This window comes from Polypterus senegalus, chromosome 3, assembly GCF_016835505.1.
Source record: "Polypterus senegalus isolate Bchr_013 chromosome 3, ASM1683550v1, whole genome shotgun sequence".
Lineage (NCBI taxonomy): Eukaryota > Metazoa > Chordata > Cladistia > Polypteriformes > Polypteridae > Polypterus > Polypterus senegalus.
In genome coordinates, this window is record NC_053156.1 from 99336124 (window position 1) to 99408212 (window position 72089).

The window sequence follows — 72089 nt, forward strand, 5'->3', positions numbered from 1 at the left end:
TAATGAAAGTACTAAAAGTCTCAAAAAAATGATAGTAAAGATCGCATTAGTGCAAACAAATGGAAATTATTACTCGGTGAAATAACGGAACAGTGAAAAGAAATCAAATATATTGTTTGGATTTAAACTTTAAGTTGGAGACTTGTAGATCGTCTAATTCGTGTTGCCATCGGGGAAAAGTAGTGTTTTTTCCCAATGTTAAATTAAAAGGTTTGTTGTTTGGTGAAAGTGAAATCCACATATGCAGCGGCAGAGACGCAAAGTAGCTGGTGCATAGCGCAGGCAGGGGATATTGGCAAGCAAAGCGAGATGGGGGTGAATCCCCCTAGTATTCTCTTAAGAACCACACAATTTCTAGTTAGCTGCTTTATGCATCATATCAGTTTCTTTTGATAACTCCAGGTTACATAGGATAAGACTGGTGGTATTTGTCCAAGCTGCATAGCTTTGTGTTTTTGTAACAGGCATAGTAATATGCTTATTTTAACTGAAATCATAAACTGTGGAGTTCTGTGTTATTATATTTTGCATAACCTATGGAGTGAGATTTAAATCACCTGAGTGTGGCAGTGTTATACATGCTGGTCAAGCATGCAAAAGAGTTTCATTGTACTTTGTACATGCAACAGCAAATCAGAACTAAACTGATTACATTATACTACATTTTTTAAAGCCTTTTTTTAATAGATTCTTGAAGGAGTCATTGCCTTTGTTAACCTACATGTCATTATTAAGTTCACAATCCCAAAGGACACTCACACTTTCTGTGGTTTGTTATGTGCATGCATGATAAATGCAAATACTGAGGAAAAGAAAAGAAAATGTGATAAAACTATGCCACGATGAAACAGAATTAAGCAGCTCAAAGCAATTATCATTTTTTATAGCTGCAGGGTCGACTGAATCACACTTCCTAAGAATATATTTTAAAGAAAAAGTCTCCAAATGGCATTTTGGAGTGAGTAAAAGTAATTAGTAACTTTTATGTTTTCTTTTTATTAGATATTTAGTCAAGGTTATGATGATATATTTTAGAATTGTGATTTATAGGAATTGAATAACAGGCTTCATAGCATTGAAAAGCACAGCTGTTAGTGCAGTCTCCAGTAATATGGAATACTCTAGCAATCTCTCTATATCCATATCCATAATCACCCCTGCTGCAGATGCTTTTTGCGGCCCACATCCAAAATAATTGTATCATCAACAGTTTTTCAGATTTGTCTATGATCTTCATTACTTATAGTGAAACACTGAAGTTTTAAATGTCACTTTTCTTTGGTGATATAGGTATTTAGAAAATTGAAAATTTTAGACCTATTTCTATCGTGCCTTTTTAAGTAAAATTCTAGAGAAGGCTGTCATTGTACACTTAATGACCACCTCAATAAACATGCTATTCTTGATTAGTTTCAGTCGGGTTTCAGAAAAAATCACAGTACAGAAACTGCACTTGTTAAAGTATTAAATGACTTGCGGGTAAATGCAGACAGAGGTCATTTATCTGTTCTCATCCTCTTAAATCTGAGTGCTGCATTTGAAACCATTGATCACAATATTTTTAGAAAGTGCCTTAGTCAATGGGTGGGCCTTTCTGGCAGTGTCTTAAATTGTTTTGTAATCCTACCTGGCAGGTAGAAAATTCTTTGTAAGTTGTGGTAATTATACTTCAAAGACCCATGATATTCTATATGGTATTCCACAAGGCTCTATCCTGGGTCCGCTTCTCTTTTCAATTTACATGCTTCCGTTAGGTCAGATTATCTCGGGGCATAACGTGACCTACCATAACTATGCTGATGACACACAACTTTACTTATCAATAGCGCCTGACGACCTCGACTCTCTTGACTCACTGACACAATGTCTTACTTGTGTTTCTGAATGGATGAGTAGTCATTTTCTCAAACTAAATAAAGATGAAACAGACATTTTAGTGATTGGCAGTAACGGATATAATGAGGTTATTAGAAATGAACTTGATGCATTAGAATTAAAAGTGAAGATGGAGGTAAAGAATTTAGGGCTAAATATTGACTCTGACTTGAATTTTAAATCACATATTAATCGGATGATTAGGACAGCATTTTTCCACTTAAGAAATATCGCAAAAGTTAGACCTCTTATAACGTTGCTAGATGCTGAGAAATTAATTCATGCTTTTGTTTTCAGTCGACTAGATTACTGTAACACACTCCTCTCAGGACTACCCAAAAAAGACATCAATCGATTGCAACTAGTGTAGAATGCAGCTGCTAGAATCTTAACTAGGAAAAGAAAATCCGAGCACATCTCTCCATTTTTGATGTCATTACATTGGTTACCTGTGTCATTTAAAATTGACTTTAAAATCCTGCTTATAGTTTACAAAGCCTTAAATAATCTCGCTTCATCTTATATTTTGGAATGTCTTACACCTTACACTACAAATCGTAACCTTAGATCTTCAAATGAGTGTCTGCTTGGAATTCCAAGAGCTAAACTTAAAAGAAGTGGTAAGGCGGCCTTCTGCTGTCTAGCACCTAAAATCTGGAATAGCTTGCCAATAGGAATTCTTAATCCTGATGCTCTTTATATTCAATTAATTATCATCATTATTCATGGTATTCATATTCAAAATCTGTACTAACCCCTACTTTCTCTTCTGTTCTTTTTCTGGTTTTCTGTGGTGACGATCTGCACCACCGCCATCTGAACATAGCACCGTGATGTCCCTACATTGAAGGATTAAAGGCCAGAAGTCCATATGACTGTCATCATCAAGAATCTTCCATGAGAACCCTGAATTCCATGAGGACTGATTGTGAGGTCATTTATGTTAGGTAGAATGCCTAGGGGGGCTCGACGGTCTCATGGCCTGGAACCCCTGCAGATTTTATTTTTTTCTACAGCTATCTGGAGTTTTTTTTTTTTGTTTGTTTTTTCTGTCCTCCCTGGCCATCGGACCTTACTTTTATTGTTAAATAGTGTTCCCTTATTTTAATTCTTATTTATTTTGTCTTGTTTCTCTTTCTTCATCATGTAAAGCACTTTGAGCTGCATTATTTGTATGAAAATGTGCTATATAAATAAATGTTGTTGTTGTTGTTTAAAACAGAGACGACAACTCACATCTGGACAACAACATTCAGGGTCAATAAGAGTGGCAGGCTTGTTTAATGTAAAAAGAATATGCAAATGCAATCACATACCAAATGAAGGAGAGAACTAGTAATTTGCACCTGGTACCTAAGTTCTATAGTGTTGTTTGCTGTGTTTATGGTGGGGTCTTTTGTGTTATAAAAAGCTAAAGAAAATTTTATTAATCACATTCTTAAATAGAATTTTAGAGGTAAAATGATATTGTGCAGCTATATAGGAAAAGTCAAAGAAGGACAGGAGTGTAACTCTGATGAAATTATTTCACACTGATGAAATAATTGAAATTGGTATTTCTAGTGTTAAGTTAGGCAGCTTAGCTTACTTTAGCCTACATTCCCTGATTTTAATATATACATAAATACATTTTGTCTACTTTTAACCACAGTGAATTACATTTCATATTTAAAACCTTCTGTAAAAATGTTGGTAATGCTGACCTGAAATAACAAGGTAGAAATAGGTTTGGTTAGTTTAGATTTATAACTAAAGTAGCTTTTAAAACCATTTATTTTTCTCACAAAACTTAAAGAGCTCTTATAAAATAACCACATACTTCACACAATAGTGTGAAGTCATAATTATGTGTTCTACCATTAAATGGTAATTATGACACCCTGGATTTGAACCCCATGGTCGCTAGGTGCCTTTGTGGAGTCTTCATATTTTCTTTGTGTGTCTGCAGGAGGTTTATTCCTAATGCCCCAGAATTCCACTCATCTTCATCCATGCATCACATACAGTAGTATGTTACTGTATACAGCCACATTTATTAGGCCAACTTAGAGATGTGTGTCCCCTTTTACAAAGGCCTTTAGGAAATAAGATGACAACTGCAGTGGGAGAGTGTTAATGTTAAAATGGTAAAATGCCCCTGACCAAGGAGTTTTGCATGTCCTTCCTTATTTTTCTGTTGAATATCTTTTAATAATTTAGTGGCTATTTTAGGCTGTTTTTTTTCTAAACACTCCACTGTTTATCTTGTATCCATTCAGTTTTCTTCTCTTGCACATTTCATCATTTCTTACTAAAATGTGTCGCTACCTTCTTGAAAACATTTCAGATGTCTGTATGCTTCTGTTTTCCTGATACCTATGTCACCTAGAGCCTCTATAATTATAATTCCTGCTCATACCATTGACAGGCTGAAACTTGTTCAGAAAGGCCGGAGTGCAGAATTCACATGTGATCTGAGATATTCGCTTGCATTTCTTATCATCTGAATAGGTCTTCCGCTTTAATTACAAATATTGAAATCAGCTTTTCTCTTTTACATTCTATGCTTATGAGTGTTTATAAATTTTAAACTGTCCATATTATCCATGTGTCAGTAAGACTTTGTTTATGCATTGTGCCTCATTGTACTGGGATATGCTCCGACTGCCAAAAATGAAAAATGGATTAAGTGTGTTGACTATGAGGCAATTTTTTTAACCCCTGTTAGTGATCACTTCCAGCAGATCACCACAATATCCTCTGGGACCAATGGAGTTTATAATTCTGCTACAAGGAAATCAGGCTATGACTCCCTTTAGTGACTTCAGTTATTTCTCTACCCCTAAGCCTTCTATAGCCCAGGCTTCAGGGTGCAAAAACAATACATCTGGACTGCCTATATTGAATATGTAACATATTTCCGATTCTTAAAGTTTTGGAGAGCATGCTGCCACAACAGGCTGAAGCCTACCCCGGCAGCAACAATCACGTCTCTGGGGATGTGGGAATCAAAAATCACACATTCATAGAAAGAACAAGCAAGCTATAGAAAAAAAATGACCAGGTATAGAATTTGAATCCAGAATGCTAATTCACTGAGGGGTAAGTGCTAACTACTGTGTCACATTGTCACCTCGGAATGGGGGCTGTTTTGTTACATATTCTAAACACTGTGTTTATGCCACTGTTTTTACAGTAGAAAGGGAATAGAAATGAATAATACAGAACAAACCTACTCCTAACCTGACTTTATGAAAAATAGGATTTACAATTTAAAGTGTATCATCCATAATCCATGCAGCAACTCCCTTCTCTCCCATCTGCTCTCTTGAACTTGTGTTTATAGCACCCTCACTTGATTAATACGACTCATGCTTTGACCCAATTAAACTCCAGACTGTAAACCCACTCATCTGTATGGAACTCCTTAAATACTCACTAATATGTTGCATGATTAAAGTTTTGACTCCGATCAATGCTGCCATCAGCAGAAGTTATGCTATTATATGGTTCTACCTCTATTGCTGCTTCATCTCATTATCCTGTTTGAAATATCAGTGACTGCTGAATTGTTAATATAACCTGTCTCCTTTCTCTCAAAATCCTTTAACCTTTGGCTCACTTCAGGGAATTCCCTGTTATGTACATAAGACATATATGCGAGAATAGTACATATTTACCTTGAGTTCACAAACTTATATGTGACTTTTTTTACTGAAAAGGAGCTTTGAGAAAAGGCAGGGATTTAGGTACACTTTTCTTTCCCTAACACAATTATATACAAATATTTTGCTGTGTAGAATTTGTATTTTATTAGGTACATATTGTGTAATATTTCATATTATAGACAGTAAATATTATTATATAAAAGTGTGTCTCAGAAATTAAGCTGTAAACAGCTTGTTCAGCTTCTTAGGCAAACATAGCATTAGTCTCCTTTGGTAATTAATATGTGCTCAACAGAGATTTCCTTGTTTCTGTTTAAGTGAGTATTTTCCAATCGCATTCATGCATAGAGATTGTTTTGAAGATTAAGGGTAAGGGCAAAGCCCAGTAGATATGCGTCTGCCACAATGTTTGTTCATGTGACACCTTATGTTTCTGTTTGTCATCAGCTGTTTTGACTTGAAGCAGACACATTTATAAGCCACAATGTCAGCTCTTTAAATCGACTTTAGCATTAACAATGGAATTAAAAAGACATTCATACAAGGCAGACGTGAAGGAGCATGCAAACTCTATACTGAAAGTTGGTACTCAATTCATCACACTACAAAAACAATTTAGATATACCTCATTTATTTAAATTTAATATCTGTATTCCTGGGTGGCATTGAGGTCCAGTGGTTAGCGTAGTCAAATCACATTTGTAGTGTCTAGGTTTCAATGCCCACACTTGGTTTGTATTTTCTCCTTGTTTGTTTGTGGCTTTATACAATACCTTACACCAAAATTCAAAAAGCTTCGAAAACCAAACATTTTTCAGGTTATTATTATTATTGTCATTTTTTTGTTTGTTTCATATTAGACATGAAACATCATCAGCAATGTCAGATAAGAACTTTGGAGCAACTGGGATGAGAAGAAGGTCAACCTAACAAGCTTGTCCTCCTCATTCACCTAGAAGAAATTAAAATTGAATTGAGAATTGAAGATCCCTAAAATCCTATTCTGCCCCATACTGCTTGCTAGTTTATTCCATGTGCCTTCATTGCGTGAAGAATATGTGTCTCCATGTTTTTTCTGAAGAATTTATTTTAAAGTTACAGTTGTATCAATTCCCTTCATAATTTTCAAAAATGGTCAATCTCCCAAAAAGCCTCAAGAAATTTCCAGCACAGTTACTAAATGGCCAGGAGCAGCTACATTAAAGCAGTTGGTTCTCTACAAGGGACACAGAGTTACATTTGCAGAAAAGAAGTATATTCTAAAACACCAAGAGGTGTAATTTCAACACTGAGTTTGCCTACTTACACTTAATCAAAGTTTAACATACTAATTTTTTGAAAAACCTCATTATATGAAATTGAATTGCATTAATTCATACACGATGGGTATGGAAATAATAAATACATAACTAACTCAACCATGAAGAAATAAAGTTGGGCACATGCCAGTATCTAGAAGTGGATCACCCAGAATTGAAATAATGTTCAAAACAATAGGAATATAATAATGCTGTGAGTATAACTTTTTTTTTTATTTTATTATTATTTTGTTTTACTAATGAAAAGGTATTCGATTAGCTTTGAGCTTTGGAAACAAATTATGGTATGATTTTATGGTTATTAAATGTGAGGCAAACAGTTGATCAACTTCAGCATGCATTAATTCTGTTATTTAAAATAGATACTCCCTCTCTCTCTCTCTCTGTCTCTATCTATGTAACTATAGGATGTGGTTACTTGATAGTTGCTAGTTAACTTGGTGTGCACTTCATTTACAATTGTAGGAGGAGAACTGGAGTACCTGCAGAAGAAAAAATGAAAATATAGGAAAAATGTGTTATTTCCACATATACAGTACCCAGATTTCAGGTTGAGACATAGAAGGTATAAAAACATTGTAGCAGTAACTCCTGCGTCCCTCTGCTGAATTCTGTGCACAGTTATCTAGATTTACTGAACAACAAATCCTACACTGACATTTTGTTCTCTGTGATATTTTAATATTAAAGCATTGTAACTCGTGTTGCACATGTGTGCATAGGGGGAAGCTGAATTGACCAAATGAAGGTAATTCCACACCACGCCAGGGGGTTGTGGGGTGCACTAAATCTTCCTCTGTTGTTTCTGCAGACCAAATATGGGAAACTGTGCTTGAGGCAACCCTGACAGCACCACTTCCGGTCCCGGCCCCGGCCCCAAGAATGATGCCACTTCTGGTTCCAGGTCCAAAGATGATGTCACTTCCAGTTCTGGCCCCAAGAGTAGCCTCTCTTCTGGCTCCAGTCCCAAGAGTAACCTCACTTCCGGTTCTGGACCTCAATGACATCACTTCCCATTGCCTGCTTTAAAAGACTGGACAACATAAGTATACCTCAGTTCAATCTTGGACTCCAAACTACAGTATACATTTCAGTGTGACTTTTCATACCCTTTTGCAGCCAAGGGTAATATGCGGGTGGCTGCCCCAAACCTTTTTGTGTTTGTCGAGGCTGATTATTTCACACTCACAATTAATTTTAATGGCAAATTATGTTATGTTAGAAAATATATGCTTTATAATGGCTTATGTTGTGCATATCTGTGATCAGAAGACCATCTGTGACCAATGTTACAATATAATGGCTTATAGATAAAGAGATAGATGTTCACACTTCTATCTAGTGTAGTTTGTAATGGTTCTGCAGATATAATTATTCATTTAAAATGCACAATGACTTAATGTAAGGAACTGCAAGTGAAATCTGAGTGTCAAATTCTACTTATGAAAATAAGCATTAAAATCTGTGCCTGACGAAGAGTTTGATATTGCATGAGAAAATATGTCTGTGGAATGGCTGACAGTCTTCTTCAGCAATGCCAGCTTTGTAGCTCAACACTGACTTAGTGCTCACATGGTCTTGAGTGCCTAGGATTGTTTAATGTTTTCAGAACAAAGTTGCCTTAGGAAAGGTCAAATATTGTATTCTGTAAATTGTCATGCTGCCTTGGAATAAATCATTCACTGTTGGGGCTACTGTAACAGAGGGAAAGTTCTGTATCATGTTTAAGAGCTCCTCATATGATTTGTATACAAACAGTTTTATTTAGTGACCACACTAGCCCTTGTTACTAAGCCATAAATGTCATCAGCGGCATTCAGTACAACAAACGATTCAATTCTGGGTACATACGGAATGGAACCTTTTTCACTTAACAGTACTAGTGATTACATTAAAATATGGAAGGGTAAAATAAAAAAACAATGTCGTTAAGATGATGGTGCTTTCTCATAAATACATATTCAGTCATCCATAAATATATACATAAAAGGCAAGGAAATATAAATATTTTAAATGCTGAGATATTAAATAAAATATTTACTTAATCCTGGCATAGTCTCTTTGGCATCAATAATTCTCTGGCTGCCTTTTGAAAATATAAGAGATCTTGTGCTGAAGTGAAAGCTAATATGTGAAATTCATAAGCAATTGGCTTTACTATTAGATGCTTGTCAATATCAATTTATTTCTTATCAAAAACAAAATTAACATTCATATTTTGCCACCTGTAGTGTTATTAACCATTCGGATTGAAAAATAGGTTTTCAATATACAGTAATAACGCCAAAGCAAGCTGTTTTCTGGCAAAGAATGACATTTGAGGATACAAAAAAATCAATCTTAACTAAATTTGTAATAATCAGAACTTCTTTACAGTTTCAAAATGCATTTAACTCACATGACATGCAAAATTTCTTATGATACTTTTTATTGGCTATTTTTACAAATATCTTTTTAGTGGCTTTCATGCATGTAGTATTATCACATTACAGCAACTCCAGAATGCTAGACTAAAACTAAACCCTATCATCACATTTAGGTTGTCTAAACTCGCTCCCCCTCACATATAGAATCATCTTAAGAATTCTGCTACTATCTTAAAAATATTTACACCAAAATTCCTGATAATTTTTTTATGGTTCTAACACCAGCATTACTTAGACAATTGAGATATTTTGATGCTAGTCTCCTTATTTTTTTTAAGTCCGATTATGTAATATTCAGTAATTTCTCAGCTTTGCATCTTTTCCTACTTCTTAGGAGGGTCTGCCCATCCATATATTCAAGTTAAAAGTATAAGACCCATGTTTTCTCTGTTTTGCTTTTTAATGTTCACTTCCTTCAAGTAAAGTTTCCAAAACAGTCATTTGTATTTTTTGATTTGACAGAATAAACTATACGCAAGTGACTACAAAGTCAGACTTCTATTTTCCAGCACTTTTGTCTCCTAATTTTGATGTTAATATGTTACACTTATTTTTTGCTATACAAACTAATGGCTGAACTGTTAGCCTTGTGTTTTTGAAACCAGTGCTTAAGCCGTTTTACCGCACTGTTTACTCTATTACTGCATTAAGAGACATTTCTTTCTAATATGCATTTGATTTTGAAAACTAAACTAAATTATTTGTTGAACTTGACTTGCAGTAGAGAAAAAGACATAGAAAACTGAAAAGGGTGTTGGGAGCCCCCAAATATGTAATGCCCTATTTAATGCCCAAATGCTGCAGTAGATTATAAGTGTGGTGCACAAGGGTATATATATATATATATATATATATATATATTGTCGCAGTAGGGGGCAGTAGTGCTCCCTTGAACCCTCAGGTACCACGCCAAACACCTGGTAAAAGTGCTACAATTATTCTTTTTATTATAACAATGTGCACTAAGCACCCTCCACTCCACACTATTCATAAACCACAATAACAATAATAAATCAATAATAATCACAATCCTCCACTCCCAGACGCGTTGCCCTCCTACCACCCAGCTCAGCTCGCCATCTGGGAGTTCCCTCAGTCCTTTTATATTCCCTGTCCCGGAAGTGTTCCCAGTCCCCAGTCCATGTGATCTTGTATCACTTCTGGGTCAGGTAAAAAGTACTTTTCTTTATCCTGGAAGTCCGTCGCTCTTCCTATGACGAACTTCCGGGTCATAGTGTACAAATAAGTCTTTGGTCCTCCCTGCAGCTCCCTCTTGCGGCCCCTGTGGTATCCAGCAGGGCTGAGGATAAAAACTACATAGTCCATGACTCCCTGCTGGTCTTAGGGGCACCTCCATACTGCAGGGAGGGCTCCATCTGGCGGCTTGGGGGACTTGGCCGGGATAAACTGCCCGGCACAGTCCACAATAAATATATATATATATATATATATATATATATATATATATATATATATCTTAACAAAGTAAATATTCTGCAATTCTTTTTGTCTTTCAATCATTTTTAAATTAAGTCCAGCCTGCAGGTTTAGGGCATACATTGCCTCCTTGGCTCTCAATTTAATTTTTCAGAACCTCTTTCCAGTTTCAAAATGCATTTAACTTACGTGACATGCAAATTTTCTTATGATACTTGGGGTTATATCAGAATTAGGAGGTTGTCACCCCAGCAATGAGACCCAGGACCATGACTTGATCCTCTTTACATGTTCTCACACAACCAAAGTCATTTACCATCTGGTGACTAGTCAAGAGAAAAAACTAAACGACCTACGTGAATGGAAGAAATTCAAAAATGTTCCTTTTCTGTAGCATATTATTGCTAACCAGAATCAAATAATAGGTGAAAACAAGTTTTGATGAAAATTTTGTACAGAATATCTTGCGCAAAATCTCACCAGGGACCAGCCAAGCCACTGTTTGTAAATTTTGCAAGATGTAAAGGTGAGGTTGACTGGCTGCTCTGTTTTCTTTGTTGAGTTGTGGGTGTGATTGCTTTTGTGCCTTTTAATCGTTTGGCTCCTGCCCAGCACTGCCCTGATAGTCTTTGTCTCCCTGGGACCCTACAATAAAATAAGCAGGTTTGGGAAATCGATGAATAGATATTTTACAAAGAAATAAACATTATATTATATTTTAATGAATATACTGTCTTTTCCATGGTGAACCCCAAGAAAGTTGCATAACTGTTAAGAGTAAAATTGTTACTTTAGTATAGTGCTGTCGCTAGAATGTTAAGTCACTTTGTCATACTCACAAAAGCTACTAGTGGTGGTCTTTTTCTTCCCTGGCCTCATGTAGAGTGTTTCTTTGAATGTGAATCTAGGTCCATACAGCTTTTCTCTTGTAGTGTCCTTCAGGGTTCTGTAATTGGTCTACTTTTTCTTTTTTTGTTAGGATACTACCAAGAAATTTGTTTTAATAACATGACCTCACATTCTCTTGAAATACAGATGACATGCTTTTCACGTGAAAATCACACCTAGGTTTGTTACTGAATCACTGACTACCCTCCATACTGTCCCCAGTGCCTTAATGTCTACAAATCTTCTCAGACTCAACAATAATAAAAGTAAAGTACCTTGTGAGTAGTGTGACATGGTCAATGAAGAAATTAACTTTAAACTACAAGCTCCCTGTTTGAATTCCCACCTCTGACCCAGTGTGTGGCCCTCAGCAGGTCACTTAACCTGCCTGTGTTCTAACTATAAAACTACACATATCAATGGTTGAACTGTCTTTGCTTGAAATGTACATTGGGATGTTTTTTTTCAATAGAAAAGTACTATATTAAACCTTTTTTTTGTGGAATCACCCACACATGACAAGACTCCCCCTATTAAACTTTGGATATTGCTGTGTTACTCTGTATTATAGTATTGTGAAGTCTTAATTAACCTTTGCATGAACTGTCATAAACTCACCAGTGTCCAGTGTGCCTCTCTATCAGTTGTTGTACTGTTCCATATTTTTATTGACTGTTGTTACAAATATCTTTTTAGTGGCTTTCATGCATGTAATATTATCACATTACAGCAGCTTCAGAATGCTAGACTAAAACAAAACCCTGCCATCACATTTAGGTTGTTTAAACTGCCCCATATATACACATATAGAATCATCTTCAGAATTCTGTTCTATCTTAAAAATATTTACACCAAAACTCCTGATAACTTTTTTATGGTTCTATCACAAACATTACTAAGACAATTGAGATCTTCTGATGTTAGTCTCCTTATTTTTCCTAAGCCCTATAATGCAATTTTCAATAATTTCTCAACTTTGTGTCTTTTCCTACTTCTTAGGAGGGTCTGCCCATCCATATATTCAAGTTAAAAGTATAAGACCCATCTTGCTTTTTAATGTTCACTTCCTTCAAGTACAGTTTCCAAAACAGTCATTAGAATTTTTTTGATTTGACTGAATAAACTATACGCAAGTGACTACAATAATTTTTTCCAGCACTATTGTCTCCTAATTTTGATGTTAATGTGTTACATTTATTTTTTTGCTATACAAAATAATGGCTGAACTGTTAGCCTTGTGTTTTTTAAACCAGTGCCTAAGCCATTTTACCCCACTGTTTACTCTATTACTGTATTAAGTGACATTTCTTTCTAATAAGCATTTGATTTTGTAAGCTAAACTAAATTACTTGTTGAACTTGACTTGTGGTAGAGAAAAAGACAGAGAAAACTGAAAAGGGTGTTGGGAGCCCCCATATAAGTAATACCCTATTTAACTCGTTCAGGGCTGATGTTGACTTTTGTCAAAATTCAGGAGTAGAGGACGATAATTAGCTATAAATTGCAACAAAACTCACCCTTATGTTTTAGTTTGATTCTCTTTGCTAGAAGGAAAGTTACATAGCCTTGTTGATTGAATCTCGATTCCCTACGCGTGCATGAGTAGTGAAGAGTATTCAACCTCAAAAATGGCATCAACATCTGGCGAGAGACCAAAGCGAATGTGCAAAGCAAAATACTCCATGGACGTTTTACGTAATTTTGTTGAATAGGACTCTGGATTTGATGCAAGTGATCTGGAGATGGATATCAAAAACGAAAGTGAGGTACCAGCATCATCTCGATCTGTCCCCAGCTGATTGTGGTGATGAACATTTTTTTTGTAGCTGATGCACCTACAGCAGTGTTTGGCTGGGAGGACCACCACTTATGATGACAAGAGGTACAAACCATATTGCGTCACACTGCGAATGCCACCACCACCCACCTGCTGTGCGAAGGCAGCCAGGCAGCTGGCCCACCGTGCATTCCTGTTGACCAAAGAGGTGCCCCCAAGCAGCCAGCAAGCAGTGTCACCAGAGATGCTGAACATACGCCAACAGCAGCCACAGTACATAGCAAGTGACATTTTATGTTGACTTGTGTGTGAGACCATTGCTTTGTGTGCTTTCCAGAAAACTGAGTTTTTTTGGAAAAAATATTCAGCCCTCAAAAAGTTAATGCCTAAATGCTGCAGTAGATTATAAGTGTGGTGCACAAGGGTTGTCTTTTCGACAGTACTACTGTGTATAGACTAAAGGACCTCCTTTCATGGGTCATCACAAAAAAAATTACAATTTGACAAAAATTATATATATATATATATATATATATATATATATATATATATATATATATATATATATATATATATATATATATATCGTAACAAAGTAAATATTCTGCAATTCCTTTTCTCTTTCAATGATTTTTAAAGTAAGTCCAGCCTGCAGGTTTAGGGCATACATTGTCACTTTGGCTCTCAATTTAACTTTTCAGAACCTCTTTCCAGTTTCAAAATGCATGGTCATCAGGTCATCACAAACAAAATTACAATTTGACAAAAATTAAATATATATATATATATATATATATATATATATATATATATATATATATATATATATCTTAACAAAGGATATATTCTGCAATTCTTTTTCTCTTTCAATGATTTTTAAAGTAAGCCCAGCCTGCAGGTTTAGGGCATACATTGTCACCTTGGCTTATGATCTTTAACTGAATGAGTTAGCAGATCGGTTTAGTGGCACTAGTTATGAATTTTCAGTAAATTCAAAAGTTTTCCTGTTTCCTTTAGTTACAAGAAGGATGTTTATTTGTTGCCATAATTAGACACTTACACACATTTTCACATTTTTATATGATATATTACTTTTTTAGTTTATTTATGCTTTTCAATTTCAAAATCTCTCCTTGACCCTTACACTATTCTCCTTGATCGTCTCCCACTTTTATTCATAAATCAGCGTGTTCCCTCTGCTTGTGACACATATCTTATCTTGTCCTTGATTGCCTTGCCCTTGATTGTTCAATCTGTTGGCTTTTCTCTAATGCCTGGAAGTTATTGCTTTTTAACTATTTTTTTCTTGCATTGCTTGATTACTATTGTTTTAGACTTAATATTTTAAATATTTTGAAATAAAAACAATAAAAATTATTTTAAAAGTAAAGCACTAGTAACTGCTTCTGATGATAGAACAGTGGTTAGTGGTCCAAGGTTAAATTGCTCAGCCATAAAGGGTTGTCTCAAGGCTTGCCTCTGCATAGATTCTAGCTCCCTTTGACCTTGTGATATAAAAGGTAGAATTACAAAATGAATAGATAATTGCATGTGACTGGTTATTGATTATATGCAGGCTTTGAATTTTAAATGTCCCATATAAGTCTAATGAATATAAGTATTGTTTTTGTGTCAGTTGGGTAAGAAGAGTCACTCGACAAAGAAAAAAAAAGCTTTACAAGCAGAACCAGGACCTGTGCCAAGCTATTCTGTGGTGTGCTTCACAAATTGCTAAGCAGCTCACAGCATTTCCAAGCACAAGTATAAATCATTTCAGGGAAGAGCATAGGGGAACATCCTTTCAGAGACTCTTTACTCAAATTTGATATTATTTGTTATACATTCAGTGCCTTTAATGTCTATTTTATGAGTACATTAAATCTTTGGCATGCAAACAAGCAGCTAAGCGCAAATATGAATTAGAAATGGCAAATAAACAAGAAAAATTAAAAGAAAGAAAAGTATTATAAGAACACAAGAAATATTTCATTTGTGAATACTGTAGATGTAAAAGAATCTTTGGGTGTCATAATGTAACGTAACTTCTTGGATTGTGATAGCTCCATATTTATTTATGTGATTACATTTGTCCCAATGCAGCTCTTATACTATTGTTGGCAACTTCAAGCTACAACCACTAATGACATGACCATTTCTTAAAGAAAATTCATCAGTTAGAGGAGATGGTTAGGCATCATTCAACTCTGAGAAGTGACTATATGAGCAAGGCCCTTAACCTGCAGTTGCTCTGTCCTTGGAATGAAGTTAATCTGCATCCAGCCCTGCAAGCAGGTCCTCCACCCTACAGGGAAAACTTGGGGGTTGGTGCCAGGATTTGCACTCCATACACTGTCAAAAACCTCACATTGTTCCACTTCATTCAAACTAGTGGTGCTGATGTGTAACCCGCTGCACTTGGGTCTCAGTCTAGGTGGTTCATCGTGTAGTGGGTGCGGTCACATGCTATCAGCTCATGCTCCCAACCTTTCTTGTGATGAAAAGTATGAGTATTTGTTCTTCTGGAATTCATTTTTGCTCTTCTTTCTGAATAATGTTATTTTATTGTTGTTTGCTTTTGGAGTTGGTGACAATTTTTGTCCAGCTATCCTTCCAAGAGGCAATCTTCCATCTCATCTCCTGAAAAAGTGAAGATTGCTCATCCAGGCCCATATAGGTAGATTTTGGGGATAGGTTAATGTGGAGTAGGGGTCTCCAACACGTCGCTTGCGAGCTACGGGTAGCTTGCAACCCCAGTTCTGGCAGGAGCAGATGTAAATCAAAAGCAAAAACTAAAAACAAACAGCCAAAGGAATTTACACCAATGGCTTAAAACACTGAAATGACATTGTATGCACATCAGCCGAAAGAAGTAGTGCCAGATAACTATAAGAATCTTCACCAAGCAGCTCTGAAAATCTCTGCTTTGTTTGGCTCTACATATCTCTGTGAGTCTGCCTGTTCTGACATGAATGTCATGAAATCAAAGTTCAGAACAAGACTGACAGATGAACATTTAAGTGACTCCATAAGAGTGAACCTAAGTGGCTACACTCCACCATACACCTACACCTAGGGTGTAGTGGGCAATTTAACAAGGACTTTGGAATACATTTTTCTTTTGTAAAGATATCTAGGGATCTTTTAATACCACGTCGGAATGTCTTATCAGTCTTATACAAAGGATTGCACAAGTTTCTACAAGGCAATGTCTGCATCGCTGCACTGGTGCATTGTGATCCACACACAGACCACAGGGTAAGTGCCACTGATGGCTTTACCAACACCTCTTCCTGCAGGAAACCAAGTTTTCCTAGATGGTTTCTCATCCAAGTACTTCAAGCCAAACCCAAATATAATTTCAAATTGACTGTATCACATAGGAATTTGGAGAAACATGAAATAAACTTTAACTGAAATTTGTGTGTTTAGTCACAAAATAATGCTGACACATTGTTTAGTTCAATTGAGCTAAAATTGTTTTGTTGTTCATTTTCATTTGTACTTTGCATCTTGATTCAGTGTAGAACAATATGACAGATTCCACTTGCCCAGATACTGCTTTTCCATCATTGCAATGTCCTGATGAAACCGTTCACCATATATTAATCATAGACTGCACCAAGATTGGTAGGGAGGAAGTCCAAGTATGAACACAGAAAATGAATCTTTAGTGACATGTTTCATTTAATTTCCATTTCCAAGTCATTTTCCAAACCGCTTAGTCATGAAAACAGGGTTGCGTGGTGTGCTGGAGCCTAACCCAGCTAACATAGGGCACAAGGCAGGAGCAAATGCTGGACAGAGTGTCAGACCATCACATGGCAAACACACACACACACCCCAACCACACACTAATGCCAATTCAGTATGACCAGTCCTTCTAACTTGCATGTCTTTGGACTTTGGGAGGAAACTGGAGCAACTGAAGAAATCCCACACAGACAAAGGGAGAACCTGGGACGCAAACCCTGGTCTCCTTATTGCAAGGCAGCAGTGGAACAACAAACATCCTGTTTACTTAGGCATCACTCTGGACTGGACTGTCTTTTAAAAGAACAAATTTTTAAACTCAAAAAGAAGATATCCAGCAGGAATAATCTCCTTAGCAAACTAGCACACACATCCTGGGGAGCAGACCCTAAGACCTGCAATCAACATCCATAGCACTCTATTATTCAACTACAGAGTATTGCACACAAGTGTGGGCTAGGTCAACCCATGACCCTGAGCTAAATAGTGCATGCCGAATCATTACTAGCACATTGCGAACAACGTGCCTTCCTACTTTATACAGGCTGGCCGGGATCGGACCTCCCCATATACGAAAAGAAACTAGTTCAAGAGTAGAACGGTTCAAGCAACTTATGGACTCTAGACACCAGCTTCACCATCACCAGGAAGTAAATCGCCGACTACCTTCTCATCAGTGCTTCGCCACAGTGGAACCCCTTAATCCAAAGCAGTCCACAACACATAGGTTCAAGAGGTGGCAAGAGACTGACCGTAGCCCTCCCAATGAAGCTCTTCCTACACCACAAGAGCATCTACCCAATGGAACATCCCTCTCTAGGAAAGACTGGATCGCGTTTAACCGAGCAAGGTCAAAGGTGGGCAAAACAAGTGACAACCTATTTAGATGGGGCCTCACAACAAGCGCTGAATATCCCTGTGGTGAACATTCTCCATGAATGTTCCCGAGGCCCTACAGGTACTGATGAAGATCTTAAGGATGCTAATGACGCCACTCTTACCTGAATACCGCAGTGGTGTGATAAGATATGATGAACCTACTGGATGTAGTTTGCAGCTTTGTAGATGCCAAGAAGATTCTCAACAGCATCCTTGAATGTCTACCATGCAATTTCCTCCAGCCCCACTAGCAGATATTCAAACCGCTTGTCATTGATCATGTGTCCGATCTGTGGACCAACAAATATGCCTTCCTTAATCGAATCATCAGTTATTTGTGAAAACATTAATTCACTCATTCATTGATTTTATGAAGTTTTATATAAAGAGGAGGCAAAAATATCTTTGTTGGGTTGGTGAGTGATTTTTATGCCACACATTTCTGCCCATTGCGCATTGCACATTGAGGAATGATTGAGGTCATTTATGTTAGGTAGAATGCCTAGAGGAGGCTGGGCGGTCTCATGGCCTCGGAACTGGAGATTTTTTTGTTTTTTCTGTCCTCCCTGGCCATTGGACCTTACATTTATTCTATGTTAATTTTAATTCTTATTTATTTTGTCTTTTTTCTCTTTCTTAATCATGTAAAACACTTTGAGCTACATTATTTGTATGAAAATCTGCTATATAAATAAAAGTTGTTGTTGTTACAAATTCTTATAAAGCGGCCAGTTCCTTTTAAAATAATAAGACTCTTTAGCACAGCTGTTCTGTTTGCAAATGAAACAACAATACTTGATATATTGGAGCTGCATTCCTAGTACCATTGCCACTACCTTTAGATCACCACAAATATTCCAGTTGCAGTTGTGCTGTATTTGTATACTTAAATATGAGAGGAAATCACATAAAGAGGAAATTTCAATAAAACAGTACATGATGGGAAATTGTAAAGGTGAATTTTTGTGATCAGTAAGCCAAAATCCAGAAGATACACCCAAAAGTGTTCAGGAATCAAAATCTTCATTGTCCAGCGTAGAAATACATATTGCAAAGCCGATAATATAAGTGACTGAAGGACTTACAATTGATATATAAAAAAAAAACAAAGGAGAACAAAACTGCTCCTGCAGTGACCATTTCCATCCCACACAACTCACAGCATCCCAGAATTGATAAAGACATTGAAGACGGGAGTATAAGTTGCCTGTGTGATAAAATGGCGGTTCCCCCAAGACGTTTTCCATTGAGCTCAGAGATTCGAGGTCAAGGAAGTGTCATCAGCCAACAACCATCCAAACATACCAACTCTTGCCATTTAGCGATATTGGATCCAGATGACTAATTAATCCAGTCCACATATCAAGAAGCATCAGGTTAAAAAGGGGTGACTTCCAAAGATCAAAAGATAGTGTGACAGAAGTTTTCCTTCGAGAGATTAGAGATAACTTTGTAGCAATTGTGCCTAATGAAAACAGTCTTCTTTAAGATAGAATAAGAGGTATAGAAGAAAGGTCCAAAAGTAGAAATTCACAAGGTAAAAGAATAATATGAATGGATACAGTTTGAAATCACAGACCAGAATATAATAGCTGGGGGAACAATGCCAAAACATATGGAGAAAGGAGCATTAAACTTATTTCTATTACATAAAAAAACTGCCAAAAACAAGAATTAATTTACATCAATAAACTGAAAACATTGATCTTTACAGAGATGGCAGAATCACAGTTTTGTGCAGATGTTTTGATTTAATTTTATGTGTTTATCATAGTTAGTAAGATTCTTGAAATGTAGACACATTTGTGTCCTCTTCCAATTATAAAATCACCCAGTACACAATATGTATTACTCAGTATTTCTCATAGGAGATATTTGGCAATTTAAACTGGCAAATTTGCCTTCAAATGAAAGGTGACTGCGGTGGGCTGGTGCCGTGCCTGAGGTTTGTTTCCTATCTTTTGCCCTGTGTTTGCTGGGATTGGCTCCAGCAGACCCCCCCGTGTCCCTGTAGTTAGGATATAGCGGGTCAGATAATGGATGGATGTATGGATGGATGAAAGGTGAGCACTATCAAAATCAACAGGCTGTCCAAACCCACTGTTAAACAAGTCACATCTGTTGATGTCTGCCTACAGTTATCAGTTTGTACTCTTTTTTAAGGGTTCAAGGACTCCTGTCAAATGTAAACAGGAGAAACCATCCTCTCAGGTAAGCAATATTTGCACCCACTCTCTTCTACCCCTCTTTTAATTCTTTTCCTGTCATTATTATCTCCCATTTTTCCACCTATCATCATTTCCTAATCTTCCCTTCGATCTTCACTGTAGCATTAATAAGGTGGCTCAAAAAATGATTGCACACTTTAATAATGAACATCCACCTCTTATTATGAAACTTAGAGGTTACTCTTTCACATTCTTGGACGGAAACCCACTGGTAAGTTTTTAATTAATGTGACATTAGAGAATCCGATGTCGTGAGAGCATAAACCAGACTGTCACTGACTGAATTTTATTCTACGCCATAATAAGTATCTTTTATAACCATGTTCATTTTATGAGACATGCATTATTAAATTTAAATATATGTTATACTCATGAAACAAAATAAATTTCTGATTTTAATAATACTCAAAGCATCCAAGATCTTCTATCAGCATTCACAATTACCCAAACCAAATGGGTATTCCCAAGAACTTTGTTATCATCAATCATAAGTGATAGCCAGTAACAGCTGTTTCTATTTTTTTAATTTGAAACCTTTAATATTATTTTGGATCTGATACCCTACACAGCATGCAAGGAAGATATTTGAGGCTTGAGATAACAGAATGAATGTGCAACTTACAGACTCTCATCTGACCACAAGTTAAATGTCAAAAAATAAAAAAATGTAATTACAACTTCTGCTCAGTTCAATAAAAATAAATAATAGTAGTAGTTCAGAGAAATTATTAATTTCTTGTTTTAAAATATTGCACATAATCTTAGTCTTTCTCTGTAATTCTTAAGAGGAAACAGTGTTTTGCAGTATTACACTTCTCTTTATTTCGTATTTTCATGAAAAAGGCAATACATGGACAATGACTGTTTCACATACACTACAAGCAGAATAAAAATAAATATTCACTGCATTATCTGCATCAGGCACATAAATTATCTATATTTTCATTGTGTGATTTGAGATCAGAGACCTTTACTTTTGGTGTGGTACATTTGATAAACATAGTTAAAACATGTTAAGGTTATAGATGAAAATGCAACAGCAGCTCCCATTATACCCCTATCACATTTTCACACAATATGCCAGTGTGTCCAACATAAATACTGATCTCACATCTGTCTGTAATGTTTGATTGAAAAATATTTACTATCAGGTCATTTTCCTAATTTAATACTTTAATCTACTGTATAAGAGAAAGTTATATTTTCTACACACATTTATGAGAAACATACATATCTGAACAACTTTGTTTCTTCATGTACTGTACATTTAGTTTATGTACTGTTTTTTATTCTACATGTCAAAGGCATACAGGCCTTAGGAAACTATTGCATAAATTGGTCCAAATAGTCTCAAGAACATACTTTCAGAACCTATCTGTCTTGTTCCATTGTTCTTTGACAAACATCAGACAGGAACCGTTGTGCTCTTTTGATAGAAGAGGCTTCTTCCTTTTAGACTCTCTCAAAGATGGCATTTCTGTTCATTGCTCTACTTACTGTTGATTATTGCACCACTACTTTGAAGGTAACAAGGGAGTCTTCTGGATCTGTGGATCTAATTTCAAGATTAACCTTTGCCTTTTAAAATTGGGCAAGGTGGTTTGCCATTATCTTAAATGCCTCCTACTTGTGTACTGTTTGCCTAACAGTGGACATATGGTATCCAGATTTTTGATATGTCTTTATAACCTATTCTAATGTTCTCCTCAGTTCTCCTGATGTTTTCTTAATTCAGGACATGATGCTAGGCTCATAGAAAGAACGAATGACTCGCTCTCTTGCAATATTTATGTTTGATTTAAACACATCATTTTAAAATGTCACTTTGGTTGGGTACCTCAATTAATTGGTTAACACTCTTGTCATTGACCCACCTGTTCCTGTCTCACCTTAATGTAAGTCATAGAAGTACAGGTTTACTTACTACACATATTCTGCATAGTAAACACACTTTGCATAGACAAGTGTTCCATGCACAGCTGTCAATGCCTGGTGAATTTGACCATGTAATGAAAAACATAGACTTAGAAAATGGATTGACAGATATTTTTAATGCCTCAAGCGACTTAAAAAATTTTCATTTTTATTTTTTTTAAACCCAAATTCAAGAACATATTCTTTCTACTCACCAGTACATCACTGCTACTCAAGGATTGATTACTTCTTTATAGATAATAACTTCTTGCCTAAGATTAAATCTTGTAAATACGATGCTATTGTTATTTCGGACCATGCACCTATGATCTTGGAGCTGAAATTACTAAGCCCCATACACTCACCCCGCAGATGGCACCTCAACCCGCTTCTATTAGCTGACGAGAATTGTAATGAATTTATATCCAAACAAATCAAATTCTTTCTAGAGACAAATACATCCCCTGAGATCTCTGCAGGAATACTCTGGGAAACTCTTAAGGCCTTCTTAAGAGGACAGATTATCTCATATCTTTCCCACAGAAATAAATCCGAAGCGAAGAAAGTAGCAGAGATAAAAAGTGAAATTACTAAAATAGATGAAGAACATGCCAGACTACCAAGCGAGACTCTACATAAGAGGAGGCAGGCTCTACATTCAGAATTAAACCTCTTGACAACTAAAGAAACTGAACATCTAATTTACAAATCCAGACATCATTATTATGAACATTGTGAACGATAGGGGGCACCCTCGCTCCCTTGAACCACTGTCCACGACTCCAGACACCAGGTAAAAGTCCTCAAGTTGACTTTATTTTGTCGCCACAGTGCACAAAGCACACTCTCCACCACAATACTCATTAAACTCACAATAATACAATAATAAACAATCCTCCAACTCCCAGACGCGTTGCCACCCTTCCACCCAGCTCAGCTCGTTGTCTGGGAGTTCCCATAGTCCTTTTATACTCCTGACCCGGAAGTGTTTCTGCCCAATAGTCCACAAGTCCTTATTCCTTCCGGGTCAGGGTAAATAGTCCCTTTCTTCAACCCGGAAGTCCGTCGCTCTTCCTGTGACGAACCTCCGGGTCACAGGGCACGAAGTCCTCCCCGCAGCTCCCTCCTGTGGCCCCACGGCATCCAGCAGGGCTTTGCATAAAAACTCCAATGTCCATGATGCCCTGCTGGTCTTCTGGGGACCTCCACGCTGCAAGGAGGGCTCCACCTGGTGGCTTGGGGGTATTGGCCGGGATAAATGGCTGGCCATCCTTCACAACATGGAGAGAAAGCTAATAAGCTTTTAGCGCAACAAATTCACAAGCAAGATGTACGCAACGCAATTTCGGTAATCACTAACACGAACGGAGATAAAATCATCGAACACAAAAATATAATGTACACTTTTAGAGACTACTATAAATCCCTATATACTACTGAGTTTAAAGAAGACAATATACAATCTAATGCATTTCTGGATACATTACAGATACCACAAATTGACGCTTTTAGTGTGGAGGAACTCGATAAACCTCTGGCATTATCAGAATTACTGGATGCTATAAAGTCACTCCAAGGTGGAAAAGCAGCAGGCCCTGACGGCTACCCTGCAGAGTTTTACAAGAAATTCTCCGCTCAGCTAGCTCCCTCCTATTAGCAACATTTACAGAAGCCAGAGATAACCAATCTCTTCCACAAACCTTTGCCAAGCACTAATCACTGTCTTTCCAAAACAAAATAAGGACTTATTACAATGTGCATCATACAGACCAATTTCACTTCTGAATAACACGTTAAAATACTCTCTAAAATCATAGCTAGAAGGATGGAGAAAGTGCTCCCTCGTAATATCACAAGACCAAACTGGATTTATTAGGGGCCGACACTTATCTTCAAATCTTCGACGCCTGTTTAATGTAATATACTCACCAACTAAATCAAACACCCCAGAAATATTATTATCATTGGATGCAGAAAAAGCATTCGACATGATTGAATGGAAATACCTTTTACTATTTGGAGAAGTTTGGGTTTGGCCCGAACATTTGTGCATGGATTAAATTACTGTATACTAACCCAGAAGCTTCAGTTTGCATCAATAACATTTGCTCAGACTACTTTAAACTAGAGCGTGGCACAAGACAAGGATGCCCTTTGTCACCACTGCTGTTTGCATTGCCATTGAACCACTGGCAATACATTGTCGAAATACTGATCAGATAAAGGGGATTAGCAGAGAAGGACTGGAACAGAAAATCTCATTATATGCAGATGACATGGTACTGTATATATCGGACCCAGAAAATTCTGTGCCTGCAGTCTTAGCAGCACTCACAGAATTTCAAAAGCTCTCTGGTCTCAGAATTAATCTGAATAAAAGTGTACTCTTTCCAGTGAATTCTCAAGCATATAATATTAGATTAGACACCCTACCTTTTATCATTGCAGAACAGTTTAAATACCTAGGGGTAAACATCACAAGTAAACATAAAGCTCTATATCAACAAAATTTCGTCGTCTGCATGGAAAAAATTAAACAAGACTTGCATAGATGGTCAACCCTTCATCTCACACTAGCTGGAAGAATTAACACTGTTAAGATGAATATTCTTCCTAAGCTCCTTTTTATTTCAAAACATCCCAATATACATTAATAAATCATTCTTTAAGCAATTAGATTCAACAATAACCTCATTTATTTGGAATTCTAAACATCCACGCATCAAAAGAGCGACCCTACAAAGACAAAAGGCAGAAGGCGGCATGGCTCTACCTAACTTCCAGTTTTATTACTGGGGCAAATATACAGGCGATAAGAACCTGGACACAAATAGAAGAACATACACAGGCATGGACGCAATAGAAGTAAAATCCTGCAGTACTTCTTTGTATTCCTTGCTCTGTGCTCCAATAAACACACGTTATCGGCAATACACTAATAACCCAATTGTGCTCCACTCACTTAGAATCTGGAACCAATGTAGAAAGCATTTTAAGACGGAGAAGCTTCTATCTGTGGCACCCTGCAAGAGAACCACCTCTTTCAACCTTCACAAACATATGCAGTTTTAATATCTGGAAAAATTTGGAATTAACTTGCTTAGAGATCTTTATATAGACAACGTCTTTGCATCCTATGAACAATTACATTCCAAATTTAACATTCCAGCTACACATTTCTTTCACTATCTTCAAATCAGGAACTTTGTTAAACAGAACCTTCCAGATTTTCCTCATCTTGCACCCTCATCCACGCTGGAAAAATATTGCTCAATTTCAAGGAATTAGACTCCATCTCTACAATATATAAAATCATTTTACAATCCCTTCCTTTCAAAGATCCAAGAGGACACTGGGAAAAGACCTCTCAATTAATATATCAGAAAAGGAGTGGAAAGTAGCAATGCAGAGAATTCACTCGAGCTCCATATGCAAAGCATACAATTATACAACTCAAAATTATATATCGAGCACATCTGTCTCGACTAAAACTCTCCAAAATGTTTCCAGGGCATGATCCAACCTGCGAACGTTGCAACCAAGCCCCAGCCTCACTGGGTCACATGTTCTGGGCCTGCACCAAATTAACATTATTCTGGACAAAAATTTTTAATTACCTCTCAGACAGCCTTGGACTCACAATCCCTCCTAACCCATTAACAGCTGTGTTTGGGGTTCTTCCAGAGGGGCTTAAAGTGGAGAAGGACAAACAAATTGTGATTGCATTCACTACACTTTTGGCACGCAGACTTATTCTGATAAACTGGAAGAACCCAGACTCTCCTCTTTTAAGTCAGTGGGAAACTGATGTGTTATATTATTTGAAATTGGAAAAATCAAATACTCAGTTAGAGGATCCGTACAGACTTTTTTCAAAACATGGCAGGATCTAATCAGTAATATTATAAAATAAGTTTATAAAGCACAGAGAATTTATTAATTTAGGTATTTTTACAAGCCTTAAATTTTACACCGTTTGGCTTGCTCTCTCTCTCAGGGGTGGGGATCGATCTGTTCTTAACATAATTCTTTTTTGTAAAACTTGATTGCTATGTATTGATTGTAATAAAATTAATAAATAAAAAAAAAAAAGAAAAAAATCAAGACAAAGTGCACAGCTGAGTGACTGACAAGAGAGTAGACATTTGACAGTCACATATGGTAACAGTAGTGTACAAGAAGTGCAGTACTGCATTTAGCATAAGGACTATATAGTAATGAATAAGCATTAGCAGTCACAAACTGTCACGTGGAATATCTAAATGTTAGTTACTTACAAAGAAGGTACAGATTTACCGTAAGGCCCTGAGGCCCGACATAATGTAAATCCTATTTTCATCTTCTCTTATTTCTTGTTATTTGCTGAGTCAGACTATTTTTTATGCAACTGCATTTCAATCACTACTCTGTAATAATATCCTATTCACAAAGCACAATTATCTTCTATTGATAGAATTTGACAAGAATAGTAATAATATTTTACTGCGTTTAGCTTTTTATACCCTTAGAACCAAAATCTTCTTTTTTTCCCAATTTGGCTGAAGCTTATGGAAAATGAGGAACATGTGCAAACAAGTTTGGTATCCTAATAATTAAAACACAGCTTGTCAGATTTTACAACTATACAACTTCTTTAGTCAGTAATATGATTAATGCTATACTTTGCATGCACCTCATATTGATATATTACTGCACAGACTTATAATGTAAATAAAAAGGCAATAAATATATTGAAGCTTCCTGTGAAGAGGCTCATCCTACAATTAAACCTGTTACACTTTTAAACAATTCTAATTTCATCTGCCTACATTACCTCGAGCCATAGATTTGCCTTTAACCTGTCTGGGCAGTTACTAGACTGACTACAGCCACTGTCTTATCCTCATAAACCCACATAGTAATCATTCTTTCTTCTCCCTCTTATAGCTGTCGTCAGTTCTCATTTCATGAGTAGCACATCCCACTAAGCTTCACATGATTTTAGTTAGCTCTAATTATCCGCATACCTTAATCACATGGCAATTAAAACAATAACTAAAGGCATTTATGCAATAATTAGTTGAGAGATCATCAGAATTCCCTTGTGATAATACAACAAGACGAACATACTGAGTCTGAAATAGCACAAGGGAGACTCAGATTGGAATGGTGAATCAGATCTTGCCCATAGCTGCACATCAAGTGATAATGCCAACTTATTGTGGCACATCATAACAAACTTTTTTTTTTCTGTGGCAACTTTTTTGGGTGCATATCCCATACAGCAGACATGACAAATGATGAGATATTTTGTCTTGGTAGATATAGATAGATATATTACTCTACTTTCCCCTTTTTTATTATCAATATGTAGTCTTTGTCAGAATGCCTCAAATCTGACAGACTTACCACTGTTTATAAGGTACTGTACCATATAACTTCTCCCCATCTTCCCTTCCACATCTATAACCTCAGGCAATTAGGTGTAGTAAAAGACAAGCAGGAGTTAAGTTGATAATATTCATAAATAATAACAATATGCAAAGTACATTTGAATATTGGCAACCATACAACCTGATAAATGGTGATGTGTAGTTTCAGGCGGCACACAGACTTAAAATGTCTCTAGTTAAGGCATCATTTATGGTCAGCTTTCTTCAGAACAGGCTGCATGCCTGTCTCAATATGGATGCCGAGCTGTGCTCTTCATTGTGTTGTCCTTTTCAGTTCATGGTGTGTGAGATGGTCTTTCGCCAGACAGACGAGAGACAAAAAGGGGGTAAAGCAATCAAATTTATAGATTTTATGCCCAACCCCTACAGACAATAGGGTATCATGGTACTTAAAGGCTTCTGATACAAGGCAACTCCAAACAGCCATACTTCAGACCAATGGGGCAGAGAACACCTTCACACCTGCTGCCAAAACCATATGTTAAGGTGAAGCTTGCCAGTTTGGTCTGGCTTTCCTGTGGGGGTTGATTGAGAGAGCCCTACAGAGAAACATTTGCCAAATTTGTTTGAGGCACTTCCCCCAACCCAACCCAATAGTAAAATTCACTATCCTGACTTAGACCTGGGGTAAACATGAATGCTTCTCACTTATGAAATACTAATATTGCAATGCTTTGCCTAAGGTACAAATAAAGATATACAGAATACTGTATTTCTCAAATTGTATTGAAAATTTCACACCACAACAGGAAGCATCTGTTTTATTGACGCAAACGCTGCTTTGTGTTTGCAGCAAAGCACTTTTCTTGGAAGGAAAACATTTGACATTAGTCCTATCGTCTGCCAAAGCTAATTTTCATTACGAACTTCACTTTTAATTATTTCCAGTAACATCATCATCATTTTTCTCTGGGACTTTCGTTGATTTAGGCACCACTTCATTACACAGCTTCCTTTACTCATTCCTGTCTTGCGCTATCTTTATAAGAGTACCCATGTCACTCTTTTCAACATAATACTCTTTGATATTGTCTATCCATTTCTTTCTTTGTCTAGCCTGTGACCTTCCACAACCAAAGTTCGCTGTGAGAATTCTTCTTGCCTACCTTTCATTGTTCATTCTTGCAATGTGGCCGAACCATTTAATTTGTCTCTTGGTTATGGTCTGTGTTAGTCTTCTTCCCTTTACTTTTTACTTTGTCGTCACTCACATGGTCTTGCCATCTTACCCCTAAGATCCATCAATTGCATTTCATTTCAAAAACTCCCAGTGTAGTTCACTTTCCTTGAGTGTTCATGTTTCCGCTCTATGAAACAATGATGATACTATACATGTACACATGGTTCTTTTCTTTATATGAATGCTTATTTGGTTATTCTTCCATAGCTTCTTTAGTCTTTCATATGCAGCACTAACAAGCACGATTCTATGTTTATCTCAGCAGGGCAGTCAAAATTATAAATTAACTTAAATACTTGAAGTTCGATACTTTGTTAAGAGTGTTTTCATTTACTGTAAATGTATGATTGTTATGTTTTCTTCCTGTTTCTTATAGAAAATTCATTGTTTGAGTTTTCTTTGTGTTCTAACTTTCTACTACAATCATTTATGTGATTGACTAGAAGTAGAAGTCTAGTTTCTGGCATTTTACCTAGAAATTCCACTTTCTGTGGACAGGGAATAACAGTAGATGCAGCAGTTAAAATGAAGTTGGTCATACACAAGCACAAGCTAATAAAACATCTTTCATAATAACAGTAATCAGAATATTTTGTCAAAGTAAGGAGTTATTGTTGAAAGGATATTGACCAGTAATGAAGATCATTCCCTGTCACTGCAGCGGCATGAATGAAGAATGGAATCGGGAAACTGAGAAAATGTATCAACTCACCAGGGTCAAAACTGGCAGATCAAGATTTGAGAAAAATATTTTTGGTATATAAAATGAAAAATCATAGTCGGGGAATGTAGCAAGAAAGTCAAAAAGCAGAGAATGAACGCAATCTATGCCAAAAACACGAGTTGAAGGATGAGGTCAGAAAGAAAAGAAAAAAAAGAGATAAATTGTAATGCACAGAAACTAACATTAAGGTTTTGGGGCTGTATGCACAGACGTGAACACTGAAAGCAGTTGGAACAATCTGGGGATAGTTGAGTTGTTGCCTCCAAAATTGTGCAGTTCCAAAAGCAAGAAGGTCAGCGGTTCATTGTTAGATAAACTAAATGTCAGAGTGCAGGACTGGCCAGCCTTTATCAAGAGTGCCACATTGGCAGTTGAGTCATGTTCTATTGAAGTTCTCGTTTAGGATGACTAGAACATTAGAACACTCTAGACGAGAACAGGCCATTCAGCCCAACAAAGCTCGCCAGTCCTATCCACTTATTTCCTCCAAGAAATCATCAAGTCAAGCTTTGAAAGTCCCTAACGTCTTACTATCTACCACAGTACTTGGTAACTTATTCCAAGTGTCTATCGTTCTTTGTGTAAAGAAAGACTAGCACAAGGTTTTAAATTTGCAGGCTTAAATTTAATACCAATGTTACATTTACTTCTTTCTGTATTTAAATACATAAAAATGTGTATTATGTAGTGTCCTTAAAAGGACTGCTTGCTGTTGCCACACTAGTTGGAATTCATATGCAGTTTTGCAGGTTTACCATTTTTATAGGCTCCCTTGCAGATGGCTTTGAAGCTTCTCATTTACATAATGGGATGACCGGTCATGGTGGTGGTGAAGCAGCTTGTCATGCCATTACAACATGTATATATTTTTACTTTTTTTGTTTTGCTTCATTCTAATTCACTTACTGTACATGCCAAAAACATGCAGCTGTTTATTGTTTTTTACAGCATTTCTAGCTAACTTCCAGTTTGAGGTCTGTACTCCTAGAGTACCCACTGGACTTGAGTCAAGGTTTTGCTGCTGGGATGCAACTGGTTAGACTTTATTCTGGAGGTTGGAAGTGTAGACGAAGCTCTGTGGAAATTACTTCTTGAAAATTGAATGTTGTAAATAAGCTATCCTCAATATTCTAATCAATACTGTTTTATTTAAAAACTTAATGCAGTTGGAAAAGGAGTTTTAAAATGAATTATTATAGACATTGTAAGGCATATTCATAGCAGTTTATAGACAGATGTGTGATAATGATTACTGTTTGGAATATTTTTTCTTTTCTTCTGGAATGGCATGGAACTTCTGTGAGAAAAGGAGAAAACACGTGGGAGAAGGCAGAAATGGGAAGGAATTTTGTAGGGAGCAACCAGGAGCAGGATCAAAAAATCTGTACCATGTAGACGTCTGCTTCCAATTAATAAATACACAACAAAGGAGCAATTAACATATAATGAAGAGCCTATTTAAAAAAATATTGCAGCATGTCAGGAATATTTAGGAAAATGAAGAAAAAAATAAAAGAAATTCAGGGGGTTTAAACCATTTCAGTCATTTCACCTAACATTTTGATGAAGAGTGATGTTTGGAGTAGGGATCAGAATGCTTAACAGCAATGACTCATTCTGTTTAAATAAAAAAAAAACTATTGCAGTTTCTAAATAAGAAATTTGCTAGAATGAATGTTTGCAGCACTGTGGCTCACCCTGCAGTGTAGGTAATGGCCATGTCAACAAAGAGGTACTCCTGACTACCCTTAGATTGATGACTGACCAGCTGAGGTCAGTTAGCATTCTTGCTGGAAGATCTTCCAGCGGCACCCAGATGCACTCTTGGTGTGCCTGGAATTTCTTCCAGCAGAACTTTCGAGTGTGGCGGAAGTGCTACAATCCACAAGGCTCCACAATCCTCCGGGCACTCCCTGGCAGTGGCCATGGGCCCCAACCAGGTTGAGCTTTTAACCTTTGATCCCATGGCCCCAATGCAGACCAGGACGACTGCCCTCTCGTGGTCCCTCTCCCGGTCCTTTCAGGCATCAGCCACAATATATATATACTGTATATATATATATATATATATATATATATATATATATATATATATATATATATATACTGTATATATATATTTTTTTTTTTGGATATATATTCTGTTTTTTGTGTGTTATGATGCTATTATATTGCTGTCACTACTCTGAGAAACCATCCATGTAGCAGTTACATTGTACTGTGCACATTTGACAATAAACTTGAACTTGAAATAAATTTTACTCTATACAGTGACTAAATTCAAGCTTTCACAGATTTTAGACGATGTATATTTTTCTCATCACCTAAATGTAAATAAACACTGATTTATACCATACTGTAAAGATTTCAAATTCCATGTACAATGCACTTTATACCTGTACAATTCTGTACACAAAAAGCAAATTTTCCATTAGGCTTAACATGGAATTAATACAAAGAAGCATTAACTAAAACCTAAAGCTGGGCATTAGAAATTAAATATTAATGCACAGTGCATTTTGACTCGATTTGACTTGATTTTTCCGTACCTGGTATGGACTAACAGGACGTCTTCCTGTCTTGAGCATAGGTTCTGGCATCCCAACATCTGTGTTGGCTTAAGTAGGTTTAAAACTGATGGGTTTTCTTTATATCCAAAATATGCAGTTCTGCAGGACTTTCAGTTTTCATAGATTCTATTTTAGGTTGTTTAAGTTGATATATTTCTTTTGGAAAACATTGAAATCATAACAATCTGGATTAATTTGGTTGCTCATATGTTTTGTTTGTGTAAAACCTGAAGTAAATAGAGGCAAGCAGCTAGTGGATAAGTGGACAAGCTCATTGTGTGACTCAAGAATTCAAGAAACCTGACCACCATTAAGAAAACTGACCTGGAGTACATTGTGAAGATATGGGGTGGCATTGCAGCAAGTATTGTAACCATAAGCTCATTCTTCACCAGCAGAATCCTTTAATTTCAGCATTAGATTTAGACACATAATGTAGATTATTTTACATTTCATATGTATGGTATTCTGAATGAAATATAATGTCAATCATCCATGTCAGAACTTTATTTGCAGCATGCTTTGGTGGAAAAAGGACCTCTGTGTATCTCTTTTACTGTTAAGTGGTATTCAATGTGTTGATGAAACTGAAACAACAATGCAATAGTTAATACCAATTGCATCCATTACATGTGGCAGTTATAGATGCACAGCACCTCACTCAGATGTTCAAGAGCTCTGGAACCCATTTAACGCCCACAGTAAGACAGGAACCAGCCCTGGATGGACATCAGTCCTTTGCAGGCAATACTATAGTTCATATCCACACTGATGTGGAGTTGACATGTGCAAAACAGAACCCAAGAGGTTTGAGGAAACATTGCCTGCTGCACCCACTGCTGCTCAAACAAGCACAAATTCTTCAAAATCAGTTTAGTCTGCAGTATAATATTGCTGTGTTTGATTGTTTGTACAATATGGAAATAATAGGAAATAAGAGTGTCCAGTGCTTTAGGTTGCCATTTTATTCCTTACCATTGTGCTCCATCCATGTTTAAATCCAATAATCCAATTCAGAGTTTCAAATGCCTGAACCAAACTACTCTGGATGAGGTAGTGCATCTGATTCTAAAATAAATGAACATATAAATAATTTTAGTTTGTAGACTTAAATATATAGACATAAACAGATAAAGAATTGTAGGCTATTACTTTTAAGGCATCATGGGATATTATTTGCTTAGTGAAGGCTAGATAAAAAGTAAAATGTGTTATTTTGCCATGCCTTTATCTTAGTGAGACGTCTGGTATCACAGACAAGCACAAACAGCATGTTAACACACCGTTAGAAAGCTTCAAAAGGACCATAAAAACTGGAGGAACTGACAGCATTTTGTGTCACATAATAAGGTGTTTTCCTGCTACCACAGAAATTTAAAAGATGTGACAGAAATTAAGGACTTAGGAATGGCATGGCAGCTGTCACCAGAGCAGGAAAGACTAAACACTTAAACCATCAAAGCATTCAAAACAAAGGGCACATTAAATAAATAAATTGCAATTTTAGTGGTTTTTTTTTTACTTTCTCAGGGAGCAAACTGAGGAAGTGCACCCACCTTTCTTTATGTTTAACAGTAGCAGGCAATTCCCACACCAATCCTGGAAACTCGGTTTAAACACTCATAAATCTGAGTAGGGGCTCGGCAAAACACAAAATCAGCAGATGCTGCTTCATGTTACATTAGGGATTCACCCGTCACAAAATGTTAAAGCAAGTAAACCAGATCTGCAAATTGGATGTCTGTAGCAGCCACAATCTAACCTGTGGTGCAAGCCAGATGCTTCCGCCAAGGTTGTTTTGTTTTACTCTACATGTGTTCTTTAGAGCTATTACACAGATACTTCATGCCCTTCTCCCTGACTGAAAACAAGTAGAGGAGAAATAAGTGTCCTTGCAGAGATTGGACAGAGGCTCTCAGTACAAAATGTTTTCTCTTTTCAGTGGGGGGTTTCTTCACAATCAAAGAAATAAAGTAGGAGTGTAGGCTGTTGATTTTGCATGAAAAGTCCTTTTTGAACATGCAAGGGTTAATTCATATTATTTAACTTTCCGAGTGACCTTCTGGAACAAAGATATGATGTAAATTTGCAGTGAAAATAAGCAGAGGATTACAGTAACAGAAACTCAATGTGGAATTATCTATCAAGGATAAAAAAATAAAGTAGGAAACTCAACTCAAGGCCTATCATTTTGTTCACTGGTGCTCAGAAATAAGAGGAGACTGTTGTGCTGTGAAAAGCAGTAAGATCGTAAAAATGATAAAGGTGAATGAAAGCCATTTGGCTGATAGAGACTGGGTCTGTTTTGTTCAGGTTCATCCAGATGTGTTACTGTTGCTGTAACATGGTAGAAATGAAAAAAAAAAACGTTTACAGAATTGTTTCACAGTGAAAAATCTTGACAGTATAAGATGAACACCATATGGAGAGCAAATATTGTGTTATTCTAAAACCAGAGGTAGCCAAACCGGAACTCAAATAAAAGTACTATTAATTAAAAATAAAATGTAGAAGTACTTGAGTAAAAGTAAAAAAGTATCAGGTCTAAAAGCTACTTAAGTGATTAAGCTACTTTAAGTTAGGCTTTTAATTTACTGAACTTATAACACTTAAAAACACAGAATATCTTTTCAATAAATCAAATGAACAACTTTTAATAAAACTGGAATAACCAAAAAGAATGATTAAATCCAAATCTAAAAATAACAGTTTTAATTACTGATGTCTGCATTTTGTACAAATCAACTTGTTTTTAAACTGCCTACAAATCTTTTCAAAAAGCTAGATGTAATTTGAAAGAGTATCTTTAACAATTTCACAATGTTTTAAGTCTGATGGAGAGGTGGCACAGAGATAGCATTCCTGCCTCTGATTTTTCTCGTGTCTGTGTGGAATGATTAGTCTCCAGGTGTAAATTTGACTTCGTTAAAGAAGCTCTTTAAATAAATAAATACATACTGTACATAAAAATATATTTTTCTATTTATAAATAAGTAAATAAATAAACTTCTAACTTGGCAGTCCCAGTCCCAGTGACGCATTATGCAGACGTATTGCTGTTGGTATAAAGGAGCCCCAGTAGCATTTCTAGACATCATTCTGCTGTATGATTTGTTGTCTGGAGATCCACAGTGTTAGTGTGTCAGAAAGAGGATGTGCAGCATTGTACATTATGGTACTCTGTTTGTTTTAATTCTCTCCTTTGCTACTATCACCAGGGGTCCCATAACTGAGCCTGCCCTTTTATTTAGCTTTTTGGTTCCTGGGACCTTTCTTGAAGTGATGTTAGCAGCCCAGCGTAGAAAATTGTACTGGACATCACAGAGTTGTAGAAGATGTGAAGGATGTCATTTCCCACATTAAAGGTCTGCTAAGGAAGAAGAGACTGCTCTGCATTTTCATATATGGTTCCTATGTATTCTGAGACCAGTCCAACCTGTCTACTCCTAGAACAGTGATGTGATGATGCAGGTTCTGCTCCACGCCCCCGTCTCCAGTTTGGGAGCTCTTGAACCTGACACTGTCAGTAATGTCACCGGATGAGCTGGACAGTGAAGAAACAACAAAGCAAGGGGATAGTGCAAAAAGTGCAAAAGTGCTTTTTTAAAAACAACAAAATCTACACTGTCCAAATTAGTGCAGTGCAGTCAAATGTTCATTAAATAAATAATCCAATAAAAAGATAAATCCTGAAAGGTTAAAACAAGGCTATAACACAAGAATTAAAACCTGCAGCAGTTATTAGGGCTACACCAGCCAGACACAACTCCTTCCCAGCCTCTTCAGCTCACCTAAGGTTTGCTCAGCCAATAAGACTTCAGCCACCGTGGACCTCTCTCTAATGATCCCCGTCTTAGTTGCCCCTACTCAGCTGGCTGGCTCATCAACTCATTTGCACTACCCCAATTCTGCTCTCTCGCTCTCCAAGTCTTTCATTCTTCCATCTTTTACCAGTCTCTTCTCCCCTTTCTGTCTCACGCTTCTCCTATTTTATATGGGGACGTGGCTCAGGTGTGGCGATAAGCAGCTCCTGGCATCAATTACGGATGTGGACAGCTCCTCACCCGTGCACTTAAGTGAGGACCGCTGGCATCATGAAGCACCCGGGAACCACTCTGGCCACACTACCACACCCCATCTTTAAGTCGCGAGTGCATCGATTATTTATTTAAAAACTCGACTTTTTGATCTGAGCTGTGGACCTGATATACCACAAATGACTGGAGACAGTGGCTCTTTGGTGTGGCAAAAGTCAATAACCATTTCATTGATTTTGCAGCTGTAAAGATGTAGACCATTTTCTTTACTCCAAGAAGCAATCTCCTCAACCTGAATCCTATACTCTGTCTCGTTCCTTTTAGAAATACACCCCATAAGTGTACACTGTGTGCACAATTATTAGGCAAAAGAGTATTTTGACCATATCATCATTTTTATGTGTATATTCCAACTCCAAGCTGTATTAACTTGAATACTTATTGGATTTAAGCACGTCAGGTGATGTGTATTTGTGTAATGAGGGAGGGTGTGGCCTAAGGAGATCAACACCCTATATCAAGGTGTGCAGAATTATTAGGCAGCTAGTTTTCCTTGGGCAAAACGGGCCAAAAAAGAGATTTAACTGACTCTGAAAAGTCAAAAATTGTAAAAAGTCTTTCAGAGGGATGCAGCACTTTTGGAATTGCTAAGATATTGGTGTGTGATCACAGAACCATCAAACATTTTGTTGCAAATAGTCAACAGGGTCGCAAGAAACATGTTGAGAACAAAAGATGCAAATTAGCTGCCAAAGATTTGAGAAGAATCAAACATGAAGCTACCAGGAACCCATTATCCTCCAGTACTTTCATATTCCAGAGCTGCAACCTACCTGGAGTGCCCAGAAGTACAAGGTGTTCAGTGCTCAAAGACATGGCCAAGGTAAGGAGGGCTGAAACCCAACCACCACTGAACAAGAAACATAAGTTGAAACGTCAAAACTGGGCCAAGAAATATCTGAAGACAGATTTTTTCAAAGGTTTTATGGACCGATGAGATGAGAGTGACTCTTGATGGACCAGATGGATGGACCTGTGGATCAGTAATGGGCACAGAGCTCCACTCCAACGTGGAGGTGGGGTACTGGTATGAGATGGTATTTTTAAAGATGAGCTAGTTGGACCTTTTTGCATTGAAGATGAACTCAAAATCAACTCCCAAACCTACTGCCAGTTTTTCGAAGACACTTTCTTCAAACAGTGATACAGGAAAAAGACCATGATTTTTATGCAGGCCAATGCTCCATCACTTGCATCGAAGTTCTCCACTGCGTGGCCAGCCAGTCAAGGCCTTAAAGATGAAGGAATAATGACATGACCCCCCTTCCTCATCTGACCTAAACCCTATTGAGAACTTGTGGGCACTTCTTAAACGCTAGATTTACGGGGGAGAAAAACAATACACCTCTCTGAAGAGTGTCTGGGAGGCTGTAGTCACTGCTCCACAAAAAGCTGATCGTCAACAGATCAAGAAACTGACAGACTACATGAATGGAAAGGCTTATGACTGTTATTGGAAAGAAGGGTGGCTATATTGGTCATTGATTGATTGATTTATTTTTTTTGAAATGTCAGAGATGTTTATTTGTAAATTTTGAGGTGTTTGTTTATTATTCTCACTATAACAGATGAAAATAAACAAGTGAGATGGGAAAATTTTCATTTTTCCTTTAGTTGCATAATAAATCTGCACACTAATAGTTGCCTAATAATTGTGCGCACATATGTATTCCCCTGATGATGTTCACACTCACATTTCCGTTGTGAAACATTCAGGTTTCAGGTTTATTAACATTTTGGATTGACTGATAGCACTGTGTTTGTTCCATATTAAAATTAATCCTCAAAAATACAACTTGCCTAATAATTGTGCACACAGTGTAGAATCATCTGAGAATGCAAGTGAAATGACCTGTTGTTATATTTATAGTCTGAAGTGTACAGAGTGAAGAGAAAAGGAGACAGGACTCTTCCTTGTGGTGCTTACATCCATATCAGAAACTGTGTTCTGCCTGACAGATAGTCCATTATCCAAGTCACGATAGGCTCATTCACCTGCATATCTCTGAGTTTACCTCTTAATAAGGATGGCTGGATGGTACTGAAGGCACTGGAGAAATCAAAAACATAATTCTCACAGTGCTGCCAGCTTTGTCCAGGTGAGAATAAGCCTTGAGGAGCAGATAGATAACTGTATCCTCCACTCCAGTCTGCAGTGGGACCAGGTGGTCTACCACAAGAGGACTCATATAGCCCAAGGTCTTCATGATGTGAGATGTAAGTTCTACTGACCTGTAGTCATTAAGAGAAGAGGCACCTGCTTTCTCTGGAACAGAAATGATGCAAGATGTTTTCCACAGCAGTGGCACTTTCTGAAGCCTTAATGACAGACTGAACAGGTGACAGAGGACACCACAAAGTTGGTCATCTTTCTTCCTGTGCTGTGAAGTCACTTACATCCAACCACTTTCCAATCAGGTATAAAACTAGTGATGCATTTAGATTGTTTAGTATATCTTAAGGTATTTAATGTAATCTCTTCATGACAGAATTGTTTTATTGTTTCCTATCTACATGTTTTGCATGTTAAGTTAATATCCAATAATATTATAAAAACTAAACAGGAATTGTACCCTTACAAATGATTTCCAGTTTTTAACTGAATATCTCACTACTAGTTCACTTTTAGATAAAGTCAAAATACATGGAAAGTCTATTAAGTGATTTTGCAAAATGTCTTATCTTAATAATAGTTTGGGAGCCTGTCCCACAAGGTCTGAGCATAAGGCTGAAATCAGGGCACATACCCACAGCAATTTTAATTCTACTTTGAAAATGCATTTCACAATCAGCATAAGTTAGTTGTCTTGGAGATGTATGTATGCATGAACATGCAAATTCTGTACAAACAGTGTAAGGGCAAGGATTTAAACCCAGGGTCCTAGAACTGTGAAATGGAAGGACTCATGCTGTAAGTCAGTCAGTTAATGGCCTTTTTATTCTTGTAACTACACCGATCAGCCACAACATTAAAACCACTGACTGATGAAGTGAATAACATTGATTATCACGTTACAATGGCACCGTAAATTGGTAAGATAAATTAGGCAACAATGGAACAGTCAGTCCAATGAAGGTGATATATTGGAAGCAGGAGAAATGAACAAACATAAGGATGCAAGCAACTTTGATAAGGGCCAAATTGTGACAGCAAGACAACAGGGTCAGAGTAACTACAAAATTGCAGGTTTTGTAAGGTGTCCCTAGTATGCAGTGGTAACAAGGGTGCTCAAGGCTCATTGATGTGCTTGGAGAACAAAGATTAGGCTGTCTAGTCCGATCCCCAAATTTGTGCTACTGTAGCAGAAATTGCTGAAAAACTTAATGCTGGCCATGAGAGAAAGGTGTCAGAGCATACAATGCATTGCAGCTTGCTGCATATGGGGAGGCATAGTCCCAAACTGGTCAGAGTGCTCATGCTAACTCCAGTCCACTGCCGAAAGTGCCTATAGTGGGCACATGGGCATCAGAACTGAACTGTGGAGCAGTGGAAGAATGTGGCTTGATCTGATGAATAATGTGTTTTCTGAGAACATGTAAGTGGCCGGATGCATGTACATCATTTTCCCAGGGAAGAGATGGCAGCAGGATGCAATATAGGAAGGAGGCAAGCCAGTAGAGGCAGTGTGATGTTCTTTGCAATGAGTCTTGGTATTCGTGTGGATATTACTTTGACACATATCACCTACCTTAAGATTGTTGCAGACCACATATGCCCCTTCATGGCAACAAGATTCCCTGATGACAGTAGCCTCTTTCAGCAGGGTAAGGCACCCTGACACACTGCAAAAAATCTCCAGGAATGATTTGAGGAACATGAAAAAGGAGTTCAAAGTGTTCACATGGCCTGCAAATATCTCTGATCTCAATCCAATCAAGCAGTTGTGGGATGTGCAGGAAAAACAAATCTGATCCATGAAGTTCCCACCTTGCAACTTTCAGGACTTAAAAGACCTGCTGCTAATGTCTTGGTGCCAGTTGCCACAGGGCACCTTCACAGGTCCGCTCCTTGATGAATTGGAGATGTTTTGGCAGCATGAGGGGGAAATATACAATAGGCAGGCAGTGTGGTGTAGTGGTTAAGGCTTTGGCCTTCAAACCCCGAGGCTGTGGGTTCAACCCCCCTGCTGTCATTTGACCTGCCTGTTCTCCAACTGGAAAACCAAAACTAATGAAACAAATTGTATCAAAAATGTTGTAAGTTGCCTTAGATAAAGGCGTCAGCCAAATAATTAAATGTAAATTATGCAGGTGTTTTTAATGTTGTGGCTGATTGGTGTATTTTTACACTTGATAGAATAAGTTTAATTATATAATATGTACTCTTGTATATTTATTTTTGCTGATGTCAAGAATGTCATCTGTCCAATTGCAAACCTTGAAAGTGTTGCATATGTACAGTGGTGTGAAAAACTATTTGCCCCCTTCCTGATTTCTTATTCTTTTGCATGTTTGTCACACAAAATGTTTCTGATCATCAAACACATTTAACCATTAGTCAAATATAACACAAGTAAACACAAAATTCAGTTTTTAAATGATGGTTTTATTATTTAGGGAGAAAAAATCCAAACCTACATGGCCCTGTGTGAAAAGTAATTGCCCCGTTGTTAAAAAATAACCTAACTGTGGTGTATCACACCTGAGTTCAATTTCCGTAGCCACCCCCTGGCCTGATTACTGCCACACCTGTTTCAATCAAGAAATCACTTAAATAGGAGCTGCCTGACACAGAGAAGTAGACCAAAAGCACCTCAAAAGCTAGACATCATGCCAAGATCCAAAGAAATTCAGGAACAAATGAGAACAGAAGTAATTGGGATCTATCAGTCTGCTAAAGGTTATAAAGCCATTTCTAAAGCTTTGGGACGCCAGAGAACCACAGTGAGAGCCATTATCCACAAATGGCAAAAATATGGAACAGTGGTGAACCTTCCTAGGAGTGGCCGGCCGACCAAAATTACCCCAAGAGCGCAGAGACGACTCATCCAAGAGGTCACAAAAGACCCCAGGACAGCGTCTAAAGAACTGCAGGCCTCACTTGCCTCAATTAAGGTCAGTGTTCACGACTCCACCATAAGAAAGAGACTGGGCAAAAACGGCCTGCATGGCAGATTTCCAAGACGCAAACCACTGTTAAGCAAAAAGAACATTAGGGCTCGTCTCAATTTTGCTAAGAAACATCTCAATGATTGCCAAGACTTTTGGGAAAATATCTTGAGGACTGATGAGACAAAAGTTGAACTTTTTGGAAGGCAAATGTCCCGTTACATCTGGCGTAAAAGGAACAAAGCATTTCAGAAAAAGAATATCATACTAACAGTAAAATATGGTGGTGGTTGTGTGATGGTCTGGGGTTGTTTTGCTGCTTCAGGACCTGGAAGGCTTGCTGTGATAGATGGAACCATGAATTCTACTGTCTACCAAAAAATCCTGAAGGAGAATGTCCGCCATCTGTTCGTCAACTCAAGCTGAAGCGATCTTGGGTGCTGCAACAGGACAATGACCCAAAACACATCAGCAAATCCACCTCTGAATGGCTGAAGAAAAACAAAATGAAGACTTTGGAGTGGCCTAGTCAAAGTCCTGACCTGAATCCAATTGAGATGCTATGGCATGACCTTAAAAAGGCGGTTCATGCTAGAAAACCCTCAAATAAAGCTGAATTACAACAATTCTGCAAAGATGAGTGGGCCAAAATTCCTCCAGAGCGCTGTAAAAGACTCATTGCAAGTTATCGCAAACGCTTGATTGCAGTTATTGCTGCTAAGGGTGGCCCAACCAGTTATTAGGTTCAGGGGGCAATTACTTTTCACACAGGGCCATGTAGGTTTGGATTTTTTTTTCTCCCTAAATAATAAAAACCATCATTTAAAAACTGTATTTTGTGTTTACTTGTGTTATATTTGACTAATGGTTAAATGTGTTTGATGATCAGAAACATTTTGTGTGACAAACATGCAAAAGAATAAGAAATCAGGAAGGGGGCAAATAGTTTTTTACACCACTGTATGTGTATACAGCATATGCTTATGGTACCTATGAATGATTGCTTGTCTTATATGTATATGTTTTATTTAGTTAAATATGCACTGTGTTTTTAAATGTCAGCATGTGTTTTGTGGGTGATGAGTTACTGCAAGTTTATGATTTTTTAGATAATTTGGAACCTGTACTCTGATTTCTGACTACAGCTTGGATTCTGTTTTGGAACTTTGTTTTCCTGGGATTGCCTTATTGCTTTATTTAATTCCTTTATGTCTTTACGTTCAATGGAGCATTCTGTTATGTCACAGTATTTTCATTTGGAATAAACCTTTTCATTTTATACTATTGTAAGAGGGTCTTTTGTTACTAGCTGGGGTTTATGATGGTGGTGAATGGCCATTTTTGGAAGTACATTCAAAACTTTCATGATTTGGGACTGTAGCCCGCAAATAAGACGTTTTTTGTTTTGTTTTGTTTTGCTTTCTGGAAACTCAGTATTTCTTTCAAATACTGTTGAATTCACCACTTCAATTGAGCAAATAATAGAATTAATAGAAATACAGAATACATTTTTTCTGTGTGCATCATGTATTTCTTCAAAGATATTTTTGTGTCACACATTCAACATTTGCCATAGCATCATCTCACATCACTCATTCAGGAAGCAATATGCAGTTAAGATTTTCTGTGTCTTTATTCAACAATGCTTTACTGGTACATATGTGCTGGAAGTAGAGTATTACTGTATGTATTCCCATAGAACACATGTTCACCCACTAATGATAAATCAACAGTCATTTTGAATTTCTTTTCTGCTTGGGTATATGTGCGTGGTTGTGACCTTAAACTGGGTGGATGCATGTAATTTATTCCACAAGTAGGAATTATGTTTTGGTAATTGAAAAGTGATTAATGATACATTTTTAATTTCCACATCAGGCAAACAGGTCATCTTCTGCAATTACAAACAGTTACTCATACCAATAAATCCACATACACATGGGAAGACAGTGAAAAATCCATACAGGCTTTGATCAGGGTAGCAATGAAACCTGAGCTTGTGGCTCTAGCAGGCAGGTACATTAGCTCTGGGTCACCCCTTTTGGTCATGTTAAAATGTTTGGCCTAAATAACCTGTGTGGCGGACGGCTGGGGGTGGTACCCAGCCGGGACGCCCAGGAGGACCGGAGGAGGGCTTACGCCTCCTCCAGACCATGAGGGGGGGGGCCACCCTGGGGGCCACGGGTGCAGAGTTTGGAAGCTTCACCCTGTAGGGCCCGGTGGTCACCGCCAGGGGGCGCCCCAGTGCCTCAAGAGCCCTGGACCTCAGCACTTCTGCCACACCAGGAAGTGCTGGGGGGAAGAAGACTGGGGACACCCGGTGGGCTTCCGGGTGCGCAGCCGGCACTTCCGCCACACGGGGGTGTGTCCGTGGAGGACTGCCGGGAAGCAGCTGGAGCCCATCTGGGCTGGTATATAAGGGGCCGCCTCCCTTCATTCAGGGGCAAGAGTCGGGTGGAAGAGGACGGAGCTCAGAGAGAGGAGTGGAGCCGGCCAGAAAGAAGGCACTGGGAAGAGAGGCCTGGACTTTGGGGGATCGGTGCTGGAGGAACCGGGTTGTGCACTGACTGGAACTGTAAATATTTTATATAATAAATATGAGTGTGTTGGGTGCTAAACCATTGTCCGTCTGTCTGTGTCCGGGTCACGTTCCATACCTGATAAAACTAAATGCATGTGTTCAATGTTGTTGTGCTGATCATATTGATTTCATGCTACACATCTGTTCAATCATTCTCTGCCACCAGTAGATAAAAGCATACACATGCGTAATGCTACTTGTGGTAAGCAGTCAATATCATTGAAAAATAATGCAATTACATTTTTTTTTCAAGTAGCAGGAATAAAGTGTTGTAGCTCAGCCCAACTGATAACCTAAATAATTGCAAGCTAAGTAATGCACTTTGATCCAGAGACTAAGAAATTCAGCTTTTTTTACTCTATTAGTCTAAACCAGTGGTTCCCAAACTCGATCCTGGGGACCAACTGTGGCTGCAGGTTTTTGTTTCAACCAATTTCTGTTTTTTATTGGACTCTTAGCCATTAAGTCATTAAGTGAGCCATTATTTCTAAGTTTCTGTGTTTTGGAGTCAAAGTAGAAATTACAAACTAACTTTAGTAGATTTTTATTAAAATGCAAAAAGCAGTTATATGGGGAATATGTATTTTTTTAAGTTATTAACAGTATTTTCAACCTAATTTTCATTCTCTTTTTCCAGGTGTTCTGCATATTTAATTGATTATTTACTAATTAGCAAGTCTGACACTGAAGTCGTTGCTACTTTCATGATCCCAGGTGCTGGTTGTTAATTGTCACTATTAGGGTTAAATAAAGGGAGAAAACTACACAGGATAAAGGGAAAATAACAAGAAAACAACAAAAGAGAGTTAAGCATTTATAGCTTTAGAAAAAAATAGAAATATTTCTAAATGTCTTATTAATGTAAAAACCATACTGTTGTGTTTTTATGAATGCAGAATAATAGAAGAGTAAACAACAGTTAATTAAATTAGATCAGTTGTTATCGATTATTATTACAGATTGTGAGTCTGGTTGGAACAAAAACCTGCAGCTACAGTGGGTCCCCAGGATCGAGTCTGGGAACCACTGGTCTAACCTGATTTAGTAGCTACATAAAAGTATAATAATATAATAATGATTAATTTATTGCATCAAAATTAGATTTCAAATCATTTTTCATTTATTTTTTTACTGCTTGATTGGTAGCAGTTTGTAAATGGCAGAAATCAGAAAAGGTTATTATTGGGGCACTAATTAACCTAACATGCATAATTTTAAAAGCGTTAATAGCAGTTTAAAGAACTGTAAAGCTATTTCCAAATATACCTAAATGGGTTTTAGGGTTCTTTCAAAGTAAACTTTTGACACTTGGTAAAACTGAAGCAATAGGTTGATTTTTTTTAAAGCAGACACTGATAAATATTAATATTTGTGAGATTTCTAGTGTGTGGTCACTTATTCCACATAAGGATGGATTTCTGTTGAAACTTTTCAATTAGGTACTTGTTTTTATCAAGGATAACAGTGGGTGATTATTCCAGTGATTTTTGTTGCCTTTAGGAAACATGGCTCAACTTTTCAAAGAGAATTCAGATAAAAAAGTAGTGAAACCTATGTTCTATTTGTATGAAACAAGTAATTCCAGGTAACACCTAGTAAGGTATGGTGACTGCAAGCAAATCAAGTCAATAATAATTATAGCAACAATTTTAAAATAAAAACATAATTGTTAAGGTTAATCCAAATCAGCAAAATCAAGTGGGCTGCATTTATGTTGGTATTGGATTTGGGTGGCATGACAGCATAATGGTATAGAGGTTATGGAGCTGTTCTTTTGCAGCTTTAGGGACCAGGGTTTGATTTAGGTTCTGATCATTGTCTTTATCAAGTTGGCATGTTTGCCTGTGTCTGATAGAAAAACTAGATTCTAAATTTACCTATTGTATGTGAAAGTACCTGTGTCAAACTGGCATCACATCATGGGCCCTTGCACATGATTCTGTTGCACAAGATTCTCTTGCACAGCAAACCCAGAACATACCTGTTCCAACTAAGTCTCTAATAAAGACTCTTTATTTCCACAGATGACCTACTCAAATACAGACTTTCCTTTTCAATAACAGTACTTTTCATCCTCCTCCTCACCAAATAAGATTAATCCTTATTCTACTCCAAACTCTGACTCTGCAGCACAGGAAATACATCCAGCATGTTTATATATCAGAAGCACTTCTGAGTTAGATGGGTGAGGGCAGAGATGTTGTCCCCCAAGAGCTCCCTCCAGAAGGTTTCTGCCTGGCCTACCTGAACAAAGCTATATTTCCCATTCAGCTCTGCAAGAGTCCAAGCTGGAGTGATGCTGAAGGTATGCTGCCACCTTACACACTGGGGAAATATATTGCCCTGGCAGACAGACCCCACTGTTCATCAATTACACTGCTTTCCCATCTGGGAGAGGTATCATGAACCACTTTGGGAAGGTCACCAGTCCACCCAAACTCTTTATAAATAAGAGGTATAAACATACAAGAATGGGTACTATTCTGTGTAGAGGTGGCAGGTTAAGAGAGTCATTAAGAGTTTCTGTCTCATAGGTCCAGGAATGCACAAAGAATTTCTAGGATGATCAATGTCTGTTTAGAGTTCATGTTCCCTTGGCGTCAGTCTCTGGTATCCTTGTACCTCCTCTAGGCATACAAATTAGGTTAACTGACACATCTAAAGCAACATATTAAAGGAAGGGCACACTATTCAGGGGCTATAGCTCGTGGAATTCTTTGTTACCAGAATTAGCTCTGCCGCTCGGCAGCCCAATACAAAAATAAACTTGTTCAGAAAAATTAACAGATGCATAAAAAACAGCTGTATTATAAATATGACTGTAAATAATTTTAAAATTTCATAATAATAATGCTTAATCAACAATATTAAATAGGTTGAATGGAGAAAATGCATGTGAGCTTCAAGAACTACCAATCTCAACTATAAATAGCTTTAGGATGGACGATCACATTTTAATGGACCCTATAAAGGAATATTAGGCAAGTGAAAATGTTAAGAAAATAAGATAGGCAAAACATGATCTCTATTAGAATAGTATAAATTAGGTGACAGCAAGATGAATTGAAAAAATGAGTTTTTGCACATCTGCTGCATTTAAATAATTTCTGTATATGTGAAATTGTTCATTTTGTCCCACCTTTGACCTCATGGTTCTCCTTTTAGGAAGGAGATTGTGTTCTCAGCAATAGTTTTTAATGTCTACCTTTATGTATTAAGAGTTATTATCTCAAAGGCATTCAAGGTCTTTCTATAAAGTTTTATAGCTGAGCCGCATTTTGGGAGTGGGTAATATATCATTAAACTCTTTCATGTCTTTGCAGGGCATGGTGTTAAGAAATGTCTGGTTCACATCTGCTTTCAGTTTCATTTGTGGCCTGCAATTATCTATCATTTTCTGATGCAATTAAATTTGCATGTGTTCTTATATACCATCATGTCCTGTCAAAAGAAAACTCACATTATTGATTGTAATGAGTTAACTGTTAAGATAAAACCATTTTCATGCATCACTAAAAGTTTTTTAAAACTTTTTTTCTCTTCAAACAAAACTTAAAGAGAATGCAGTTATATTTAAACAGTTGGTCATGATTCTGATTTAATTAACATTATACACCAAAGTATAGTGATCTGCCTATATTAAATATCTTTAAAAGACCTCCCAAGTTGGATCACCCAAAGATATATGTGCTGTGAGGGTGATCCTGGCTAACAAAATGTTGCCAGGAGCAAGGATGCTACTGTAGGTGTACATTAAAATGAGAAAGTGTCATAAAAAGCCTCTGGAAAGAAAAAAGACTCACACTGCTAGAACTAGGCAAGCAAATTCAAGGAAGCAGGGTAATGGTGTCATGAAAATAGGAAGACAGGGATACCAGAGAAAGACAAAGCCATTGGCATACAAAAGATAACATTTCTCCAGAGCACTAGCAGGCAGAAGACTCCACAGGTGCTAGTGTCATATTGTGTTGATAAAAAGCCTCAAGAACTTCTGGCATAAGCTGGTGAAACCCATGCTAGGCCTTGCAATACTCTGTCACCAAATTGTTAGGTGCAACAAACTATTGTCACCTGAAGTAAATGTGCCACTGAAAAGCCACTTTGGAGACGTGATCCTTTAAAGCTAGAATCATCAAATAGCAGCCCACCAACCAGATCTGAACTCAAACTATTTCCCAACTCAGTGTTTTTAGTTATATTAAAAGTACGTAGAATCTCCAGTCTTCAGGCATCTATAATATAAGGGATGTGCAGGGTTTTGATCCTATTTCCTGTGCGCTCGGAGCAGATTTAGCCAATGAGCTTTAAGGTTAGCCTCTGACATCATGAAAGAAAAATGTATAATTGAAGCCACATAATTTCACATTATTTTAAGAACTGATAAAAAAATGGATTCCCTAGGAATTTAAAAGATACTCAGAGTTTTGCATGATTTTGTGAAATTCTTACATATACATAAAAACAAATAGATTTTTTTCATGTTTTCCTGGTTTCTGAGTATTGGACATTGAGTGTAAAGTTGACTGGTTAAAGATGAAGATTTTATTACAACATCTGTAACTGCCAGGTATTGAATTCATGTTAAGGCAAGTACAGAACAGAGGAGAATACATAACAAAAATAGTCCACTCCACATTTACTGATTCAGTTTCAAAGTCCACACCTTACATTTCAAATGATAAATCACGCCATATTTATCACAGCAATTAAAAAGTCAGGGCAATTGGGGGAAACCTCCCTTCAAAAGCAAGGGCACAAATGGCTCCAAAGTGCAACTTTAACACCCCCAAGCCCTGCAAAAGCTTACTGCTCTTCTCTGAATTCATCTCCATCAAAATTTCAGACATAAACACACAACTATGCCATGCTTGTGTTTTCAGGCAATTTCATCGATTGCTAGAGATATATGATTAGCCTGACTGATAACATCTATTTCTAGACTTAGGATATTCTATGCCAAGACATGAAGACAATGTTCAGTAAATACAGCTTATATATACTGTATTCCTATTTCACAGGTTCAATAACATTATTCATTAATTTATCACTAGCAAGCTCCAATTAGATGTTTATGACACACTCTTTAAATACCCCCCCTGTATCAGTAAAAACCTTATTAAAGACACTAATTGAAGACCAGACAGAGAGGGCTGAGCATTCCAAATTGATTTCATTATATTGACATACTTTCCAGTACTTTATCATTGAAATGATGAATTTTGGTATCAATTTTCTTCTTCTGATGTTTTGGCATAGACATTTTTGATGGCTAACTTTCAACATGAATTTTAAATGTTACTTCCTGCTTAATCTGTACAAAACACATGCCTGTGTATGACCGCTTTGGATATTCATAACAAAAAAGATAAGCTGAAATGATTGCTTATGTGGAATGATAATGACACTAGAATGAATTCAATACAATATACTGTATATTTGATGATTCAGTATCTAGCATAGAAATACATTTAGCAGGTTTAAATTGACTCAACATGTGTGTGACTTGATGAGAGCGTCCAGGAGTGAATGAGGTGGTGTCCCTGCTGAAGTTTGCCTGCAAGTTTTTTTTCTTTTTAAGGTTACAGATGTGGTTGCTATTTGCAACGGAGCACAGTCTGGCCAAAAGAGCATTTGCTCTGTAAGAATTTGGCCCCAGGTCAAATCTATTTGATGACCCCTAGTTTAAGGACTATGAAGGTTCAGGGACACCACCACTGATCCTGACAACAAGGAACTAGACACCAAAAGAAATGCCCATAGGGTGTCTTTATAGCTGCAAACGTATTGTCTTAACCTTGGAAATTAACTCAAGAGAATACCAAGAAAGAAGGCGTATTATATATACTGTTTAGAATTAGTTAGAGGATTGGGGGTGAAGCCTGACTGGTGAGAAGAACATGCTAGGATCATAAGACAGAGAGAGAAACAGATAACAGATGAAAAGGAAAACTGTGTGTTGGTATTAGAGAGGTAGGCAAGTGGGCAGGATACACATCGGTTTAACAAGTTGTATAACTATAGGCCCAGTGATGAATTAGTGCTTTTTTTAATTATTGCTTATTCTTCCACTAAATTCCTCTTTTGCATATTTAGAGAAATATGCAAAATGTTTTGTATAATTATAAGTTTCTTGATAGCATTCTGATACTAAGGCAGCTTTCTCTTCTTATTTTACCAAAGATACAAGTTTCAAAAATAATTTATGATTTCTATTTCTTCATACATTGTCTTGGTTGCTAAACACTTTTGACACTTTTCTGTAATACAGAATGCTAATATGAAGGGCCCAAGATGTTTATTTCCTTCGTGAGCCAGCTTTGTGGAGTTTTTGTTTTTCTTTCTTCCATTAGCATCTGGACATAGTGTCATTCCTTTATGATTTTATACTTTAACTATCATATCATCATCAGTTACAGGATAAGTCTTTAAAATTGACTGTTTATGGTTTGCAAAGCCTTAAATAATCTCATTCCATCCTATATTTCGGAATGCCTTTCACCTCACACTCCAAATCGTAACTTTAGATCTTCAAATGAGTGTCTGCGTATAATTTCAAGAGCTAAACCTAAAATAAGTGGTCAGGCAGCCTTCTGCTGTTATGCATCTAAATCTGGAATAGCTTACCGATAGAAATATACCAGGCTAATACAGTGGAGATCTTTAAAAAAAACTGCTAAAAATCCATGATATTATCATGGCTTTCTCATAACTACATTTTAGTGTAACCCTGATATTCTGTATATGCATTATATTGCAGTCTTTTTCCAGTTTACTTTGGTGGCGATCTGCATCATTAATGGATTGAAGGCCAGAGGTCCACATGACCATTGTCATCTAATTTTTCCATGTGATACCTGAAAAGTATGAGGACTGATTTAGATCATTTATGTTTTGTAGAATGGCTAGTGGAGGCTGAGTGGTCTCGTGGCCTCAGAACCCCTGCAGATTTTTTTTTCCCCTTTTTTTCTGCCCTCCTGGCCATCAAACCTTATTTTATTCTTTGTTTCCTAGTATTGTCTAATCTTATTTTTAAATTTTTTTATTTTTTATAAACTTTTCTTTCTTCATTTTGTAAAGCACTTTGAGCTACATCATTTATATGAAAATGTGCTATATAAATAAATGTTGTTTTAGTAAACAGGTAATATTGTAGTAATATTTGTAATACTCTATTATGCATCATATAGCACATTTTATTATCCACCCATCCATCCATCCATTTTCTAAACCCACTAATCCAGGTTCACTGGGCAGCTGGCACAAGGCAGGAACCATTCCTTGAACAGGGCACCAGTCCTTCACAGAGTGAACACTCTTTGCACTGTGGGAGGAAACTTGCAATACTTTATTATAAATATTATTATAGAAGTTACATATTTTACTAGAATCAGTTTTTATGTTTAGAATTGCATATGTTTTAAGGTAATTTATATTTTACTCTTTTTAAAACACTCTGAGCAGTATTGAATATATGACATGAGCTACAAAAATACATTTATTACTATTATTATTACTTTTCGTACCCAGAATAATGCCAAAATTCTTAACATCTCAAATATGGATTGTTTCTTAATGATAAAACACACACAAAAGAGAATTTAAAGCACCACAGAAATCTGACTAAACGAGAAATCAACTGCACTCTACACCACACTATATAAATGTTAACCCTTTTCATTTGATAGGATGCCTCTCTCATATGCCTTCCTCACAATGATTATCAAAACACTGCCTGCCTCACCCATCTCTCTCTCTATTATCAGGTCAGATCAGGTTGGGGAGCATGCACTTGTACAGCACGTTGCTGCACCCACCACATGATGAAACAGCTTGGGATTCTAGTTGGCCATACCTAAGGCAGACATTATTATTATTATTGTTATGAATGCGTCTTTCCCTCCTTTCAGTGAACCTCTGTCTGAACTCAGGACTCCTCTGGCCTTAAGAAAGCTTTACACCCTGTCACTTTTGGTGTCACTGGCAACACTTTTTACCTACAAGGACAAACCACTAGAGCTCCCTCTAGTGGTGCTCAATGCTGACTCTTAAAGGACAGCCTGTATTTCATAATGGAATATCATAAGGCAATTTTTAAATAATAATGTGGCATAAATTAATAATAATACTTTCAATTTGAAATTTACTCAGAAAAGAAACATTAAAATGAATATGTAATTTCATGTATGGGGTTCAAATGACTTTTTTTTCTTTGCCTTTAAAGGTACTTTATTTTGCAAAAAATCAATATTTATTTTTTTTGCTGTTGGACAATACTAACTGTCTGATTTTAGACACATTAGAAGAACAGCAATAATTAATAACACTGGGCTATAAAAGAATGTTTAGGTATTCAAAAAACGTTGCTCTATCACATCTAACTTTAATAAATGAAGGTTTAAAATAAAAAACACTATCTTGGAAAAAAAAAAAACATACATTTTAAACTAATTATTTAGATTTGAAAAAAATGATCATTTACACATATAATTATAAGGAAAACAATTATACCTTACAAAAAGTCATCATTTGGAAGTTTGTTTCCTATTATAATCCTCTGAAGGTGTTTCACGGTGAAATGACCCACAGACGTCTGCTAACATAGACTCACTCTACGGTAACGTCTCTCCATTTGAGTGATGTTGTGGTGGGGCCTTCCCCACTGTTCATCAGAGACTGCTCCCATGTCCAATTTTACCATTTGCTTACCTGTTACCTGGTCAGGACAATGGATGGATAAACCCAATTTTACATATTTTTTGCAAAAAACATTTAAGCAACAGCTCTGTCTCTTCTGGACAATGAAAGACATTTTTCGAATGTTCTAAATATAAATCCCTAGTTATTTTGAAGGAATAAGAAGTGAGAAAAAATACTGATTAATGACAAAAAATGTGTAGCAAATACTAGATTTTAAGTTGTTTCCACCTCATCTAAATTTAAGAACAAGGAATGCTGTCATTTTCCGCTGTAAATATACTTCAAATAATATTTTGAGCATGTAAAATAGTTATACCATAAAACAAATGTAAGTTATTTAAAAATAATCAGCATCATCAATTCATTTTCTAAACCCAGCCAGAATTTTTCACTGAACCTGATGTGTCGCAGAAATGGCTTGTGGTAGAGAAATTCCAATTTCAGAAATGGATTCAGCCCACCTAAAATTATTTTAAAAAACTTATTTTTTTCACTGAAGGATATTGGTGCAGATCAGTGTAACAAGCACTGTAGTCATACGATAAATTAAATAAAATTCAGATATAAAATATGTACGTTTCCCACCCTTCCTTATTATCCAGACTGATTTCTTTGTATTAACTAATTCTTTAGTATTCTTCTTGCCTTTGTCATTTTTGTTGTGATTGCAAATCCCAGTTCCATTAATGCATATATTTTAGAGATAAACAATTACTAATTTGAAGGAGAAATACTGGTATATTATATAAAAGGAAGCATAGGTATAAATTCCTTTGCAGAGAGTCGAATATTAAAAAGCTGGTATTTCATTTCTGTGGAAAACGTTTCCCTAAATATTACTTTTAATTTTCTTTTTTTTCAGACAAAGATTTTTCAGGTAGCTCAGTGGGTTTCATGATGCAGAACTTTCCAAACAGTTCCTATAGTACTCTAATGTCCTTAAATTCAAACCCTGCTCTTAATGTACCGCTTTGTGTTGACACTTTGTCTCCTACTAAATGCTAGTCTCTTTATTACAGCACTTTACTTTTATAAAGTCTGTTTGAAATTTGTACAACTCTAACAGCTGTGATATATAAAGAGAGAAATAGGATAATCTTTATGAGAAATTAACTAGCTACAGATTTGTTTTTTATCCATGCTGTGAAAACAGAAATTCCCACTGGTATAAACAGTATAAAAAAGATCTGAAACTGCAGTAGACCTTAAAAATGTCTGCTATTTTATCAATCACTTGTTCTTAATGTACTGTGACTTTTTTACATTTTGCTTTGGCCTTTTAATATACAGTAATTGTCTTTATTAATAGTGATTAACAATTGCACATAAACACAGCATTACTTTCCTTTAAAAATCATTTGTTGGAATTAAAAGTCTTTTATAATTAACATGGCTAAAGTAACACCTAGACAAGAGAGATAGCAAATAATGGGGAGGCAGCAAATAATTAAAAGTATTGCAAACAATCCTACACACATAAAGGGTGACGTTGAGTTAACAAGAGCAGAAGTCTGAATGCAAGCAGAAAAATTATTATTTTTGAGATACCATGTGTAACATGCTAGTGCAGGAGATCAGCCAATCAAACATTGCTGCACTTTGTGAGGTGTCACATTTTAAGGAGAGTGTGCTGTCTAACATCTATGATTTTTTTAATAGCTCCAGCTATTGCTGTTAATCCTTATGTACTGTCAGAGCATGTCGATTTTCCGATTTCATGTTCTGAATAAAGGCTGCTGTCTGAACTCAGTCTGCCTACTTTGCTATGTTTACCTCATTTGACCAAATTCTCAGCCATTAAGTGTAAAGAGCAAAGCTTGCATGCTTCATATATGAGGTGTAACAGTTTAATTCCCAAAACTAACATGCAGAATAAATGTGTGCCCATCTGCACAGTAGCGGCTACCATCACCATCAAATTAGGTAACTGATTTCTTAGCCACAAAGTTACGAACACTGAGCACATCATGACTTGCAGCATTGTCATGATGGATGATCCACTTCTGGTGTCGTCATCTTCTCGCCCCTCCTTAAACCTCTTATGCCCCTCAATGAATATTGATTTTTCTCATTTAATCCTCACCATGCACTACTTTTAACAGCCCCATTGTTTAAACAGCACTTTATAGAACAGGAGACACTACACATTGCCTTTCTGGGAATTAACTTCTTACTGTAAGTGTTGGGAATATTTATTGTAGAAGGCTTAACGTACTTAACACAACACTCTCAAATACACTTAATCCGATTCAGAGTTGTAAGGAGCTGAAGCCACAGAGTGCCAAGCTACTGTAGGGTTCACTTACTCAGGGCCCAACTGCAAATTAAACTAATATGTATGTCTTTGGGGTGAAAGCTGGAGTCCCCAGAAGAAAACCTATATGGACTTCACAGAGACAGAGAGGTTGGGTAGAATGTGAACCCAGTCACTAAAGCAAGGCCCATCCTACTACTGAACATTTCTGCTTTTTTTGAAGTCAAGAGTGTCGTCTCTAATGACAGGCATTTGTGGTAACTTATACTATTCAGAAAAGACTTGTCTTAAAATTAGAACATTATTCAAGTCACAGTATATGAATTGTTTTCTGAATTTTTTGAATCCCAGAAGGATTATTGCTGGGTCTGATGCACATTTTTATTCCTTATCTCATTTTCATAGAATCAACTTTGTCATTTGCGAGCTCCCCTTAATGAAAACTAAGAGTTTAATATTAGATTGCCAAAGTCATCTCCACCAGTCAAGGCATGCAGGTTAGACACCAAAGGAAACTGCTGCAGCGCAGGCACACTGCTCACTGAAATTGGTGTTTTAGTTTGCTTTTGCTTGCCATTTTTGACAGGTATCACATTTCGGTAAATAACTGAAATGAAACAGTTGGAAAAAGATAACTGATAGATTTGAGGGATGACAGAAGCTGCATTACAGTCATTTTCTTATCACATTTCTTTTCACAGTGCCTCACAGACACAGTACATGAAACCAGTTCGCTTGGAGACTGGTTGAATGTAGCATAAATGGTGACTTGATACTGCTTTGAAAATATAAAGGGTATAGCTGTTATCAGCTACAGTTCTTTATGATGCTTAAATATTCTGTGTTTTTGTTTGCATTATTCTAAAAGTTATTATTCAGGCTGTTATACAGTATTTCAGCCATTTTAATATCCATCCATCCATCCATTTTCCAATCCGTTGAATCCAAACACAGGGTCACAGGGGTTTGCTGGAGCCAATCCCAGCCAACACAAGGCGCAAGGCAGGAACCAATCCCGGGCAGGGCGCCAACCCACCGCAGGCCATTTTAATTTTTTAATTAAAAATCAATTATAGACAAATTATGAATGTATTCATGCACATATATATGTACTTATTTATATTACTGTTTCATCTTGACTGCATTCTGTGTAGTTAGTGTGTCATCTGCTCTGTATCCTTGAAATCAGTAAAGTATTTCTCTATTGCATAGTGCCTTCCATTATCTATCGATGTTTTACTGCTTTCAGTTTCAAACTGCCCATTTAAAAAAAAAACATTGGCCACAAAACCATTGAATCTTTTGAGAAATTATATCCTTTAAAATAACCTGCAACATTACAGATTGATGATTACTGTTTATTCTATTGTAGACTTTTGTAAAAATAAACCCTATTTATTGCCTGGTACACCTCGATTTGATGTTTCATTTATTCTTTGCCTGATGCAAAATAGATGAAATGCAATTTGCGTTCAGCCCAAAACTTAATAAAATTTCACTACCATATTAAAGGCTCCAAATTGCCCCCAGCAGCCATCATTAATGAACAGATTTAAATATATTGATTTATGTGGATGTTTAACAAGCATGAATGCCTTGGTTTCCAACAAAGTAATAAAAAGCACTCTTTTGAATCCAAGTCATAAAATAAATGAAAGTGCTCCATGTGAACACTTTCCACATTCTCAGAATTGCTCAGTCTCAGTCCATTCAGCCTTTGTGAATATAGCTAAATGATAAAGGACTGAAAGAGGAAAAAATATATTATGCAAATCAAAAGTGTTGAAGAACGTCAGTTAAAGAGAGCAATGCTATGATCAGCTTAACATTTAGCACATTCAAAACAGAAAATCTAATCATTAAATACTCATTATATTAATGTTTATTTTTTACTGTGTCTACGACTGCTGTCAGAAAAAGAAACCTCCTTGTTATCAGTGTCCTTATAAATGCATCCTCAATGTTCGGGAATGAGGCACTAGGGTGCTCTAGCCATCAAGTAGGGAAGGAAGCAGAGGAACAAGGGGTTTTCTTCAGCCTTCTGGGCCTTTTAAATAATTGTAAAGGTGGAAGCTGATGTAACAACTGGAGCTGGCAGTAGTCAGCACCATATGGCAGCTTCAGGCTGTTTGGAGCAATTCTCAGCCTGAATCATGCGTTCCATTTATATTCATCACATGATCCCAAGGGTGATGTATATAGAAATGGGCCCCACACATTGAGCCTGTGTGGACCTAGAATTTAGCTGGAAGGTTCAGTAAAGTGATAGTCCACTACCATGAAAGTAAAATCGATAAATTTTACTCTGGGGAAGATGTATTTTATGGAGCTAAGAAGGAACAGGTAGAAAACCTTTGAAAGAGAATCTCAAAATGTGCAATATGGCCTATTGGAGTAACACAGGCTTGTTTTGTTTGTTTTTTTTTTTAACCTTTCCCCATGTTCCCTAATCAAGTGTCTTTTTTATATTTAAGAGTCCGACATCGTTGTTGTTTTAGATCCATGCGACTTGCATGGCTTTGAAGAAAAAAATGGATTTCAGTTATAATAGATGCATAAACCTAACTTCTATTAATTGTAAAATTATGTAAAACAATATTTGGAAAAAAACATGAAGAGTTCTGATATGAGAAAAATTTCATAAATGCCAGCTAACATGGGTTTTCAATGTGAGATGCGGTCTGAAAAAATTGTTTTGAGTTCTTAACAGGTAAACATCTAAGACATTTTTTTTTTCTGTTTTCGCAGCTTAAGGATGGCTTCTTTCACCTGCATGGAGAGCTCCTTTGACCGCATATTGTCTGTTCACAGCAAAATCTTCCACATGCAAGCACTACACCTCAAATCAACTCCAGGCCTTTTATCTGGCTAATTGATAATGACATAACGACAGACTTGAACACACCTGCCCATGAAATAACCTCTGAGTCAATTGTCCAATTACTTTTGAGCCCCTGAAATGAAGGGATTGTGTTAAAAAAATGATTTAGCTGCCTTACATTGCATTTTTATGCAATCTTTTTGTTCAACCCACTGAATTAAAGCTGAAAGTCTTCACTTCAACTGCATCTGAGTTGTTTCATTTAAAATTCATTGTGGTAATGTACAGAACCAAAATTAGAAAAACGTTGTCTCTGTCCAAATATTTATGGACCTAATTGTAATTCTACATTATCATCCATACCAATCATTGTATAGGTGAACTCTGACAGTGCAATATTCTAATCAAAGCATCACAAGTTATAGGCACATTTCAAAAGTTATCTCTTGCATTTTGAACATAGTTGCAGAACAACAGGTCATTCAGTAGTTGTCAGATCACTTTGTAATCTTGATGGATGTCTGAACATCTCCCACAATGTAATTTATATTATTATGAGTGATTTACTGTTCATGTTGTTGATAATCAAAGAGGAAAGAATTCCAAGGTAAGCCCCAGATAAAGACCATGAAGGTGACAGAGGAAGGGAATAAAAAAAAAAGAACTGATGTTCCATTTCCCAACCAAATAAGCTATAGCTGACTACTCATCAATTCTGAACCTGGATGACCCATTAATGTAGGGTGAAAAGAGGCCCAATAGTACTAAATTATAAATTGAGAATTTCCAGAGATTGTGAGGTACAAAGTTTGAAGCCTGAATCTGGCACACCAAAGCCAACTTATCAACAGTGACACCCAATGACAAGTTCTAGGTTGAGAAAACTAAAGAGAGCTGACAGAAAATATGAGAAAGGAGATGAGTATTTAAAAACAGAATCTTACAAAAAGAGTTAGCGAGGTCCAAAACAAAGGGCCCAGAAGACAGTTCCAAAATTTGTGGACAAAATATTAAATTACTAAAGATTTAACTGCCATCTTGGAGATCAAATTTTAAAGTTAAGTAAGAAAATGTTTTTTTAACTTAGAGCAATGTACACTCTATACAGTAAAGATTTGGCTTTGCCAACTAGACATTCAGAGGCAGAAACAGGGTCTTAATTCATCATGCCTTCAATACTTAAACCTTTAACACCATCCTGTACATGAATTTCCTATAGTAGCCAAAGTAATAAGTCAAGTCCATTAATGTAAATTTCCACATCATTTGCACTATGTTTCAGCTTGTATTTTTCAGCACCTTTTGGCATATTAATTAGTGATTTTGGCAGAAATCACAATTTACCTCTCAGGTTCATATATCACGTGAAGTTTTTAAAAAAATCACATTTGCCATATGAAAATCTGAAGGGAAAAACTGTGGAAAGTGGAAATTACCATTAGGGTTTGTGATTTAGTACTTTTTAGTTGTTCATAACATTTGTCAGATCCACTGGGGCCAGTTTAATATATCCTGAGCACTGGGATACTAAAAAAGTAAAACTGCAGCTATAATTTTTGAAACCATAACATAAAGTCACTTTAATAACACAGCTGTCTCTTAGTATAAAGCAAAGCATTTTAAACAAAGTGGCATGTGTATTATGTTTAACAAAATTAAGCCAGGGTTTAAGGAAAGGTCATAGGAAAGTCAGTGAAGACAAATGATATAAAAAAAATGACCATTTCCCAAAAAAGTATATATGTCATTTCATTGAGTGCATTTACAATTATTTTCATAGGATGCTGTTCAAGATATCTGTTTTCAGCTATTTAAGAAATTATGAAAACTATTATCAAGTAAATTTGAGATTACTTAAGGATGGAATGCAATTTTCTGTATTTACCTTTAGTAATCAATATTGTTAAAAAGGAGTGATTGAGTCCATAATCTTGAATTAGATATCCAGTCTGAATAGATGCAGATATGCCAATTAATACAACTCAATGTTGCCTTGGGACAATGGTGTCATGGTATTGAGAAATCAAGAAGCATACAGTTAACTTCCCCATTCACAGGTAAATTCTGATAAACACATTAATAATGCTTTGCAATAATAATTGGGTAATAATTTAGCCTGCATCCTATAGAGTTTGCTCATCATCTAGAATGATCTAGCTTTCTCATACCTCAGAAACACATAGGCTGATAGCTGTACATTGCCCCTGTATGAATGAATCCAGCTATGTGTAAGAACGGGCTCTATAATGGACTGATTCTGATGTTGCCAGGCTCTGGATTCTGCAATCTCTATATAAAGTAAGTTGATAATTTGATAATTGTGATAATTAAACTCTCTTGGGGTTTATACAATGCTTAACACACTATACAAATCTTTTGAATCCTGGTGCAATTCTTTCCACATTTACATTGAATGTGCTTACTACATTTTCATTGGTTTGCTCCCACAGAACAAAACTGAATACAACACTTGTCAATATGACTAAAAAGTTAAATGATTCCAAATTCCATCGTAAGGGATAAAACGTCCATTTGTCTGGCCTCCCTCCTTTTGCCCAGGTGCAATGTCATCCACAGTTCACAATAAGGTGGAAAGGTCCAACAAACGAAGGCAGCAGAAAGCACAAAGACAGATGGATGTGAGGGCTAGAATGTCAGATGAAAAAAGGCACCAAGACGTACAAATGCAAGTGGCTGGTGTAAAACCATGCATGGTACATCCGGATATCATGCTGTCTGGTGTTCACAACAGGGCTGGATTGTCTGACAAAGAATAGCAACAAAAAGAACAAAGAAAAAGGTGTGTAAGGGCGAGAATTACAAAAAGATGTACAAAAATAAATAGCTAGTGTAAGATAGTAAACCGTGTGTAGTGAGTCCGGAATATCTGATGAAGATAGGTAACAAAAAGAGGAAGGAAAGAGAAAAGTAAGGGGTAGAATGGAGAAAGGCAACAAACTGTATAAAGAAAGAGGCATGTAGGACATATTGAGAGAACAGAGGTTTGTAAATACACAACACAATCAAAACTAATGGACTTATCATTGTACTAATAGCCCTGTTTTAATAAACTGGCATTTTACATATGTTAGTCTTTCAATAACTGTATTATTTTTAAGTTCAAGTATAGGGTATTTGATTTCACTGTATGTACAATTAAAACAAACAGTTTAGATAGACAACATTGAAAATTCAGACCGCAAAGTGCAAGCTTGATGCAACAAAAGTGAGTACATCTGTGATTTCCAGTTAGACAAACTGAATGAACAAGGTTATAAAATAATTTTGAAAAACAGCATTCTTACTATTGGCCTGGGTTGCATCTAACGCAATATGGCTCCACATGGTAAAGAATTGCCTAAACAATTAAGAAACCAGATTGTGAGACTTCATAAAAATGGGCGACAGTACAAGAACATCTGTCGGCTGCCGAAGATAAGCTGAAACACAGTTGAACCAGTAGCTAAGAAGCATAGGAAAAGCCATAATACCAATAATAGAATAACCACTGGCTGCCTTTAAAAAATGACGCTACACACAATTCACTATTTATGTAACAGATAAGACATGTGCACCTGACTTGGCACAAAGCTTACCTGTGGAAATTCTCAGACAATGTGAAGGACATTGCAAGAACTCAACATCTACATGCGGCATCCAAGGAGGCAACCCACTGGTCACAAAAATGGCACAAAACTGCAAGATTAAACTTTGCTAAAGAACATTAAAAAACAAGCCTGATAAATATTGGCAGCAAATTCTTTGGTATTAAACCAAAATAAATTTGCTTGGATCAGGTGGGGCCCAGTATACTTGGCATGGACCTGACCAGGACTACCACTGTGACTGCATAGCAGCAATCATCAAACATGGAGAGTGGACTGATATTTTGCAGCATGAGTGCAAAAAGCATAGGGGAGATGGCATTTATAGATAGCACCACGAATGCCCTCATGAAAGTTTGCATACCAAAACACTGCATAAAAAGATGACTCCCAGTCTCAAGAAGCTTTGCAGGAGTGGAATTTTCCAACACGACAAGATCAAGAGCATCAGCAAGAATCACAAAGAGGTATTTAAAAAAGAAAAAATGTAATTCCATGGCCTGGCCAAGTATGTACCCTGACTTGAATCCAACAGAACACCTTTGGAATATTTTAGAGTGGAAGGCAGAGCAAGAAAACCCCTTCAGTAAACAGCACCTGAAGAGAATTATCATTGTAGATGGCCAGGAAATTTAGGAAAGATCTTTATTATCAGTATCCTTTTTTATATGGTGAAGAACAATCTAAGCACATTGACAACCAATTATTACATTTTTAATAAATTACTTTTATAAAAAAAAACCTAATAGTTTCTATTTCATATCAATACTTTCTAATACAAGTTATGTCAGCCTTGGCTGTCTTCTATCTGGGCTACTTTCCTAATACCCAAGCCATTCTATCTTTTCAGTATACTCTTCTCAGATTAGCTCTTTTTTTTTTAGGTGTTAATTATCTGTTAAGAAACGAGCTCATTAAGGATTCCTGAGGCTTTGTAAGCCATAGCGCCAGATCTGAATACAATTAATGCTGTTTTTCTTTCTGTCTGCTTTAATCTATACATATAAAGGAGAGTTGGGATCCGAGAGACTGTGTTTGTGTGTTTGTGGAGGGATCGAGAGTTAAGGCGGGTGGGGGAGTCACGTGATCATCTCCTCTCCCATTCACGTCATTTCATTCACTTCATTTCGCTCTGAGCTGAGCTTCGCAGCTGACGTGGTCTTGCCGTTCTTTTTCCTTAGTGTTTAGTCCTCTCTCCTTTACTGATTTACTGTTTACTAGACGCAGTACTTACTGAATAGTATTCTTTCCTTTAGTGTTTCTACTTAGTGTTTCTTAGTGTTTAGTAGACGCGTGTGCCGGTGTTCCCGGCGGTGTTGCGGTTTACTGTTACTTTCTACTTCATTTTTGTACTTTAGTGTTTAGTAGACCTTTACTTTATCTCATTTACTGTTGTTCTCGGCGGTTTTGCCGTTTTTCCCGTTTCTATTTTTTATGTAGCATGTTCACGAATTAGTCATAGAGAAAATTTATATACTTTGGCTCCAGCAGGACAAACCAAAAATGTTGTATATAAACAAGCTCTATAAGTTGCGATACATAATTATTCCAACTACAGCGACTGCAGCGAAGCGCACGTGGTCTTCTAGTTTGTGTATATTTGTTCCTTTGAAATTAGTTTAAGTTTTCTTGCTGGCTGTTTCTTGGTGATGACATCATCAGGCTATTTCTATAATGCCACATCATTTCCAGAATGCATGTGTGTGTGTAGAACAGTCTACATGTAGCATCATGGTGACCATTTAATATAAGGATTTACAGTATTCTGCTAACTGAAACTCCCAAGTTCATGCCATTTCATTTTATTGTGCCAAGCTTCAAGCTCTGAGCTGACATAAATATTCCAGATATGAGTGATTAGTACAACACAAGTTTTATCATTTACGGTTAAGATTTGATGCATTATACTAATAGGTATAATAATCTATAATTTAAATCTTGAAAATGAAAAGCTGCACTAGTAAGTATACCTCTAAGTAAATACTTTAATTGCTCCCAATATCAGCTTACTTCTTAGCAACTTAATTGTAAGTTTCATCATTCATTGTTTACTTGTTTCTTTGTTTACTGTAATTTTATACCATTTCCCTCTCATCTGAGCTAAAATGTTTGTGTCTGTGGATCTTCCCTGCATTTGGTTTTATTTTTACTTTTTCTGAGTTGCTGTGTATTAATTTAATTACCCAGTGGAGAAGCCCTTATGAAATAATACCATTATACCTAATGCACAGATTGTGGAAGATGCTATTAAATGTTTTGATTTATGCTGTATAAAATAATTAAATGTTTAATTTACAGTATTAGGTCTAAGAATACTTTTTTCTAAAACTGATTTTCCTGGTGTCTTTAACTTCTCTCTTCGAGATAGATGTAGATCTGGCTTTTATGTAAGTAACATATAAATGTTAATGTGTTGGGCACATGCACCATCCTTTGTATGTAAGAGCCAGATCTACAGCGTAAAGTTACAAGTGCAGAGCTTCCCATGTACATATACAAAATACAGCGATTGCAAAAGTACATTCTTGATCCGATGTAGAATCGTCAGAATAAGTTGAGTGGGCCTATATGTTATAGCGTGTCTATGTGAAAACAGCAGTGTCGGGGGGAGGAGTTGGGATCATGAAGACGGCTGAGAGAATAACTGAGAAAAAAAACAAAGCTAACCTTTACAAGTATCATATATCCCACCGGCTGTTATAGACTGAAATCAAATGTATGTTTTTATTGCAAAATAGTAAGAATGCGAGCAGCTCAGTCCTAAAAATGGACTCGCCCGGGATCAAACCCACAAACCTTTGATTACAAGTCAGCAGTTGATACCATTGAACCACTAAAGCTGTTGTAGCAATTGTGTGTCAATGTCGCAGGTAAACGCGGGTTGTTTTTCTGCAGTTATATTTTTGAATAAAATCGCATTTGTTCTATTATATTTGTAACTTTTGTGAAAGTGTTTCTTTGATATTTGGAATTCAGGCTTCACACATTATATACTTCATGTCTACATTTTGTCAATTATTATCAAAACATGTTTCTGTTTTAACAATGTGTTTACATAGCATGTTGTAGACACAGAACACACATGAAATGCAAGTGTTCCAAATAACGATATAGTATTTATTAAAGGTGTAATTTTGCTTGACTTCTCACTCTATACAACTCTAAGCAACTGACACGCAGGTAAACAGAGTTGAGCTGAGACAACTGTGCGGGGTGGGGAGATGTGATAGTAGGCTGCTTGCTGTTTGCTGCTTATCCACACATTTAGAAGACAAAAGACACTGACGGAGAGGTGCAAAGCGTTTTAAGGTGGGAGGGATCTACAAGTTTTTTCTTTGGCTTTGGTAATTCTAGTGCTAAAGGTAAGTGGGGCACTGTACCCCCATATGCTAGCAGATGGTGCTGTTGTGTGAAAATTGAACTATGTAGAGAACTTGTCCAAATAATTTAATGAGTGTTAAAATGATTATAGCAAACTCAACTCATATTGTTATATTCAAATTTCTTATGTAGGAAAATATTTGTTTTTGGAGAATGTGGGATTTTCTTTGTGCCTGGTTCTGCTATTCTGAATTTGCATTGCTTGAGCAAAACCTTCAACCCTGCTGTCTTCTTGGCATATCCTTGCTCGTGTGTGCACATGTGCAGTTAGAACTTTTCACTTTTGCTTAGGTGCTTCAAGGCTTTGTCATCAGATCAGGCTTAGTCCTTTAAAATGACTCATTGATTAATTTTTTGTGACATATTTTAAAGGATGCATGAACAAATACATCTCGCTGTTTTGGAGTAGTTGTTATCATTACCACAAATCACATTGACTTACTTATCTACAATATGATTTAGTATCTTGCAAACTGAACAAAAATTGGAAATTGATGAATATTCATTTACATTTCTGCTTTTGATGAGTATTTAATGTTGATGTTGAGATCTTTTAATGCCGTTCCTTGGTCCTTGTACTATATAAACATATATTGACAGATGCTTATTCTCTATGACCTTAATGGCATTATTCATCTGACATTTTATCATCATTGGTTGTTCCGCCCCCTCCTGAGCGCTGGCCACACACGCTCCTCCCTGGGGCTCCATACCTGTCCATTTGCTTCATTTCTGTTGTGATATAGGTGCTTTATTGGCGCCAGCCTGACAGACTGACACCAGAGGCATGGGCAAAATAAACAAAAAGTCTTTATTTTCTTTAGCCATGGGACACGTCTTCCCCGTGTCCCACTGACCCTACACAGTACCGAAACACAAATAAAACACCCTAAATCACCTCTTCTTTCCTCCACTCCTCCCAGGACAGCTTCATCCTCCTCCTCCCAACTGTGGCACCCTGTGTAGTGCCTGCAGACTCCCTTAATAGCCCACCCGGAATTGGTTCAGGTGGTAATTAACCTTAATTAGGCTGTACTTTCGAGTGTGGCTGCATTGCTGCCCACATAGGCTCAGGAAGCCTTGCTGCTCCCCCTGGCGGCGGCCAGGTAGCCCAACCAGGATGATCTCCGGGTGTTCCAAGCCCAACCAGGATGATTTCTGGGTGTTCCATATTACCGGCCCAGATGTAACCCAGGGGGGCTGCCACCAAGTGTTCCTGGGGACGTAGCATGCATCCCATGGCTGCTTCCCCGGATCCAGTGTCAAAGGGGCATCCACCACACTGTGCAATGGCTCTCTCTTGCACTCCTGCCTCTCTTCCTCACCCTTTAATATCTGCTATCTTTTCTTTTAGTTCCTTTTTCTCTCGCACTCGTGCTTCCCTTTTTAAATGAGGGGATGTGGCACAGCCGCGGCAATCAGCAGCTCCCAATGTCAATTAGGGGTGTTGGCGATCTTGCACCTGTGCACTAATTGCAAGGCCATCCACTCCCGCATCACACATGGGAACAACTCTCACCACGCCCCCACCTGAACACGCAAGTCTGGTAATTTATACCATTCAGCCGTGGACCTCACTTTACCACAGAGGTTTATTGGAGTCCACGTTTTCCTCAGTCACCATCCAATGCAATCAGATCTTCAACAACTCCTTTCATGCAACCCTGATGGTTTTTTTGCTGTTGCATCAAATGACCTCACAATCAAACCTCCAGCTCCATCACAAACTGTTCACTTGTGGTCAGGGGTAGCACCACCTGCACCCAGGTCCGCAAACTCTGTGAGCTGATCTAACCCATGATCCTTCCCGAAGATCACAGAAGACCACCTACTCAGATACTCACTCACTCATATATGCACTCACACACCCAAACAACTTCTTAGATGGCTCCACGCCTTATGACATCATCATCATGTCTCTCTCTCCCTGTGTAGGCTACTTACACTTCTAAACTAGGTAGTTTGCAAGTCCACTCTTATTTAGTTGCTATGCAGTGTTTTGTCGAGGCTACATGAAATTATTAAGGTTTTATCTGTTAGCCCCAAAGAACAGTATGTGGCTTCCTGGTCATGAATCGTGAATATTAATATTCAAATTTTTACCACTCACATGCAGCTACTTCTCGTCTTGCTGACAGTATTTTCTTTTGTCTGGAGAGCCATGAGGTAAGATTGACTCTGAAGTGAATCTAGCTGGTTTAATAAGGGATGGACCAATAGACATAAAGCAACTATGCATAGCCTTCTGTTATCCCCAAGCAAATGCAGGAATGGATCAAATCATTCACAACCTTGTCTTCACTCAGTGTGACCATCAGATCAAAGTTATGTTTGTGTAGTCCTTCACCATTATCTGTAAAGGCAAAGAGGTTAGTGGCCAGAACACATAGTAGCTGAGCGGTTAGTAAAAGCATAGTGGTTTTTAGAGACTTTCAGAAATAACTATTAAAAATCTTCTGCTTTGATGTTCATGCTGATGGATTCAAAACATAAGCATCTAGTCTTTAAACTCTGTGATTCCTAGAGGTGGACAGCTAGAGGAATCCTAACAGATGGCAAGGTTTGCTCTGATCAGTTTAAAATAGGAGAAAAAGAGAAAAAATATGGATGGCTTTAAAGAGCATTTTGCTTTCCAGCAGGCAGAAGTTGAATGCCATGAGATTCATTTTAGCAGCAGCTTACAAAGAGACATTGTGTTTAAATGAAAATATGAGGAAAGAACAATTTAGAAGCTAAACACAAACATTTTCCTGTATTAAGGGAGAAGTTGTGCATGGAGAGTGTAAACAGTTTAATGGAAGTATTTATAAGATCTAGTATTCAGGCCATGGATGGACATACCATCTAGGTACAACACAACCCCCAGGATGTTTTGTAAGGAAGCAGATGCTACTTTGTGAAAACACAACAGTACTCTTTATATCCAAAAATGCCCATGTAAGTCACAAGCATTTCCTGCTTTCAGAAAGATGACCATCTGTATTTACCACTGCAATAGGCACAACATAGGAAAGAACCAGAGCAAGGAGTGTTAGGGTTTATCTTGTAGACAAACAGTATTATAGAAAGAGAAATAAAAAGAGAAGAATAAGGAGATAGAGGTATTCTTATGGTAAAGAGAAAGACAAAATGTGATGAGAAACAAAGGATTATGTTAAAACACAGTATTCTGTAAAGAGAAAGACAGAAAGACCAATAAAACAAAACAAAAAGGGGTAGTCAAGAATGTCGATAAGAGTCAAAATTCAAAGTAGAAAAGCGATTGCTGTAACGCACAAGTTATTTTACAATCTCAAGAAGGATTTGAAAATTATACCAAAACTGAGATACTGACCCACCATCTTTTATAGGTAGTACTAATGACACAGTATCTCATGTGACCTGAGTATCAGGTGATCAATAGTGGACATAGCAACTGTAAACAATATGACACTGACCATGCAAAGAATAGAACATAAAATGTCATCACAAGAATTATGATAGAATAATACATTTGTGCAAATATTATCAAAACCAAATGCTCAGGCTAATGAAAAAGGCATCCTCACAATGGAGAATTCATAGTAGATAAGCAAGCCTCTTGATTTCTTCTTTGATAGGACTAGGTATGAACCTGCAGGCTAGTGTCCATATGGCATAATACAATATGTGACAAAATATACAGTCTAACCATAAACTGTTGGTTGTAATGTATCCTATCCCTTAAAAGCAGGGCCTGCTTTAGGTACTGGCCTAGGGGTGAGAGGTTGCATATGATGGCAAGAGCATCGATCTCCAAGGAAGCCCCCCACTCATTGGTTTCATATGAGATTGGAAGTTTGTTGATCTCCAAGGGGTGACCGGCCCCTCTTCTCCTTCATCAATTTCAGGATTTGACCATGAATCTAAAAGAGGAACACTATGACTCTATTTTGGATGTCTCTTTTTGGGCATCTGCAGCCAAGTCTGCCTACGGGAGCAATGTACCTTTAAGTTTTGCTTATAAGCAAAATGTTCTTGTAACTTTTCCTTTGGACATCTTGTAAATCACTTTGAACTACATCCTGTGTATGAAAATGCGGTATAGAAATATGTAAATGTTGTTGTTACGTGTACTTAGGAAAAGGAAACTAGAAGATTACTGAGCCCATATAGTCAAGTACTGAAAATCCCCTAAAGACATCTAGATTGGAAATTTTGTTTGAGAATTAGAAAGGAATGAAATGGAAAAGCAAAGATGAAATATGGTTCTATTTTTGGGCCAGACAACATGAGATCTATGCACTTCAATTGTGGTTTTGCTGTAGCCTCATGGCAGAGGGATGAAGGGTCACATATGAAAAAAACAACAAAAAAAATTGCAAGTGTCCCAGCTAAGAACGGAAACATTTTCAAACATGTTGATAATTGAGTGTTCTGGAATTTAATAAATGGATAATTATAGGTCCTGGGTGCAGTAAATGCCTATGATATTGAAGATCTGCAAACCAGGAAACAGTTATTTATTTATGCTGTTTTTACACTGCTGACTGGTGGCTTTGGCAGTTCTCTTATGGCATTATTGGCTGCGCTCTTTATCCCTTTACCAGAAAGAAACATCTGCTATACTAAAAATGCCAACTCAATATAAAAAAGCACCATGTTGAACCTTTAAGGATATGCTTAAGCATCTTCAAGCAGTAAAGCAGAGGTGGTTTTGGTGTCAGCTTCAGAGATAATTTCAACAGCTGATTTTAAACTGAGGTTTTCCGGCTTTAATACCATTGCTCTCTTGTACTTGGTTTTGTTTTAAATTCTCTCAATAATCAAGTTATATACCATCTCATTTCACAAAATGCCAGATTTAGTTCAGTGGGCCAGGTCTCAATTACATATGATAAACTGAAGTTTAAATTCTACAGGCATTTGCGAGCATTAGCAAAAGATCAGTATTTTATGCAGGATGCTGCTTAAGGCCAATATGTGCATTTCTAATGTGGTTAAGGCAGCTTCCCAGGTTTTTGCCTAGCCAAACATGCTGAAAATGTGCTGACATCAATGTCCAATTAGTACAACAACAGGGCCTACTTGCAATTCTCACTTTGTACTTTCAGATCAAATGTTGTGAATTAAGTCTTAAAACTTTGTTTCCGTCTATTCCACTGAATAAGAAGGTTGCCTGGGAGAGCTAGGAGGGGTACAGTAATGGGAAGTTAGGACGCTATGGTTTCAAAATGTGGCATAACACCCTGTTGTTTCTGTAACATTCATTTTGGCCTTGAAATAAAAATTTATTGAAAACCGTTACCTTTGAGGTCACTGTACAGATTTAAGTGACTATGTAAAGGTCTAAAAATGTTTTTTTTCTAAGAATGTAATTTAATAAATTGTACAGGGGTGTGCCCTCTATATTAGAAATAGGATAGCATGACACATAAATTCCCCTACTAATCACTGAACTAAACCAAATTTCCTCTAAAAGATCCTAAATGGACCCTTTAAAATGAGTACTACTACTACAGTGATACTTCCAGATTTTAAAATTAAACAAAAATGTTCTTTACATTAACAGGACAATATGGCACACTAATGACATTTTATAATATGACCTATTATCTGATCTTGATTGTTTTAACAGTTTTATCCAATATATATAAGTTTATCCCATATTGATACTATGCCCACCACGTTTGACATATGCGATATCCTTCTATGTAGTTTTTTTATCTTAGCTGAGTTTACCATGGTAAATATTCTCAGACCAGTAGATAGATAGCTAGATAGATAGACAGTAACGGCGCTCTGCACAAAAATGTGCAGTAAATACACTTGACTTGAGCATTCATAGTTTTCTTACTCTTTCTCTGTACATTTAGCATTCGTTTGCTGCTTCCAGAGCAGCTCTTCTTTTCTCCGTCTTAGCAGCCCACTGCTTCTCTTCTTTCGTCTGCATCTTTTCACATTAAAACCTATTTAAGTCAGTGTTTGTGTTGCAATTACTTAGTAAATTTTTTTAATTTTTCACTTAAGCTGGCACTTAAGTCTTCAATCTGCCTAAAGAATGATTTACGATATGAAGAGGTAGGGGATGTGTTGGCAAAGGTGGTAGGGATGACAACAGTGCACTGTCGTGAGTTGATTCTACAATACAATAAAATTAAAACAAAAAGAGGAATAACCTTGGAGGTCAATCATCACCCCGAAAGTGGATAGTAGACGGCATGTAGTATATGTGCACCAAATTTCAGGTTAATAGGTCAAACGGTTTGCGAGCTACGGGTGATTTAAAATAATGGACAGACAAACGAACAGCCACGGTAGCATATTATATATAAAGATATTCACTCTTCAAGTCCCTCCTTGGCATTTTTTATTATTTATATTTACTATCCTTGTATTGCTCAATCTCTGTATTCCATCCCACCATCCATTATCCAACCCCCTACATCCTAACCACAGGGTCACGGGGGGTCTGCTGGAGCCAATCCCAGCCAACACAGGGCGCAAGGCAGGAAACAAATCCTGGACAGGGCGCCAGCCTACTACAGCAATCTATGTATTTCATACTGTAATGTAGTCTTGTTTCTTCTAATTGGTGGATAGATTAAAACAATGAAATACAAATAAAAAACATAGAACTGCTCTACCACTGTATATTACATCACTGAGTAACATTCTTTGCAGAAATTCAGGATAGGAGTCACACAGCTAATAATTTGGCCATACTAGTTCAGCTTTCGAGGATGGTGGGCTCCCACCGACCTTAACCTTTACATATAAAACACCATTAAAGTTGGCCCTACCAAATGTTGATGATTATACTACTTTAAACCATTAAACACAACCTAAAGTAGATATCACATTCTACTGTGCATGCAATTACACAACAATGATTTCCATTTGTATTATCATGCTTTATTTGACGTGAAGGACCAACATCTAAGGAAAAACACCACAGCTTACGCATGCTTTATATTTAATAATAAAATACAAATAAAGTAAAAAGCAGCAATAATTATCCCAGCAATAGGGGCTGCCTTCCTTTCCCCAAAATTATCACAAGAATCAGTCATTAGTTTGCTTGAACAGAGGTGTTCTCACTAAAGTTGAATGAAAGGTGCTGCAAACTGCACTCTAAACAATCAGTTCTGCAGCCAAGCAGTGAGGAGTACCTCAGGGATTCTTTACAGCTACAAACAATGACATTTTTGAAGTTTTGGAAATTAAGGATAGGAAATGTAGCAAAACTTATATAAGGAATATCTGTAAACCCCTTTAATCTCTCTCTTTTTATTGCTCTGTGTAGCATAATGTTTGATAATAAGAAATATCAAAAACTCTAAATACAGTATAAAAAACTTAGAAAAGATATATACAGTAATTATGAATAAAGCAGTGGTCCTAAACTTTACAGAAACTTCTGTCTTGGTTGTGTGTTTCTGATAAACTGAGATAATTTCCATAGGGGTCCCCCTGACCTTTAGACCCTTGAGCCTGCAGGAATCCTTCCATGAGCATAAAATGCAGCAGACATTTTGCTTATGTGGCGGGTGGCTGGGGGCTGTGCCCAGGCAGGACATTGAGAAGGACTGGGGAGGGA